This window comes from Haliotis rufescens, unplaced genomic scaffold (assembly GCF_023055435.1).
Source record: "Haliotis rufescens isolate VD_foot unplaced genomic scaffold, xgHalRufe1.0.p SCAF_5, whole genome shotgun sequence".
Lineage (NCBI taxonomy): Eukaryota > Metazoa > Mollusca > Gastropoda > Lepetellida > Haliotidae > Haliotis > Haliotis rufescens.
Window position 1 is genome coordinate 56,220,629 of NW_025964223.1, and position 70,654 is coordinate 56,291,282.

Consider the following 70,654-nt stretch of genomic DNA (forward strand, 5'->3'; position numbering starts at 1 on the left):
AGTACATCTGCGACAGAGGAAAGTACAACAGAGGTAACTACTAGCCCCACCTCTACCCAGACGGAGATGACCACATCTCAAGCTTCCACAGTTTCCGAGGAAACTACTTCAACAGAAGCAACAAGTGCAACGTCAAGCACCTTGGAAAGTACATCTGCGAAAGAGGAAAGTACAACAGAGGTAACTAATAGCCCCACCTCTACCCAGACGGAGATGACCACATCTCAAGCTTCCACAGTTTCCGAGGAAACTACTTCATCAGAAGCAACAAGTGCAACGTCAAGCACCTTGGAAAGTACATCTGCGACAGAGGAAAGTACAACAGAGGTAACTACTAGCCCCACCTCTACCCAGACGGAGATGACCACATCTCAAGCTTCCACAGTTTCCGAGGAAACTACTTCAACAGAAGCAACAAGTGCAACGTCAAGCACCTTGGAAAGTACATCTGCGACAGAGGAAAGTACAACAGAGGTAACTACTAGCCCCACCTCTACCCAGACGGAGATGACCACATCTCAAGCTTCCACAGTTTCCGAGGAAACTACTTCAACAGTAGCAACAAGTGCAACGTCAAGCACATTGGAAAGAACATCTGCGACAGAGGAAAGTACAACAGAGGTAACTACTAGTCCCACCTCTACCCAGACGGAGGTAACCACATCTCAAGCTTCCACATTTTCCCAGGAAACTACTTCAACAGAAGCAACAAGTGCAACGTCAAGCACCTTGGAAAGTACATCTGCGACAGAGGAAAGTACAACAGAGGTAACTACTAGTCCCACCTCTACCCAGACGGAGGTAACCACATCTCAAGTTTCCACAGTTTCCCAGGAAACTACTTCAACAGAAGCAACAAGTGCAACGTCAAGCACCTTGGAAAGTACATCTGCGAGAGAGGAAAGTACAACAGAGGTAACTACTAGCCCCATCTCTACCCAGACGGAGATGACCACATCTCAAGCTTCCACAGTTTCCGAGGAAACTACTTCAACAGAAGCAACAAGTGCAACGTCAAGCACCTTGGAAAGTACATCTGCGACAGAGGAAAGTACAACAGAGGTAACTACTAGTCCCACCTCTACCCAGACGGAGGTAACCACATCTCAAGCTTCCACAGTTTCCGAGGAAACTACTTCAACAGAAGCAACAAGTGCAACGTCAAGCACCTTGGAAAGTACATCTGCGACAGAGGAAAGTACAATAGAGGTAACTACTAGCCCCACCTTTACCCAGACGGAGATGACCACATCTCAAGCTTCCACAGTTTCCGAGGAAACTACTTCAACAGAAGCAACAAGTGCAACGTCAAGCACCTTGGAAAGTACATCTGCGACAGAGGAAAGTACAACAGAGGTAACTACTAGTCCAACCTCTACCCAGACGGAGGTAACCACATCTCAAGCTTCCACAGTTTCCCAGGAAACTACTTCAACAGAAGCAACAAGTGCAACGTCAAGCACCTTGGAAAGTACATCTGCGACAGAGGAAAGTACAACAGAGGTAACTACTAATCCCACCTCTACCCAGACGGAGGTAACCACATCTCAAGCTTCCACAGTTTCCGAGGAAACTACTTTAACAGAAGCAACAAGTGCAACGTCAAGCACCTTGGAAAGTACATCTGCGACAGAGGAAAGTACAACAGAGGTAACTACTAGCCCCACCTCTACCCAGACGGAGATGACCACATCTCAAGCTTCTACAGTTTCCGAGGAAACTACTTCAACAGAAGCAACAAGTGCAACGTCAAGCACCTTGGAAAGTACATCTGCGACAGAGGAAAGTACAACAGAGGTAACTACTAGCCCCACCTCTACCCAGACGGAGATGACCACATCTCAAGCTTCCACAGTTTCCGAGGAAACTACTTCAACAGAAGCAACAAGTGCAACGTCAAGCACCTTGGAAAGTACATCTGCGACAGAGGAAAGTACAACAGAGGTAACTACTAGTCCAACCTCTACCCAGACGGAGGTAACCACATCTCAAGCTTCCACAGTTTCCGAGGAAACTACTTCAACAGAAGCAACAAGTGCAACGTCAAGCACCTTGGAAAGTACATCTGCGACAGAGGAAAGTACAACAGAGGTAACTACTAGCCCCACCTCTACCCAGACGCAGGTAACCACATCTCAAGCTTCCACAGTTTCCGAGGAAACTACTTCAACAGAAGCAACAAGTGCAACGTCAAGCACCTTGGAAAGTACATCTGCGACAGAGGAAAGTACAACAGAGGTAACTACTAGCCCCACCTCTACCCAGACGGAGATGACCACATCTCAAGCTTCCACAGTTTCCCAGGAAACTACTTCAAAAGAAGCAACAAGTGCAACGTCAAGCACCTTGGAAAGTACATCTGCGACAGAGGAAAGTACAACAGAGGTAACTACTAGTCCCACCTCTACCCAGACGGAGGTAACCACATCTCAAGCTTCCACAGTTTCCGAGGAAACTACTTCAACAGAAGCAACAAGTGCAACGTCAAGCACCTTGGAAAGTACATCTGCGACAGAGGAAAGTACAACAGAGGTAACTACTAGCCCCACCTCTACCCAGACGGAGATGACCACATCTCAAGCTTCCACAGTTTCCGAGGAAACTATTTCAACAGAAGGAACAAGTGCAACGTCAAGCACCTTGGAAAGTACATCTGCGACAGAGGAAAGTACTGCAGAGGTAACTACTAGCCCCACCTCTACCCAGACGGAGATGACCACATCTCAAGCTTCCACAGTTTCCGAGGAAACTACTTCAACAGAAGCAACAAGTGCAACGTCAAGCACCTTGGAAAGTACATCTGCGACAGAGGAAAGTACAACAGAGGTAACTACTAGTCCAACCTCTACCCAGACGGAGGTAACCACATCTCAAGATTCCACATTTTCCCAGGAAACTACTTCAACAGAAGCAACACGTGCAACGTCAAGCACCTTGGAAAGTACATCTGCGACAGAGGAAAGTACAACAGAGGTAACTAATAGCCCCACCTCTACCCAGACGCAGGTAACCACATCTCAAGCTTCCACAGTTTCCCAGGAAACTACTTCAACAGAAGCAACAAGTGCAACGTCAAGCACCTTGGAAAGTACATCTGCGACAGAGGAAAGTACAACAGAGGTAACTACTAGTCCCACCTCTACCCAGACGGAGGTAACCACATCTCAAGCTTCCACAGTTTCCGAGGAAACTACTTCAACAGAAGCAACAAGTGCAACGTCAAGCACCTTGGAAAGTACATCTGCGACAGAGGAAAGTACAACAGAGGTAACTACTAGCCCCACCTCTACCCAGACGGAGATGACCACATCTCAAGCTTCCACAGTTTCCCAGGAAACTACTTCAACAGAAGCAACAAGTGCAACGTCAAGCACCTTGGAAAGTACATCTGCGACAGAGGAAAGAACAACAGAGGTAACTACTAGCCCCACCTCTACCCAGACGGAGATGACCACATCTCAAGCTTCCACAGTTTCCGAGGAAACTACTTCAACAGTAGCAACAAGTGCAACGTCAAGCACCTTGGAAAGTACATCTGCGACAGAGGAAAGTACAACAGAGGTAACTACTAGTCCCACCTCTACCCAGACGGAGGTAACCACATCTCAAGCTTCCACAGTTTCCGAGGAAACTACTTCAACAGAAGCAACAAGTGCAACGTCAAGCACCTTGGAAAGTACATCTGCGAAAGAGGAAAGTAAAACAGAGGTAACTACTAGCCCCACCTCTACCCAGACGGAGATGACCACATCTCAAGCTTCCACAGTTTCCGAGGAAACTACTTCAACAGTAGCAACAAGTGCAACGTCAAGCACCTTGGAAAGTACATCTGCGACAGAGGAAAGTACAACAGAGGTAACTACTAGCCCCACCTCTACCCAGACGGAGATGACCACATCTCAAGCTTCCACAGTTTCCGGGGAAACTACTTCAACAGAAGCAACAAGTGCAACGTCAAGCACCTTGGAAAGTACATCTGCGACAGAGGAAAGTACAACAGAGGTAACTTCTAATCCCACCTCTACCCAGACGGAGGTAACCACATCTCAAGCTTCCACAGTTTCCGAGGAAACTACTTCAACAGAAGCAACAAGTGCAACGTCAAGCACCTTGGAAAGTACATCTGCGACAGAGGAAAGTACAACAGAGGTAACTACTAGCCCCACCTCTACCCAGACGGAGATGACCACATCTCAAGCTTCCACAGTTTCCGAGGAAACTACTTCAACAGAAGCAACAAGTGCAACGTCAAGCACCTTGGAAAGTACATCTGCGACAGAGGAAAGTACAACAGAGGTAACTACTAGTCCCACCTCTACCCAGACGGAAGTAACCACATCTCAAGCTTCCACAGTTTCCCAGGAAACTACTTCAACAGAAGCAACAAGTGCAACGTCAAGCACCTTGGAAAGTACATCTGCGACAGAGGAAAGTACAACAGAGGTAACTACTAACCCCACCTCTACCCAGACGGAGATGACCACATCTCAAGCTTCCACAGTTTCCGAGGAAACTACTTCAACAGAAGCAACAAGTGCAACGTCAAGCACCTTGGAAAGTACATCTGCGACAGAGGAAAGTACAACAGAGGTAACTACTAGCCCCACCTCTACCCAGACGGAGATGACCACATCTCAAGCTTCCACAGTTTCCGAGGAAACTACTTCAACAGAAGCAACAAGTGCAACGTCAAGCACCTTGGAAAGTACATCTGCGACAGAGGAAAGTACAACAGAGGTAACTACTAGCCCCACCTCTACCCAGACGGAGATGACCACATCTCAAGCTTCTACAGTTTCCGAGGAAACTACTTCAACAGAAGCAACAAGTGCAACGTCAAGCACCTTGGAAAGTACATCTGCGACAGAGGAAAGTACAACAGAGGTAACTACTAGCCCCACCTCTACCCAGACGGAGATGGCCTCATCTCAAGCTTCCACAGTTTCCGAGGAAACTACTTCAACAGAAGCAACACGTGCAACGTCAAGCACCTTGGAAAGTACATCTGCGACAGAGGAAAGTACAACAGAGGTAACTACTAGTCCCACCTCTACCCAGACGGAGGTAACCACATCTCAAGCTTCCACAGTTTCCGAGGAAACTACTTCAACAGAAGCAACAAGTGCAACGTCAAGCACCTTGGAAAGTACATCTGCGACAGAGGAAAGTACAACAGAGGTAACTACTAGCCCCACCTCTACCCAGACGGAGATGACCACATCTCAAGCTTCCACAGTTTCCGAGGAAACTACTTCAACAGAAGCAACAAGTGCAACGTCAAGCACCTTGGAAAGTACATCTGCGACAGAGGAAAGTACAACAGAGGTAACTACTAGCCCCACCTCTACCCAGACGGAGATGACCACATCTCAAGCTTCCACAGTTTCCGAGGAAACTACTTCAACAGAAGCAACAAGTGCAACGTCAAGCACCTTGGAAAGTACATCTGCGACAGAGGAAAGTACAACAGAGGTAACTACTAGCCCCACCTCTACCCAGACGGAGATGACCACATCTCAAGCTTCTACAGTTTCCGAGGAAACTACTTCAACAGAAGCAACAAGTGCAACGTCAAGCACCTTGGAAAGTACATCTGCGACAGAGGAAAGTACAACAGAGGTAACCACTAGCCCCACCTCTACCCAGACGGAGATGGCCTCATCTCAAGCTTCCACAGTTTCCGAGGAAACTACTTCAACAGAAGCAACAAGTGCAACGTCAAGCACCTTGGAAAGTACATCTGCGACAGAGGAAAGTACAACAGAGGTAACTACTAGTCCCACCTCTACCCAGACGGAGGTAACCACATCTCAAGCTTCCACAGTTTCCGAGGAAACTACTTCAACAGAAGCAACAAGTGCAACGTCAAGCACCTTGGAAAGTACATCTGCGACAGAGGAAAGTACAACAGAGGTAACTACTAGCCCCACCTCTACCCAGACGGAGATGACCACATCTCAAGCTTCCACAGTTTCCGAGGAAACTACTTCAACAGAAGCAACAAGTGCAACGTCAAGCACCTTGGAAAGTACATCTGCGACAGAGGAAAGTACAACAGAGGTAACTACTAGTCCCACCTCTACCCAGACGGAGGTAACCACATCTCAAGCTTCCACAGTTTCCGAGGAAACTACTTCAACAGAAGCAACAAGTGCAACGTCAAGCACCTTGGAAAGTACATCTGCGACAGAGGAAAGTACAACAGAGGTAACTACTAGCCCCACCTCTACCCAGACGGAGATGACCACATCTCAAGCTTCCACAGTTTCCGAGGAAACTACTTCAACAGAAGCAACAAGTGCAACGTCAAGCACCTTGGAAAGTACATCTGCGACAGAGGAAAGTACAACAGAGGTAACTACTAGTCCCACCTCTACCCAGACGGAGGTAACCACATCTCAAGCTTCCACAGTTTCCGAGGAAACTACTTCAACAGAAGCAACAAGTGCAACGTCAAGCACCTTGGAAAGTACATCTGCGAAAGAGGAAAGTACAACAGAGGTAACTACTAGCCCCACCTCTACCCAGACGGAGATGACCACATCTCAAGCTTCCACAGTTTCCGAGGAAACTACTTCAACAGAAGCAACAAGTGCAACGTCAAGCACCTTGGAAAGTACATCTGCGACAGAGGAAAGTACAACAGAGGTAACTACTAGTCCCACCTCTACCCAGACGGAGGTAACCACATCTCAAGCTTCCACAGTTTCCGAGGAAACTACTTCAACAGAAGCAACAAGTGCAACGTCAAGCACCTTGGAAAGTACATCTGCGACAGAGGAAAGTACAACAGAGGTAACTACTAGCCCCACCTCTACCCAGACGGAGATGACCACATCTCAAGCTTCCACAGTTTCCGAGGAAACTACTTCAACAGAAGCAACAAGTGCAACGTCAAGCACCTTGGAAAGTACATCTGCGACAGAGGAAAGTACAACAGAGGTAACTACTAGTCCCACCTCTACCCAGACGGAGGTAACCACATCTCAAGCTTCCACAGTTTCCCAGGAAACTACTTCAACAGAAACAACAAGTGCAACGTCAAGCACCTTGGAAAGTACATCTGCGACAGAGGAAAGTACAACAGAGGTAACTACTAGCCCCACCTCTACCCAGACGGAGATGACCACATCTCAAGCTTCCACAGTTTCCGAGGAAACTACTTCAACAGAAGCAACAAGTGCAACGTCAAGCACCTTGGAAAGTACATCTGCGACAGAGGAAAGTACAACAGAGGTAACTACTAGCCCCACCTCTACCCAGACGGAGATGGCCTCATCTCAAGCTTCCACAGTTTCCGAGGAAACTACTTCAACAGAAGCAACACGTGCAACGTCAAGCACCTTGGAAAGTACATCTGCGACAGAGGAAAGTACAACAGAGGTAACTACTAGTCCCACCTCTACCCAGACGGAGGTAACCACATCTCAAGCTTCCACAGTTTCCGAGGAAACTACTTCAACAGAAGCAACAAGTGCAACGTCAAGCACCTTGGAAAGTACATCTGCGACAGAGGAAAGTACAACAGAGGTAACTACTAGCCCCACCTCTACCCAGACGGAGATGACCACATCTCAAGCTTCCACAGTTTCCGAGGAAACTACTTCAACAGAAGCAACAAGTGCAACGTCAAGCACCTTGGAAAGTACATCTGCGACAGAGGAAAGTACAACAGAGGTAACTACTAGTCCCACCTCTACCCAGACGGAGGTAACCACATCTCAAGCTTCCACAGTTTCCGAGGAAACTACTTCAACAGAAGCAACAAGTGCAACGTCAAGCACCTTGGAAAGTACATCTGCGACAGAGGAAAGTACAACAGAGGTAACTACTAGCCCCAACTCTACCCAGACGGAGATGACCACATCTCAAGCTTCCACAGTTTCCGAGGAAACTACTTCAACAGAAGCAACAAGTGCAACGTCAAGCACCTTGGAAAGTACATCTGCGACAGAGGAAAGTACAACAGAGGTAACTACTAGTCCCACCTCTACCCAGACGGAGGTAACCACATCTCAAGCTTCCACAGTTTCCGAGGAAACTACTTCAACAGAAGCAACAAGTGCAACGTCAAGCACCTTGGAAAGTACATCTGCGAAAGAGGAAAGTACAACAGAGGTAACTACTAGCCCCACCTCTACCCAGACGGAGATGACCACATCTCAAGCTTCCACAGTTTCCGAGGAAACTACTTCAACAGAAGCAACAAGTGCAACGTCAAGCACCTTGGAAAGTACATCTGCGACAGAGGAAAGTACAACAGAGGTAACTACTAGTCCCACCTCTACCCAGACGGAGGTAACCACATCTCAAGCTTCCACAGTTTCCGAGGAAACTACTTCAACAGAAGCAACAAGTGCAACGTCAAGCACCTTGGAAAGTACATCTGCGACAGAGGAAAGTACAACAGAGGTAACTACTAGCCCCACCTCTACCCAGACGGAGATGACCACATCTCAAGCTTCCACAGTTTCCGAGGAAACTACTTCAACAGAAGCAACAAGTGCAACGTCAAGCACCTTGGAAAGTACATCTGCGACAGAGGAAAGTACAACAGAGGTAACTACTAGTCCCACCTCTACCCAGACGGAGGTAACCACATCTCAAGCTTCCACAGTTTCCCAGGAAACTACTTCAACAGAAACAACAAGTGCAACGTCAAGCACCTTGGAAAGTACATCTGCGACAGAGGAAAGTACAACAGAGGTAACTACTAGCCCCACCTCTACCCAGACGGAGATGACCACATCTCAAGCTTCCACAGTTTCCGAGGAAACTACTTCAACAGAAGCAACAAGTGCAACGTCAAGCACCTTGGAAAGTACATCTGCGACAGAGGAAAGTACAACAGAGGTAACTACTAGCCCCACCTCTACCCAGACGGAGATAACCACATCTCAAGCTTCCACAGTTTCCGAGGAAACTACTTCAACAGAAGCAACAAGTGCAACGTCAAGCACCTTGGAAAGTACATCTGCGACAGAGGAAAGTACAACAGAGGTAACTACTAGCCCCACCTCTACCCAGACGGAGATGACCACATCTCAAGCTTCCACAGTTTCCGAGGAAACTACTTCAACAGAAGCAACAAGTGCAACGTCAAGCACCTTGGAAAGTACATCTGCGACAGAGGAAAGTACAACAGAGGTAACTACTAATCCCACCTCTACCCAGACGGAGGTAACCACATCTCAAGCTTCCACAGTTTCCGAGGAAACTACTTCAACAGAAGCAACAAGTGCAACGTCAAGCACCTTGGAAAGTACATCTGCGACAGAGGAAAGTACAACAGAGGTAACTACTAGTCCCACCTCTACCCAGACGGAGGTAACCACATCTCAAGCTTCCACAGTTTCCGAGGAAACTACTTCAACAGAAGCAACAAGTGCAACGTCAAGCACCTTGGAAAGTACATCTGCGACAGAGGAAAGTACAACAGAGGTAACTACTAGTCCCACCTCTACCCAGACGGAGGTAACCACATCTCAAGCTTCCACAGTTTCCGAGGAAACTACTTCAACAGAAGCAACAAGTGCAACGTCAAGCACCTTGGAAAGTACATCTGCGAAAGAGGAAAGTACAACAGAGGTAACTACTAGCCCCACCTCTACCCAGACGGAGATGACCACATCTCAAGCTTCCACAGTTTCCGAGGAAACTACTTCAACAGAAGCAACAAGTGCAACGTCAAGCACCTTGGAAAGTACATCTGCGACAGAGGAAAGTACAACAGAGGTAACTACTAGCCCCACCTCTACCCAGACGGAGATGACCACATCTCAAGCTTCCACAGTTTCCGAGGAAACTACTTCAACAGAAGCAACAAGTGCAACGTCAAGCACCTTGGAAAGTACATCTGCGACAGAGGAAAGTACAACAGAGGTAACTACTAGCCCCACCTCTACCCAGACGGAGATGACCACATCTCAAGCTTCTACAGTTTCCGAGGAAACTACTTCAACAGAAGCAACACGTGCAACGTCAAGCACCTTAGAAAGTACATCTGCGACAGAGGAAAGTACAACAGAGGTAACTACTAGCCCCACCTCTACCCAGACGGAGATGACCACAACTCAAGCTTCCACAGTTTCCGAGGAAACTACTTCAACAGAAGCAACAAGTGCAACGGCAAGCACCTTGGAAAGTACATCTGCGACAGAGGAAAGTACAACAGAGGTAACTACTAGTCCAACCTCTACCCAGACGGAGGTAACCACATCTCAAGCTTCCACAGTTTCCGAGGAAACTACTTCAACAGAAGCAACAAGTGCAACGTCAAGCACCTTGGAAAGTACATCTGCGACAGAGGAAAGTACAACAGAGGTAACTACTAGCCCCACCTCTACCCAGACGCAGATGACCACATCTCAAGCTTCCACAGTTTCCGAGGAAACTACTTCAACAGAAGCAACAAGTGCAACGTCAAGCACCTTGGAAAGTACATCTGCGACAGAGGAAAGTACAACAGAGGTAACTACTAGCCCCAACTCTACCCAGACGCAGATGACCACATCTCAAGCTTCCACAGTTTCCGAGGAAACTACTTCAACAGAAGCAACAAGTGCAACGTCAAGCACCTTGGAAAGTACATCTGCGACAGAGGAAAGTACAACAGAGGTAACTACTAGTCCCACCTCTACCCAGACGGAGGTAACCACATCTCAAGCTTCCACAGTTTCCGAGGAAACTACTTCAACAGAAGCAACAAGTGCAACGTCAATAACCTTGGAAAGTACATCTGCGACAGAGGAAAGTACAACAGAGGTAACTACTAGCCCCACCTCTACCCAGACGGAGATGACCACATCTCAAGCTTCCACAGTTTCCGAGGAAACTACTTCAACAGAAGCAACAAGTGCAACGTCAAGCACCTTGGAAAGTACATCTGCGACAGAGGAAAGTACAACAGAGGTAACTACTAGCCCCACCTCTACCCAGACGGAGATGACCACATCTCAAGCTTCCACAGTTTCCGAGGAAACTACTTCAACAGAAGCAACAAGTGCAACGTCAAGCACCTTGGAAAGTACATCTGCGACAGAGGAAAGTACAACAGAGGTAACTACTAGCCCCACCTCTACCCAGACGGAGATGACCACATCTCAAGCTTCTACAGTTTCCGAGGAAACTACTTCAACAGAAGCAACAAGTGCAACGTCAAGCACCTTAGAAAGTACATCTGCGACAGAGGAAAGTACAACAGAGGTAACTACTAGCCCCACCTCTACCCAGACGGAGATGACCACATCTCAAGCTTCCACAGTTTCCGAGGAAACTACTTCAACAGAAGCAACAAGTGCAACGTCAAGCACCTTGGAAAGTACATCTGCGACAGAGGAAAGTACAACAGAGGTAACTACTAGTCCAACCTCTACCCAGACGGAGGTAACCACATCTCAAGCTTCAACAGTTTCCGAGGAAACTACTTCAACAGAAGCAACAAGTGCAACGTCAAGCACCTTGGAAAGTACATCTGCGACAGAGGAAAGTACAACAGAGGTAACTACTAGCCCCACCTCTACCCAGACGGAGATGACCACATCTCAAGCTTCCACAGTTTCCGAGGAAACTACTTCAACAGAAGCAACAAGTGCAACGTCAAGCACCTTGGAAAGTACATCTGCGACAGAGGAAAGTTCAACAGAGGTAACTACTAGCCCCACCTCTACCCAGACGGAGATGACCACATCTCAAGCTTCCACAGTTTCCGAGGAAACTACTTCAACAGAAGCAACAAGTGCAACGTCAAGCACCTTGGAAACTACATCTGCGACAGAGGAAAGTACAACAGAGGTAACTACTAGTCCCACCTCTACCCAGACGGAGGTAACCACATCTCAAGCTTCCACAGTTTCCGAGGAAACTACTTCAACAGAAGCAACAAGTGCAACGTCAGGCACATTGGAAAGTACATCTGCGACAGAGGAAAGTACAACAGAGGTAACTACTAGTCCCACCTCTACCCAGACGGAGATGACCACATCTCAAGCTTCCACAGTTTCCGAGGAAACTACTTCAACAGAAGCAACAAGTGCAACGTCAAGCACCTTGGAAAGTACATCTGCGACAGAGGAAAGTACAACAGAGGTAACTACTAGTCCCACCTCTACCCAGACGGAGGTAACCACATCTCAAGCTTCCACAGTTTCCGAGGAAACTACTTCAACAGAAGCAACAAGTGCAACGTCAAGCACCTTGGAAAGTACATCTGCGACAGAGGAAAGTACAACAGAGGTAACTACTAGTCCCACCTCTACCCAGACGGAAGTAACCACATCTCAAGCTTCCACAGTTTCCGAGGAAACTACTTCAACAGAAGCAACAAGTGCAACGTCAAGCACCTTGGAAAGTACATCTGCGACAGAGGAAAGTACAACAGAGGTAACTACTAGCCCCACCTCTACCCAGACGGAGATGACCACATCTCAAGCTTCCACAGTTTCCCAGGAAACTACTTCAACAGAAGCAACAAGTGCAACGTCAAGCACCTTGGAAAGTACATCTGCGACAGAGGAAAGTACAACAGAGGTAACTACTAGTCCAACCTCTACCCAGACGGAGGTAACCACATCTCAAGCTTCCACAGTTTCCGAGGAAACTACTTCAACAGAAGCAACAAGTGCAACGTCAAGCACCTTGGAAAGTACATCTGCGACAGAGGAAAGTACAACAGAGGTAACTACTAGCCCCACCTCTACCCAGACGGAGATGACCACATCTCAAGCTTCCACAGTTTCCGAGGAAACTTCTTCAACAGAAGCAACAAGTGCAACGTCAAGCACCTTGGAAAGTACATCTGCGACAGAGGAAAGTACAACAGAGGTAACTACTAGTCCCACCTCTACCCAGACGGAGGTAACCACATCTCAAGCTTCCACAGTTTCCGAGGAAACTACTTCAACAGAAGCAACAAGTGCAACGTCAAGCACCTTGGAAAGTACATCTGCGACAGAGGAAAGTACAACAGAGGTAACTACTAGCCCCAACTCTACCCAGACGCAGATGACCACATCTCAAGCTTCCACAGTTTCCGAGGAAACTACTTCAACAGAAGCAACAAGTGCAACGTCAAGCACCTTGGAAAGTACATCTGCGACAGAGGAAAGTACAACAGAGGTAACTACTAGTCCCACCTCTACCCAGACGGAGGTAACCACATCTCAAGCTTCCACAGTTTCCCAGGAAACTACTTCAACAGAAGCAACAAGTGCAACGTCAAGCACCTTGGAAAGTACATCTGCGACAGAGGAAAGTACAACAGAGGTAACTACTAGCCCCACCTCTACCCAGACGGAGATGACCACATCTCAAGCTTCCACAGTTTCCGAGGAAACTACTTCAACAGTAGCAACAAGTGCAACGTCAAGCACCTTGGAAAGTACATCTGCGACAGAGGAAAGTACAACAGAGGTAACTACTAGTCCCACCTCTACCCAGACGGAGGTAACCACATCTCAAGCTTCCACAGTTTCCGAGGAAACTACTTCAACAGAAGCAACAAGTGCAACGTCAAGCACCTTGGAAAGTACATCTGCGAAAGAGGAAAGTACAACAGAGGTAACTACTAGCCCCACCTCTACCCAGACGGAGATGACCACATCTCAAGCTTCCACAGTTTCCGAGGAAACTACTTCAACAGAAGCAACAAGTGCAACGTCAAGCACATTGGAAAGTACATCTGCGACAGAGGAAAGTACAACAGAGGTAACTACTAGCCCCACCTCTACCCAGACGGAGATGACCACATCTCAAGCTTCTACAGTTTCCGAGGAAACTACTTCAACAGAAGCAACAAGTGCAACGTCAAGCACCTTGGAAAGTACATCTGCGACAGAGGAAAGTACAACAGAGGTAACTACTAGCCCCACCTCTACCCAGACGGAGATGACCACATCTCAAGCTTCTACAGTTTCCGAGGAAACTACTTCAACAGAAGCAACACGTGCAACGTCAAGCACCTTAGAAAGTACATCTGCGACAGAGGAAAGTACAACAGAGGTAACTACTAGCCCCACCTCTACCCAGACGGAGATGACCACATCTCAAGCTTCCACAGTTTCCGAGGAAACTACTTCAACAGAAGCAACAAGTGCAACGTCAAGCACCTTGGAAAGTACATCTGCGACAGAGGAAAGTACAACAGAGGTAACTACTAGTCCCACCTCTACCCAGACGGAGGTAACCACATCTCAAGCTTCCACAGTTTCCCAGGAAACTACTTCAACAGAAGCAACAAGTGCAACGTCAAGCACCTTGGAAAGTACATCTGCGACAGAGGAAAGTACAACAGAGGTAACTACTAGCCCCACCTCTACCCAGACGGAGATGACCACATCTCAAGCTTCCACAGTTTCCGAGGAAACTACTTCAACAGAAGCAACAAGTGCAACGTCAAGCACCTTGGAAAGTACATCTGCGACAGAGGAAAGTACAACAGAGGTAACTACTAGTCCCACCTCTACCCAGACGGAGGTAACCACATCTCAAGCTTCCACAGTTTCCCAGGAAACTACTTCAACAGAAGCAACAAGTGCAACGTCAAGCACCTTGGAAAGTACATCTGCGACAGAGGAAAGTACAACAGAGGTAACTACTAGCCCCACCTCTACCCAGACGGAGATGACCACATCTCAAGCTTCCACAGTTTCCGAGGAAACTACTTCAACAGAAGCAACAAGTGCAACGTCAAGCACCTTGGAAACTACATCTGCGACAGAGGAAAGTACAACAGAGGTAACTACTAGTCCAACCTCTACCCAGACGGAGGTAACCACATCTCAAGCTTCCACAGTTTCCGAGGAAACTACTTCAACAGAAGCAACAAGTGCAACGTCAAGCACCTTGGAAAGTACATCTGCGACAGAGGAAAGTACAACAGAGGTAACTACTAGCCCCACCTCTACCCAGACGGAGATGACCACATCTCAAGCTTCCACAGTTTCCGAGGAAACTACTTCAACAGAAGCAACAAGTGCAACGTCAAGCACCTTGGAAACTACATCTGCGACAGAGGAAAGTACAACAGAGGTAACTACTAGCCCCACCTCTACCCAGACGGAGATGACCACATCTCAAGCTTCCACAGTTTCCGAGGAAACTACTTCAACAGAAGCAACAAGTGCAACGTCAAGCACCTTGGAAAGTACATCTGCGACAGAGGAAAGTACAACAGAGGTAACTACTAGTCCCACCTCTACCCAGACGGAGGTAACCACATCTCAAGCTTCCACAGTTTCCGAGGAAACTACTTCAACAGAAGCAACAAGTGCAACGTCAAGCACCTTGGAAAGTACATCTGCGACAGAGGAAAGTACAACAGAGGAAACTACTAGCCCCACCTCTACCCAGACGGAGATGACCACATCTCAAGCTTCCACAGTTTCCGAGGAAACTACTTCAACAGAAGCAACAAGTGCAACGTCAAGCACCTTGGAAAGTACATCTGCGACAGAGGAAAGTACAACAGAGGTAACTACTAGTCCAACCTCTACCCAGACGGAGGTAACCACATCTCAAGCTTCCACAGTTTCCCAGGAAACTACTTCAACAGAAGCAACAAGTGCAACGTCAAGCACCTTGGAAAGTACATCTGCGACAGAGGAAAGTACAACAGAGGTAACTACTAGCCCCACCTCTACCCAGACGGAGATGACCACATCTCAAGCTTCCACAGTTTCCGAGGAAACTACTTCAACAGAAGCAACAAGTGCAACGTCAGGCACCTTGGAAAGTACATCTGCGACAGAGGAAAGTACAACAGAGGTAACTACTAGTCCCACCTCTACCCAGACGGAGGTAACCACATCTCAAGCTTCCACAGTTTCCCAGGAAACTACTTCAACAGAAGCAACAAGTGCAACGTCAAGCACCTTGGAAAGTACATCTGCGACAGAGGAAAGTACAACAGAGGTAACTACTAGCCCCACCTCTACCCAGACGGAGATGACCACATCTCAAGCTTCCACAGTTTCCGAGGAAACTACTTCAACAGAAGCAACAAGTGCAACGTCAAGCACCTTGGAAACTACATCTGCGACAGAGGAAAGTACAACAGAGGTAACTACTAGCCCCACCTCTACCCAGACGGAGATGACCACATCTCAAGCTTCCACAGTTTCCGAGGAAACTACTTCAACAGAAGCAACAAGTGCAACGTCAAGCACCTTGGAAACTACATCTGCGACTAGTGTTCCAACTACAGAATCATCTGAAGCGACAGTGACAGGGCCTACTAGTGTTCCAACTACAGAATCATCTGAAGCGACAGTGACAGGCGCTACCAGTGTTCCAACTACAGAATCATCTGAAGCGACAGTGACAGGCGCTACTAGTGTTCCAACTACAGAATCATCTGAAGCGACAGTGACAGGCGCTACTAGTGTTCCAACTACAGAATCATCTGAAGCGACAGTGACAGGCGCTACTAGTGTTCCAACTACAGAATCATCTGAAGCGACAGTGACAGGCGCTACTAGTGTTCCAACAACAGAATCATCTGAAGCGACAGTGACAGTCGCTACTAGTGCTCCAACTACAGAATCATCTGAACCGACAGTGACCGGCGCTACTAGTGTTCCAACTACAGAATCATCTGAAGCGACAGTGACAGGCGCTACTAGTTTTCCAACTACAGAATCATCTGAAGCGACAGTTACAGGCGCTACTAGTGTTCCAACTACAGAATCATCTGAAGCGACAGTGACAGGCGCTACCAGTGTTCCAACTACAGAATCATCTGAAGCGACAGTGACAGGGCCTACTAGTGTTCCAACAACAGAATCATCCGAACCGACAGTGACAGGGCCTACTAGTGTTCCAACTACAGAATCATCTGAAGCGACAGTGACAGGCGCTACTAGTGTTCCAACTACAGAATCATCTGAAGCGACAGTGACAGGCGCTACCAGTGTTCCAACAACAGAATCATCTGAAGCGACAGTGACAGGGCCTACTAGTGTTCCAACTACAGAATCATCTGAAGCGACAGTGACAGGCGCTACTAGTGTTCCAACAACAGAATCATCTGAAGCGACAGTGACAGTCGCTACTAGTGCTCCAACTACAGAATCATCTGAACCGACAGTGACCGGCGCTACTAGTGTTCCAGCTACAGAATCATCTGAAGCGACAGTGACAGGCGCTACTAGTTTTCCAACTACAGAATCATCTGAAGCGACAGTTACAGGCGCTACTAGTGTTCCAACTACAGAATCATCTGAAGCGACAGTGACAGGCGCTACCAGTGTTCCAACTACAGAATCATCTGAAGCGACAGTGACAAGGCCTACTAGTGTTCCAACAACAGAATCATCCGAACCGACAGTGACAGGGCCTACTAGTGTTCCAACTACAGAATCATCTGAAGCGACAGTGACAGGCGCTACTAGTGTTCCAACTACAGAATCATCTGAAGCGACAGTGACAGGCGCTTCCAGTGTTCCAACAACAGAATCATCTGAAGCGACAGTGACAGTCGCTACTAGTATTCCAACTACAGAATCATCTGAAGCGACAGTGACAGGCGCTACTAGTGTTCCAACTACAGAATCATCTGAAGCCACAGTGACAGGCGCTACCAGTGTTCCAACTACAGAATCATCTGAACCGACAGTGACAGGCGCTACCAGTGTTCCAACTACAGAATCATCTACGGAATCATCAGCCACGACAAAGACAGGGCCTACATCTCCTATTTACCCTGGATCAACTCTTTCCCACATAATTACATCTGGTCGCTCCACAACCGCTTCTTCACAGACCACAGGTAAAACATCGATTACCTCCTCAACTTCGATATCAAGACCAACATCTCAATCAACCAGTACATTATCAACAACGACATCGCCTCCAAAAACAACATCGGCAACATCTACAGCCAGCAGCATAACCCCTGGCGGATCCACAGATTCAGCAACACCTTCGTCCTCTGTCCAACCAACCACATTTTCCACAACATTAAGCCAAACTGCGACTAAATTCACCAGCTCAAGCAGTGCTGTGACAACTGCAACACCAACATACTCCACAACATCCCCATCGTCAAGGACAACAGTTACAAGCACAAAGACAACGCCAACAATCACAAGGACGCCTACATCAACTGGAAAGACCACAAGTTCAGTCTCTAGTCCAGGCCCCAGTGTATCATACACATCCCCACCCTCTCTATCCCCCACGTGGACCACGGTTCCAGGAACGCCCAACGAAACATCTGCCACGACAGTAACTGCAGTGACATCTAATATGTCAACCTCACCAGCCACAACCTCAACCGGCGTCACCACGGCGCTACAGACAACAAATACAACAACTGCTTTGGTAAGCGTAATTGACAATTGAATAGTATACTTTATACCTATGTGGTAAAGTTCAAATATATATTTGAATTTTTAGATACTCCATTGCAAAGCTTAACACAACTGATCTTTTATTTTGTATGGTTTAAGTTAAAATGATAATTATAAGTTTAGTTTTATACCCTTTGTAAAGCTGAAAAGACTACTTGAACCAACCTTGTGTAAGACTAATTTGACAATTTATTAGCAAAACCTTTCCAATAGTATAATTCTCAAATGTTCATGCACTGTATTATAAGGACATTTTGTAAATATTTATTTCGTTTAAGTAAAAACGTATTGACTAACTGATTATTGGAATCCAAATTTGATAAAATACAAATTTATTGTTGATGTGGATATCATAACGTGCTAATTGACTTTAATAACTTATAAAACTGCTGTGGTAAGTTAACTTTTTGGAGTTTCTACTGATGTAATCAAGTAAAGTTAATGACGATTAACTGTTCATGCTAGATACCGATCTGGGAAGATTAATGTGTAGTTGATGTTCTGCATAAGGCTATAACAAGAGATTATCCTATAATCTATATGGAAAATGTGTGGCTTCTACATGCACTCAAGAAACGTATCAGGATATGCTTTTCGGTCATTGATTCAAAACAGTTATGTCTTTGAAAGGAGGAGCCATTTTTATTGTTTTCAGCCCTTTTTTGCAGGCATGTCTAGTGAAGAATGTGTGGGATAAAACTTATTTTTTTCCATTATTTTCTGGAACAAATGTTTTTAATCTCTGATCCTACCAGACACCATCACGTGGTCGGTCTCTAGCATAATACGTAATGACTAATATTTACATACACCACTATATAAATTCCACCAGTGTATGTATCACAATTGCATGTATGTATCATATTAATTAAAGGAATTCAACAATTGACATCATGAATCATGTCTTCTTTTGTTTACTAAAACGCTCTTCTCATTTTAACTACGCAGTGCGTGAGTTATTTATTAGCAAAACCTTTCCAATAGTATAATTCTCAAATGTCCATGCACTGTATTACAAGGACATTTTGTAAATATTTAATTCGTTTAAGTAAAAACGTATTGACTAACTGATTATTGGAATCCAAATTGATAAAATACAAATTTATTGCCATGATATAAAATAGTTGATATCAATTACAAGAGTGTTTCAATCTATTCCAGGGCACCACACTAGCTCCAGCGGACACCTGTCCAGAAAAGACATACTACATCGGGGTTGGAGTTGCAGCAACGCTCGCGGGAGGAGGAGTGCTGCTTGCTGGGTTCTATATAGTTAAAGCCATCAAGAAAATGATGAACACGGCCAGATATAACATGAACAGAATCTACCCCGACATCGAGGTACCGGACAGTGTGGCAGCAATTAAGTTCAACCCCAGACCAAAGATTCAATAAGAGAGGAAGTTTCTGGGAACGCTTCCTGTAGTGTCAGTCAATGAAGTTGCAATTATCACATAAAGGCCTTTACTCCATGCGGAATGGAACATTGTCACGTGTAAGGATTCAGTCGGAGACCTGGGTTCTCTGACAGTGTAAACAGAATAGTGCTTCCATAGCAGCTGGATTCCTGGTGTTTGGTCAAGATGTGTCTCAGTGCTTATCGAGACTGGTTATTCTCTGGCGTTGACATTTTATATTTACAAGATGGTCGTGGCTTTAAGATTGTCATATTTTTTAATGTGGCCTAATGGTCGTCCATGTTCACAAGGTGTTTGTCGCTCTTTGTCGTATAGGCCACACTTAAACCCTGTGTCTGGTTGTATCGCGTTAACAGATGTGTCATCGTTCATACACTGACGGGGCACGGGTGGCCCAGTGGTCAAAGGAGCCGCGATTCACTGTGTAGAGTTGCGTCCCTTGGACACGCCAGAAACCTATGATGGTGGATTCGAATCCCGGCTCGCCCCGAATATGTTTCAGGTTTGGCCACACCATACCCGAGCTCGAGGGGTTTCACCGAAGTGGTAAACGTCCGAGACCTGCATCACTTCGGGCTTTCCTCCCACATTAAGCTGACACGCCGCGATATAACTGGAATACTATTAAAAGCGGCGTTAAACATTACTCACTGACTCATAAACTGCCGGGAAAAGAACGTACAACCATGTTTGACGGTGCCAAAAAATGAAACAAACAAGAAATGGTTGTTCGATGGTGATGTATAATAGTGGTTTTTGGACCTTAACTTTGACATGTTTCGGTGAACTAGTTACCCAACGTTTTGATCATGTCTGTAATATGTTGGACAAATCCAATTTCCAAATATATACTTTCTTTTACCCGGTGGTTAAAGTCAATAGTCAGTCGACAAATCCTCTCTGGTATCCTATTGGACGGTTGTAAAAACCTCAGACTTTCTGACACGCCTCTACCAGTAAGCAGCTCTTTATAAGGTTATTGTTATACCGTAGTCTTCCACTATATCGTAGCTCAGGCAGGGCCAGGGGCCCGTTCCACAAAACGATCTTAGCGCTACGACTGTCGTATGTTTATGTTAAAGTATGGGAGTAAAGATCGTCTTATCTCTGGGATTGCTTTGTGGAACGGGGGCCAGAACACTTGGTTTTGAATACCAGGATCCAAGGCTCTGTTGTGTATTCGTGATCTCCATGATGTCGCCAGCACACCAGCTCACGGCTAGGTCCTAAGGCTGAAGACTGTGTACATACCACGCGTCAACGACACCAGTGTAGCTATTTGTATATAGCGCTTAGGAAAACACCACTAGTTCTTGTGAGATGGGTGATGATTACACTGACCAGGGTGGTAGTGTTGAAAAAAGTGGATATTGAGTTCTGTGCTGCTACTTTGTGTGGGAGGAGTCTGCTGTGGGTTTCTACATCCAAGGTCGAGCATCCAGCCACAGCAAGTGTTACAGTTTGAAGACTTCGGCTGTAACTGTGATCTGTTTGAAAGTGTAATTTTCTGTTGTATATTTGTTAACTGTGATAAAGCCTGTTTGTGATATTGCTGTATACTGAACTGAAATAAGGACATTTTAACGACTTCTTGTCCTTTTAATGTTGATAGGCAGGAATGGTAATGTTACATGACTGTTACATGGGAATATTTATTTTCTATATTATATACATGGGAATTATTTTCTCTATTACATAGAGATGATATATGATGTTACATAGGGAAGGGTACGAGGGTACATAGGGGAAAGAACGATGTGACATGATGTTACAAAGGGCAGATTTTTGATGTTACATCGCTGTGATATGATGTTACATGGAGATGCAAAGCGATGCTACATAGGGATGTGATACAATGTTACAAGGAGACGTGATATGCTATATTGGGATGTGATACGGTGTTACATGGGATATCATACGATGTTACATGGAGATATCATACGATGTTACATGGGATTATATAGATGTTACATAGGGCAGTGGCACATTGATGTCACAATGGGTTGCCCGATTTGATATAGACTAATCTACTATGTGATGTGGGCTAGTGTACTATGTAACATTTAACGTTTTCATAATTAATATCTAATTGCCTGTGTGCTTGCTGTAACGATGTGCTTGAGAACAACTCGCTATGAAGGCAACAAAGAAATATCACAGGATAATACGTGACATCTCTGCTGCTGATACAAGATATTTATTTGCTTTCTTCATCACGAATGTAGATCTGAAAAAGTAAAATTAATACTTAAATGTTCTGCCCATTGTTCAGGGGTACACTTTCATATGGATTCAAACTACAGACGGTGCTAGATATTTGTGTTTGTTCAAGTCGGATACTTACGAAACAGCGAACATAGATTTCCTTGAACTATGGAATCCATAATATTGATTTCGTTTCCTCAAGTTGACTCGAACCACTTTTAAATGTATGTTTTGGTTGTTTTTTGTAGTATAATTGAAACAAAACATCTGAAAAGAAAGAATTATTTAAATTATCTTGCACGAGAATTCAAAAAACATTTCATAAGCAATTTAGTAAATATACGTGCACGTCCGAGGTCTCACTGAAAACGCTGTTTGTTGCTTACATTTCACTCAACTCGTTGCCATGTGACAGAGATATGAATATCCATATGAGACCCTATAAAATCTGAAAATAGAAAAGTAATAAATGCCCTTTGACCAAAGAATACTGGCCGACCTAAGAAACGGTGAATAATAGTTCAAACATATCTTTTCTAAAAAAAAACCAATCAAATAATATTTCCGTATCGTTTCGCAGTCGTTTTTCTGTGCTGGTGCGACGAACGAATGGATCTTCATTCATTACTAGAAGTAGTAATCTGGAAGTTGTTGTTTTTATAACTTTTTCGACCACCTACATTGCATTTCAGGCCAAATAAAATAAAAGGAGTTGCAATGCCAGTTTAATCAATATGTGCAACAACTTCTCTTCCTCTGTTTACACGTGGGGGCACGGGTGGCCCAGTCGTGTAAGGCGCCGCGATTCACTGTGCAGAATTACGTCCCTTGGGCACGCCAGAAACCTATGATTGTGGGTTATAATCCCGGTTCGCCCCGATTATGTTTCTAGGTTTGTCAGCACCATACCCGTGCTCGTGGGACTTCACCGAAGTGGTAAACGTCCGAGACCTGCATCACTTCGGACTTTCCTCCCACATTAAGCTGACACGCCTCGATATAACTGTAATATTGTTAAAAGCGGCGTTAAATCCAACTCACTCACCCACTCACTGTTTACAGGTACGTCGAGTTAAAAGTAACATCTATCGTCCTGTCATGCTCGTTAAGGGCGATACACCTGCAGGTCAAACATCACTGACAGTACAAACTGTACACACCACGGCCTTCAGTTTCAATATCCCTAAGTTGTTGTAGAGGTTGCAAGCACTGACAATTCGTACTGGAACTGACCAAGGCCTATGGATGAATGCTGGCTCTCTGAGGATAAAGTGAATAATATTATGATCCAACATTCGCCCTGAGAATAAAGTGAATAATATTATGATCCAACATTCGCCCTGAGAATAAAATGAATAATATCATGATCTAATATTCGCCCTGAGAATAAAATGAATAATATTACGATCCAACATTCGCCCTGAGAATAAAGTGAATAATATTATGATCAAACATCCTCCCTAAGAATAAAGTGAATAATATTACGATCCAACATTCGCCCTGAGAATAAAGTGAATAATATTATGATCCAACATTCGCCCTGAGAATAAAGTGAATAATATTATGATCCAACATTCGCCCTGAGAATAAAGTGAATCATATTACGATCGAACATTCGCCCTGAGAATAAAGTGAATCATATTATGATCCAACATTCGCCCTGAGAATAAAGTGAATCATATTACGATCAAACATTCGCCCTGAGAATAAAGTGAATCATATTACGATCCAACATTCGCAATGAGAATAAAGTGAATCATATTACGATCCAACATTCGCAATGAGAAAACAGTGAACAATATTACGATGTAACATTCGTTGATCTGAATACCACTGCAAAGCACGATAGCGATTCCTGGTGAAGGGGTTCAACACATGCGTGTATGCTTGATTAAAGGAAAAAAGGGGAATGTATCTACAGTGTACAGCAACACATCCTTAGCTCGAAGCCAATTTAACTCGAAATAATGTTTATGACGATACTACAATGGTCCTTAGGTACTCTTTGGTAGGTAAATGATAACGCTGTCATTGCGATTGTGAAATCCTTGGATAGATGCCAAGGGCCAAATAGATGCCAAGGACATGGGCCAAAAAACACATTGTTTACGTATCGAAAGTGTGCATTGATCTGTCAGCTGTAGAGAAACGTTGTCAATCTAATACATATGACGAATACTAAAAAAAAATCAAAATTTCTTTCTTTCATTGATCCAATGTTCTGTGTGCAGGGGAAAATGTTCCTTTATATTTATCATATATACAAACATAATTTTGGACAAGTATTACAAGTATTCCTGATCGAAATCAAACAGTGAGGTTTGGTATCCCACTCGTTAAAGTTAAAGATGATCACATGATTACTAGCACCTTCCACACGTATCTCACCCTGGCGTAAGGGCAATGGGATCAATAATGTTGCGGGGTTTAATATGAACTTTTTAAAAATGAAATCTATAAATATTTTTTTTGTATTTATCTATATTGATTTATTTCTTTACCAGTGTTGTTTCGTAACTATTGGTAACAATGACAACAACTGTTTGAAGCATAATTATTTGTGTTAACACTTGTGCGATGAACACGCCATTTGTATACATTGAACAAACTGTTATGTAATTATCATTTGTTGATTTATTTATTTGTGTCAACAGTCCGTCCAAACTGTTTTCGTGGTAGACTATTGAATTGTTTGTACATGTGAATGTTTTAAAAGTATGTAGATACATGTTAAGTACACCTATCTATGCACTGATTTTTCGGTTCGGACGATGTGCGATTAAAGATATATATTTCTATATAATCGGTTATTTTTTATATTGTTACTTTGTTTGTTCGTTTGTTTCACGACGCACTCAGCAATATGTCAGCAATATGACAGCGGGGTGTAAATAATAGAGCATGGGCCAGACAATCCTGTGATTGACATCATAAGCATCGATCTAGTCAATTGGGATACGATGACATGAATCAATCGAGCCTGACCACCCGATCTCGTTAATCGCCTCTCAGCATGAGTTGCTGAAGACCTATTCTAACGCTTATTGTGTGTTGACTGAGTGATGAGTGAGTGAGTAAACGTCGCAATGAGAAATATCGCAGCCATGTTACGTCTTGCTGTCGGTTGAGCAACCTCTGGCAATCAATCAACGACAAAGGGCTGCGACGCTACAGCACCAGATCACAACCTAAGCAGCAAACTCAATATATTCCTAGTCTTTACTCAGATTAGTAATTGGCTTACTTAAACTCCAATTAGTTTTTCAAAGAATAATATGTGTTCAAGGGGATAAAGATGACGGAATTAACGGTCCTTACCTGTCTTTCAAAACAACGGACCAGATTCTTAGGCATACTGGTGAAATAGGGTTTAACGTCGCGTTCAAGATATACATAGCTGACTGACTCCGAGCCGACCAGTCCTTGTTTTAACCCCTTAATGCCGAGCACCAGACAGGGTAAAAACAAGTACAATCCTTTAACGTATTTTGGTATAAAGCGGCCGGGGATCGAACCCCGGATCTTCCGGGCGGACGAGCTACCACAAGACCACAGAGGCGGTCTAAGGCCATCTTCCCGAGGCAAGAGAGTTAACTGACTTTAAAAGTCCAGTTTTCACCCTTGCCGAACTAGGCTGGAATTCCTAGGCTCGATCGTAGCGCCACTAGTGGCTATTACGAGTTATGTCCGTTCTATGCCTCTCCTATTGACCAATCAGATTCAACCTCTCGTATCACTTGCATTTGTTTCAAACAAACGGTTGCGCCCAGTCAAGACGATCTGATCGATAATCAAGATCTATATTGTGATAAAACGAGTCTTACATCGCGAAGTGCATCAAATCACGTGAGCACCTTGATTAAAAACATGAAAAGATATAGAAAATATCTGTTGACAACGAGTTAGCGGTGCACACGCTTTGCAAATCTTGCAGTCGACCGAAATCTGCATGACACTCAACGAACCGGATTTCGATTTCGGGTGGAAACTGGACTTTTATAGTCACTTGCCTCAGGAAGATGGTCTAAGGCACACTGAGACTTTCGTCTTTATTAATCTCCACTTCGCTGTAAAACAAAGCGGCCTTTTACTAATGGGGTATGACTTGATTATCTGATGACGATATTTGTAATTGTTCCATAACCACGGTTGTTTGCCTACCTTTTCAACTGCATCCTCTGATTAAGCACTCGTGAACGTCCGGATGCATGACTTGTACATTCGTTGTTCTTGTACATCAGGTATCGATGGGAGCTTAAATAAAGATCAATGTCGCATGCAGATACACTGATACACTTGAGAAATGGATTTGACCAAAAAAATACGAACGTTATCAATGCGTTACTAGCCTGAAAACAGTTGCCGAATCAATGCAAACTTAATGTCACATCACAATTAAGATGCCCGTATAAAATACATCACCATCGAATAACAATTTCTGGTTTGTTTTATTTGTATACTTGCTTTTGTCCGGCAGTTTATTTTTAAAAATGCATGGATGATAAAGATATATGAAATTATAGAAGGGAGTACCTATTTTCTTCCAGTTTTATGTACAAATACACAACTAATTTTTTTTTTAAATTAAAATTTTACATCTTCTATTATCTTTTTACGATATACGTCATTTGCGAAAGACAAAGAGCACAATGCAAATAATATTTACAAAACGAATAGATATACGAAGATAATATGTTCTTAATAGCTCAAAGTCCTAAAAGAAATGTCATCATGTCATTGCAGCCCTATATATTTACATTTGTTTTCAGAAATGGCGAGGGCAGGGTTGGCTCAATCGTCCAGGGCGCCCCAATTCGCTGTGCAGAGTTGCCCCCTCCCGGTCCCCCCTACCCCCATTGAACACGCCAGAAACCTATGATCAGTGGTTAGAATAACGGTTCGCGCCGAATATGTTCCAGGTTTGTCAGCACCATACCCGTGCTCGTGGGTTTCAACGGTACTAAGGTGGTAAACGTCAGAGACCTACATCACTTCGGATTTTCCTCCCACATGATTTGGTTGGTTGGTTTGTTGTTTAACGCCGCACTCAGCAATATTCCAGCTATATGACGGCGGTCTGTAAATAATCGAGTCTGGGCCAGACAACCCAGTGATTGATATCATGAGCATCGATCCAAGCAATTGGGATCGATGACATGTATCAACCAAGTCAGCGAGCCTGACCACCCGATCCCGTTAGTCGCCTTTTACGACAAGCATGGGTTGCTGAAGACCTATTCTACCCCGGAATCTTCACGGGTTTCCTCCAACATGAAGATGACACTCACGGCGTGTCATCTTCATCCTCCCACATGAAGATGACACGCCGTGATATAACAAGAACGGTGTTCAAAGCGGCCTTAAACCCAACGCACTCACTCACTCACTTTCAGAAATGGTAATTTGTAGTGGCAACTATGGAATTCTATAGCTGGAAGGGGCGTTGTCGAAACCAGGCATTTTCGTACATTGCACCCCAAAATATTTAATTATGTCGCACTGTCGCGTTGTTGCGTTGTTGCCCTATTTCATTATTAGTACGCTTGTTTTAGTAAGTGAATTAATCTACGCATGCGCAGAAAAGGTTATACTTATTTTCAAACTCTAGTGGTCTCATTTAACGCGAATAATTCTACAACCAAACGATTTATAGCAATATGGGTTGCATTTCGCAAACTATAAACAAATCTTTGATAAATCATTCTTATTTCCCTTCCATGCATTCTTAACAAACTTCGTCTTTTTGTGTTTTGCAAAGGTAGGGATAGCATCGTTTATATTTATACAAAACGTATACATATAAGATATATTAAGGATTTCAAGGAAAGTTAACCTATTCCCCCAAATAGATGCGTATTAAAAACTGCAACAATTGCATAATTATACATTTTCGCGCCATGATATGAGAAAATATAATTTTTTATATATTGTTTCATTTAATTTTCATAAAGATTATGCCACAAAATTTGGAGCCAAATTTAGGGATATTTTCGCTCGTATTTCAATATTTGTATAAAACATGGAAGCTTATGTCCCCTGTTGCAATATCAAACTAACAATTCCCAACAGTTATAAATTGCAAAGTGCGGTGAAGGAAGGTACATGTCGTATATCGTAACCAGGGTAACCGGTGGCGTGCGCAGCAAGGTATGTACTTTTGCAGACAACTGTAGACATGAGTCAAGCTGAAAATATGTGTACCGTTGGAAAATGTCGATCTTAGCGAAGATCGCAATATTGTAAATCTAAGGCTTCTTACAATCGCGGCTAGGATCGGTTAGAATAAAACTGAGATAACGATTAAACAAATATTGTAAGCGTCTAAGATCGATCGTGTGAGGTCGCTCTGTACAAGTGGGCCCTGCATTTGTTTACCAGTTCATTCCGATCAGTGTTTAAAATTGGCTGGCATCCACCGAGACGGCATTGACAAGGCGCTACAAGAACAGAATGATGGGAAGCAGCGTATTGAGCTTGTGTCTGCTGTACTCGCCATTAAATCTTAAAACTGGAAAGGCAAATTAATATTATTATATTATTATATTATATTATATTATATTATATTATATTATATTATATTATATTATATTATATTATATTATATTATATTATATTATATTATATTATATTATATACGACTTTCTCTTGCATCAATATGTTTTGTCTCTGTTGATTCTTTTAAGTTGTCATTTCTTTTCAAGCATTTTCTTAAGTCCCAAGCATTTGGAAATCTAGTCCATTATCTCTATGTTCATGTAAAGCCTTAAATTTGGGTTTCTTTCTTTTCAACAGAAATATCATTGTCTACACACAACTTCTCCTCCACACACAGAGTTCACCTATCAGGAATATTTTTGTGTTAATGTGAAAAGCGAAGCTTCAGTCGAAGATTGAGTTTATGAACAGAAATAAGCAGTGTTTTGAGCGTAAAACGTACAGCCAACCAGCTTCAGCGGCACATAAATAAGTGATGTTCTAGTAATTTATTTTATTTGGCTTTGGATCAACAGAAATATAATTTTCTACACACAACTTGTCCTCCACACTCAGTGTTGACCTGTCAGACCTGTCATGATTTATATTATTATTATGATGATGATGATGATTATTATCATTATTATCCACACCATCATAAGAAAGTAGAAGATAAAGGGATGAGGAGCATCCATGTCGTCCACTACACTGGCTCCTACTGTGCCGTAAAGGTGACTTTCTCTGTCATGAGGGCATCTTCCATTGAGGATGTGCACCTTAAATATTTTGCATAATTCAACATTTTTGTTTCCATAACTATTTCATGTCGCAGAGTCTTTACTATTTCTTGTAGGGATATCAAGAACCGTTACGTCTTTATGTACAAAATTAATATTATTTACTGGTTAAGAATTTTGGAAAGTTTTTGCCCTCGCATTCAAATGTTCAGGAAGAAATATTTCTTTCTCTGTTGGTCATCAGAGAAAACAGTCAAATAATCCTCTCAGTTTGACACGCCATCTGTATCTGCATCATCACATATTGGAGATGTTACAGATGAAATATCATTCGTGACCAACTCGTGTTATTCCAAGACAAACCTTCTTACAGCTTACGGAAAGGGGCGAGTGGTGACGAATGGTGAACTATTTGTCAGTGTTAAAACAGTGTCAGTTTGACACGTTAGTCTAGAAGTATAAAACAGAAAAAAACACTGTATTATCAAAATCGTAATATATTCTTCTGATAAACACGTCACTTAATCAATTGTCCCATATTAGAGTAGTGACACTACCACTGTAGCGGTCGAGCTGTTTTCGTTTCACTCTGATACTGTTGAATGACCGAAAACCGGACTCAGTTATGAAACGTCGCGGACACTGCGAGCAAAAGATTCCGAGAAAGTCACCACCGCATTGTTTTACCTTAGAGTTCTGTAATCGGGTTTATTCAATCCTTCCGTGTTCGATGATAGACCGTAGAAAATAGGACCAAGACAACGTTTTCACAAGTTGTTGTTGTTTGGAGATGATGGAACGGGAGTTACCTCCCCTGAATGGCGCGTTCTTCCATTACCGGGTTCAAACAGGTGCGTCCCTTTTGTGTCGATTCTGCCCGGGATTTTTTGGTTTTATGTATGTTTATTTTATTTTATTTTTTTTATTTTATTGCACAATTAACCTGTTTAGCCGCTCTTAAGGCCTTCGCTCCCTATCTTGAGATTCCACAAGCCATGGGGAAAGCGCTCGTCGATGTTGTGGAAAATCTTCCGTTACCGCTACGTTGTTGAAGAATCCCTTCCGAATATTTCGCGGGCCTTTTCAAACATGTTTCCTTTGCCCGTGGTTAGAAGGTTTTTTTGCAAAAATGTGAAAGTCTTGCCTGTTTTAATTTAGTATATGTGAGCACTATTATTTCAACATCTTTTTAGTTTTCTGTATTCAACTCAGTAAATATGGAACGTTTCCCCCCGCTTCGTCCCAAGTCTCACGACTGCCTCCTTCCATTCCGTGAAATATCAGGTTGTTCCTCCGAACTCTACCTTGGAGTTTCTCTTCGAGTTGCGGGGGCACGGGTGGCCCAGTCGTCTAAGGCGCCGCGATTCGCTGTGCAGAGTTGCGTCCCTTGGGTTTATCAGCACCATACCCGTGCTCGTGGGTTTCACCGAAGGGGTAAACGTCTAAGACCTGCATCACTTCGGGCTTTCCTCCCACATTAAGCTGACACGCCGCGATATAACTGGAATACTGTTAAAAGCGCGTTAAACCCAACTCACTCACTCACTCGTCGTCGAACTACGAAGTTGTTGGTGATGACAATCGAGGTAACAGATACGTACATGTAAATAAAAGTGACATAACCGGTTCCATATTCATAAGAAATCTTAAGAGGCCGTTGTATGAGTCCGACTATATCATGAGTATGTGTTTATTAATAATTGACATATTGGGATGCTACCAGGTGCTCGCGAAACGCTGAACGTAGCCTACCCCACCGAGGGCACCCGTCACAAACACATCCAGCTGTTCAAAATCTCACCCGAGTGTCTTTTGATATCAAATATAGCAACACGAGTCGGTAAAACTCCGAGGCTTCACACTTATATCGACGAGTGTTGATATACTTTGTATTAAAAGACACGAGGATGAGATTCTATTCATCATCTAAAATTATTGTTCCAACCTTTTCAGTTTGCAAACACTAATAAGCAGTGTCTTGAGTGTAAAACGTACAGCGAACCATCTGGCAGACAGATTAGTGATGTCATTTGATTGTGACGTCATGGTAACCGATACCATTTTTATAGAAAACATTTGTACGAAACGAGGGTACTTTCTGTGGTAACTCGGGCTTTCGCTCGGTCAGATACCATACTTTTTTATTAGAAAATCCACTCGTTTTGTAAAGAATGGTATCTGGCGAGACTGAGTGCAGTAGTCTCAATATCTCAAGTTGAAGCCAAATAAACAAAAATAATACGACATTCACCACCGATATATTTCACTTGCGCGATAAAATTGTTGGAATTGAAATGTATACTAACGGAAAAAGTAACTTTGAATAATATAAAAGTTCAAAAATATATTTCTTCTGAAATTAAATAATGCATATTTCAATACATATTCATGAAGACATCTCCTCGACGTTAACTTTAAGACCGTGAGTCACAATTTGTGTACTGCGCACAATTTGGATGTTTGCGTGTTTGTTGGGAGCATAATACGCACCACACAATGATTGTTTAACTATCAGTTACTCATAAAACACCTTTGTTTAACCGTAGATAATGCTTACGCAATGCTACGGTCTTCTGAAACTCAACGTCTATACGCGCCGTTGGTATGCTGCAAACAGGAATGGCGCATAACGAAGTTTTATGGTCACCGAGACGTAGTATCTCATCTTGTTGGAGACGTTATCTTCTGCAGGGCAACACTCCTGTCACGTTAACAAGACAACCATATTCGGTTGGTGCATCTACTTAATCGATACCAAACTGGCACCTTAACAGCTCGGACAATTCTCTGGGTTGAGACCACTTAGTGACCTAACCGTACTTGTCCGTGCAAGGAACACAACATCCGACGCCCAGCGATACGCACAATTATTGCTTTCACGTCACCGTCAGACACGCCCAGTTCGGTGCTGACAACGTCTGAGGTTCAGACGAGAAGTCTGGTACAGTATACTGGTTTCATCTGGTTCCATCTGGACAGCTCGTGCAAGGGTCTACGGGCGTCCAGGAGAACGTTTTAGCGACGCTTACGTTACTCAACGTCGTCAGTTTGCGGATGAAAGTGTAATGGTTTGGCGTGGCATCAAAACTCTTGGGAGAAGACAACTCATTATTGTTAATGGCAACTTGAGTGGCGCACGCATTGGACAACATCGTTCGAGATCATGTTCTACTCTCTGTGCAAATGCGATCGCCTCCGTGGTCTAGTGGTAGAGCGTCCGTCCGGGGTTCGACCCCTCCCCCCCCCCCCCCCCCCCCGGCCGGTGTCATACCAAAACACGTTAAAAGATGGTACTTGTTGTTACCCTGTCTGGCGTTCGGCATTAAGGGGCTTAAACAAGGACTGGTCGGCTCGGAGTCAGTATATGGGGCATGGTACCGGGGCATGGTATCTCAGTGAGCTAGCACTATAAATCGGCATCAGTCCGGACTAGTACAAGCAGCCACACACACACACACACACACACGTACATGCACGTCGCTATATAGGTGCAACAATCTTGGACGCGACATTAAACCCAATTTCACCTCACCTCACCTTTGTGCAAATGCAACGGGACGTAATATCACGTTGCAAGAGGATAAAGCCCGCCAACACGTTGCACGTGTTGTAACAGACTTTCAAAGGCAGCACAACATTGCAGGACTGAGCCATGTCCGACTGTTCCCCAGACCTCTCCCCTATAGAACATATGTCTGGGATGAGATGGAACGACGCCCACGTCAAGACAGGAATCAGCGGGTTGCTGTTGCCAATCATCTGGTGTGTTGAATAATACGTCGCTGCATCGCCTGTGTCAACGCAAGTGGTGGTCACACCAGACACTGACAGTGTTAGTTGAGTTGTAACAGCGCTCTTGTTTTAGGGCGTGTTGCACTGTATCGTGGTAACCAGATATGGGTTTTGTCAATGTATTTGTAATGATAAAACATTGATCAGACGAAAGACCAAATATGCTATTTTCAATAACATAACATTTACACCACCTTATATAAAGCACAGCTACTTTTTTCCTTTGTTATACATGATGGTACAGCGGTATTAAGTTGATGCTCGTTTTTTTATTTAAGTATATGATAGTCTCTTATCACCCCTGCTTCTTGGAAAATAAGGATCGAATTGGCACAATGTGTTACTTAGCTGTTTGTCATCGACCCCCCATGGTGTTTATGCCATCAGACACTGCTCCACCTGACATAGCCTCGACTATTTCCAGGCCTCCATAATCAAGCTGTAATTTCGCTCAGCTGATTCCCTAAAACTACATAGTGGGCGTTCGCGCTGCGCTCTTAACCCACGTGACACTTAACAGACCTAACGCTTCTGTTGACGTTTACACTCAAACCCCATATCCTTTATCGAAACCTTGGTCTTTATTTATCAAACGGTAAACATCACCTCCTTTTGTATCCACTAATAATCGAACTGAAAACGTTGCATAAGCTGTGTCAGGACAGACTGGTCACGACGCTGTTGCATAGATATATCTCCAGTATGGTTGTTTTAGGGGCTTTAGTGGTTTTGCTAATTGTTAGAACTGGAATTGGTCTCAAATTTTCGAATTTTCGTGAAACGGAACTATTTGAAGAAATTTTAGATCTCGGTCACCAAAAGACAATAGACGGTGAAACTTTGATGTCATGTGCGCGAGAATGTGGAAGTGAATCCGAATGTCGGCGTTTCAAGTTTTGCGAAACCGATGCTACATCTGGACAGTGCAAGTTGTATGAGGATGGCAAGGACTGCCCCAATGTGGACAGCGGTCAAGTGTGTTCATGCTTCCAGAAGGTAATTGTTTGCACCTTTTTGTAATTTAAAAAGGGCGATTTAAAAAACACGTATTCCGCAATAACTCACCAATTAGGTCAGCTATTTGAAAACAAAATCCTCTTCTTTATCCATAACGAACACTTACCACTTTCCTGTCGGCTTTTTTCAAAGATAACACCTTCTTTTACACATTTTCAGAAACTACAATGCGAAGATGAGGTATGCACATGTCCAATCGGTTACTATGGCAACAGATGCGAATATGTGATGAAACGTAAGTTGTTATATGCAAACATCACACTCTTTTACTGCAAACAAGTACAATATGTACGTTAACATCTTTCGCTCATGCGAGTCTTTTATTGAAAAAACAACTTAGTGGAGTTAGTGAGTGTTTATGGTGTTAAAAAAGTGTTGACATTTTATTTTTTTCATTTTATGTGCTTGGTTTTCGTTGTATTTTCTGGTTACTTGCCATCATTTTAATAGTTCGTCCGTGAATTGTTGATTTGTAGAGACACAGGTGCATGCCATCAACAGCTGCGATTTAAAAAAAATAAAACAAGGAAAGTTCCTTATATTTAACAATGGTAATGGCCGTCATGCCAATATTGCGAGTGCTCACGCTCGCACGTAATTAACTGGGTGCATATAAACATTTTATTCAAGCTTTGATGTTAATCCTGTTTTTCACATCAAGACGGTTGTCTGAGTGATACAAATGTGACGGAGTTGGGTTTGATGGGGTTATTGCTACTTCACTGTACGGCAGATGTTCACACTTTACTGAAGCCACCGAGAACAAACGCATACCGGACATCATAAAGGGAGTGGAGTGAGTGACGGAGTTGGGTTTGATGGGGTTATTGCTACTTCACTGTACGGCAGATGTTCACACTTTACTGAAGCCACTGAGAACAAACGGATATCGGACATCATAATCGGAGTGGAACTGGAATTCCAACCAAATACCTTCGGATCATATCCACAACAGCATAGTCTTTATTATTGCCGATAACCATTGAATGACTTTCCGAACAATCTTCAAATGAGTGACCCTGCGGGAGCTCCGTTTGATATATTCTACACATCGATACGATGTCAAATTGCTCCGTAAACTATTGCATAGCTTTCCGAACTCGTTCAGACGGAGTTTGCCTGATGCGTGAGTGCTTCTGTAATTAAAAATGGTTGCAAATTATCTGGCACTAGAATGGCCAAAGGCCGGTTAAGTCGGGTATTGTAATCACACGCGGTGGAAAAAGTTAGTTAAATTGTGAATTAACATATGTCTTTGTCCTCGGTGATTTTAAGAATGACATTATTACCCTCGTATGTATCCGTGTCGTAAATATCATATAATATGTATAATGCTCGCCTGAGGCACGTATGATACAATTAATATTTATATTATGATATTTACGATACGAAAATAGACGCGTTAAATAATTTCTACGTACTAAAGTTTGTTTATTTGTTTGTTTGTTTGTTTGTTGTTTAACACTGAAATCAGCAACATTCCTGCCATATGACGGCGGTATGTAAATAATCGAGTCTAGACAAAACAATCCAGTGTTTGACATTATGAGCATGGATCTTCGCAATTGGGATGCATGCATCAACCAAGTCAGCGAGTCTGACCACCTGATCCCGTTAGTCGCCTCTTACGTCAAGCACAGTTGCCTATTACGGCAAGCATGATCACAAAGCTCGTCACCAACAATGGATTACATCACTAAGAGTCGCGTGACGTCACTTGAGTGGATGAGTGAGTTTGGTTTAACGTCTTGATATGCGGTGGTGAAAAAGTCCGACTTCATGCAGGTCTTAGAAGTTTACCAATTTACGAAACAGAGGTCGAAAAGGGATTCGAATCCACGACCGAAAGTTTTTCGCTCATTGCGGGCGTTATTCTGGACAGCGCCGCCCGAACCCACTGTCATTTGTTTCGCTGGTTGAAAACAAATAGGGGTGTGTGTGAAGTAAAATTGGGATCGCCAAATCTAACGTCAGTAAAGTTATCCGTTATTCTTTTATCGCCCCAAACAAATCTTCCAGGTGTAACCATGTTTCCGTGCTTTTCCATGTTCGTAACTCAATATATCACCAGTTCAAGCGCACTTTCAATGACGCCAATGCACTGAGCCGCGCCCGTACACTCGGACGCCATGTAGGTTGAGTTAATAAATAAATGCAAATTAACCATGACGTTACCTGGCAACGTGATTCATAACGTCGTGAGGCAAAATGAGAGTATACATAAATTGCATTGATCCGCACTCTACCTGTTAACTTGCGGACAGTTTTATGATACTTCTCTCCGATTACAATTGATTATAATTATTTATTGAATAAAATATTGGGAGGTGGATAAATATATGTTTACTTAAGGAAAAACCGATCTGCAAACTTTTGTAAGAATCCGCTAGGCGGATTCATACAGTTTGCACATCGGTTTTTCGATTCATACCTCAATGAGCCGAAAAAATACGCAGTCAATGCTTATAATTAAATTCGACAACGAAAACATGTGTTATCTACAATAGTTTAACCGAAAACAGTTGTATATATCAAAGCAGACAAAAATAACGAGATTGTTAAACATTCCGGGTGTATGAATACAAACTGTGGCCTGACATGAATCAGATGATTGTTTAATTTATGCACATAACTTAGCACGCAGACAAAGTCTTTAGCCAATCAACGGAGACTATGATAAGAACAAAGTTCATGGGACCTGTCAATCAAGGCAAGAGACGAGAAGAACTGCAACAGTCAGACGGTAATGGGGCCTTTACACAGGATGGCGACCTTTGTGCCTCCCGTGTGCGACCAGGCCGCCTCCGTGGTCTTGTGGTAGAGCGTCCGCCCGGAGAGCGGAAGGTCCGGGGTTCGATCCCCGGCCGCGTCATACCAAAAGACGTTAAAAGATGGTACTTGTTGTTACCCTGTCTGGCGCTCGGCATTAAGGGGCTAAAACAAGGACTGGTCGGCTCGGAGTCAGTATACTGTGTCTGAGTGGGGTATTCATGTTAAACTGCGGCATGGTATCTCAGTGAGCTAGCACTATAAATCGGCATCAGTCCGGACTAGTACAAGCAGCCACACACACACATACACGTGCATGCACGTCGCTATATAAGTGCAATAATCTTGGACGCGACGTTAAACCCAATTTCACCTCACCTCACCGTGTGCGACCATGAAATTTGCCAGGTTGTCTTTGGAGGCTCAACGTAGGCAGAATGGTTGCCTAGGTCGTTCCAAGGTGGTACACGGGAGGTTCAGACATCACGATAGACGCCATGGTCGCCGTGAATTTTTGAACATGTTCAAACCAGTCGCACAAAGGTTGCCGAGGAGGTTGGTTGCTCAAAGGTGGCTCAAAAGAGGCAGAAAGGAAGGCACAAGCCTTGCCGTTGTTGCAGAAAGAAGGCACAGTGGTCGCCCAATGGTCGCCAGGTAGAAGATGGGGTAGCCTAGTGGTTAAAGCGTTCGCTCGTCACGCCGATGACCCGGGATCGATTCCCGACATGGGTACAATGTGTGAAGCCCATTTCTGGTGTCCCCCGCCGTGATATTGCTGGGATATAGCTAAAAGCGGCGTAAAACGATCCGTAGTAACTCACTCACTATAAAAAGAAACGCCCATAACGTCAAAAAAATGAAAACCGATTCTTTCGGTCATGGAAGTCGAGAGTGAACCTCGATTCGTCAAAAAACATGTCATCAGCCCAACGTCGATTAGTATTATTATGTGACGTTCCCTACACCACTGACGACTCTAGTTCAAAGGGCGTGCAGTAAGTGGTTGGATGACACGCGGACGTCGTGCACGCAAATACCATCAGTGAAGACGATTTCGCACCGCCAGGGGACGTACTCCTACACCAGTTGCCCGTTGCAACCGGTCCCTTATCTGAGTGGCAGTTTTCAACCGATTACTTAATGCAATCGGGGCGGTCGGGTAGCCTAGTGGTTAAAGCGTTCGCTCGTCACGCCGAAGACCCGGGTTCGATTCCCGACATGGGTACAATGTGTGAAGCCCATTTCTGGTGTCCCCCGCCGTGATATTGCTGAAATATTGCTAAAAGCGGCGTAAAACCATACACACTCACTTAATGCAATCGTTCTGACTAATCTGTCCTGGGCTGGAGCTGTTGCCCTTGGGCGTCCGGTGCGGCGCCTCTCATCGACGTTATGTGTTTGTTGGTATCGGACCCACAATCTGCGGATGACATATTGAGAAACATGCAGCGTTTGAGCAACAATATTCTGACGCGTGTCCACCTGCAACATACGTTCAGCACGTTACGAAGGTCGCATAATCAATGGCGTTGCTTCCTCAATGATTAAATGTCTTAAATAAAGTGTCTTTGGGCGTTTGGTTCTAAGAAAACATTATGCGTCTGCTCACAACCGAGTCTGAGAGACAGTGGTAAATCTTTCATACCACCCCTTCCGACGGAGGTCACGTGCTTCAGACTGTCACACTGTTGTGTTTGTGACCTGGATTTCTTTTCGGAAACGCTCGGATCACTTACATTGATTATCAGACATTGGTGTATGTTCCTATAGTTTCACCTCAAAATAAGATACCCTATCTTTTTGCATAGTATGTATGTCGTTATATACACTGTGATCCACATGCTTCATATCCAAGAGGGTGACCATATGATATGGTTCCAAGAACCATAGACCTCTTAGATATGAGTGAGTGAGAGAGTGAGTTGGGTCTAACGCCGCTTTTAACAGTATTCCAGTTATATCACGGCGTGTCAGCTTAATGTGGGAGGAAAGCCCGAAGTGATGCAGGTCTCAGACGTTTACCACTTCGGTGAAACCAGCGAGCACGGATTCGGTGCTGACAAACCTAGAAACATAATCGGGGCGAACCGGGATTCGAACCCACAATCATAGGTTTCTGGCGTGCCCAAGGGACGCAACTCTGCACAGCGAACTGCGGCGCCTTAGACGACTGGGCCACCCGTGCCCCCTCTTAGATATGAAGCGTGTGGATCACAGTGTATATAACGATCTTATGTTCTTCTCTTTCAGACTGCAGTGAAGACACTGGTCAGAATCTTGAGAGTCTAGCGAGGAAAATTTCCTTCATCCAACCCGATGGTGCAGAAGAACCTTTCGAAGTGTTCTGTGAGTTCCGGTACGGCGGCTTGACGACGATCCAGAACCGCGATCTGACGGCGTCCCCTGTCGACTTCAATCGGTCCATGGCGGAATACATACGTGGATTCGGTCACCCGAGATACAACTTCTGGCTTGGATTGAACAAACTCAGTCTCATCTCAGGGGTTGCATTAATGAAATGCAACATTTATCTGAAATACGCTTCCTCGTCGTGTGAGACGTTTTACGACAGTTGCAGCTTTGGAGGAGAGCGCGACGACTACAAGATAACACTCAGTGATTTCTCTACCTATGGTCCAAACTGCGGAGATTCTTTGATCGCCGTGAGCAACATCAACAACGCCCCCTTCTCCACCTACGACTCCGACTTCAGTAACCACAACTGTGCATCCAAGATGGCGGCTGGCTGGTGGTACGCGCCAACGAGCAACTGCACCCAGGGGAATCTGAACGCCCCGCTTGTGTCCCAAGCTGATGTCACAGCTGACTCCGGCGTCGTGAGAATGAAATGGGTGGAGACGTTGGGTGACCAACTCCTTCAGTACTCACTCATCAGACTCAAGAAAAAATAGAAGTGAAGAGAGCTCGGGCAGCGACAGACCTAATCGCTGCCACCAGTCAGAGCTCCCCGCTGTGATAGGCCACTCGCAACCGACCGACCGTTGTGTCGATGACTGTCTTGATGCCGAATACTCTTCCCCCAGCTGAATTATTTTCTTTGTTTGCCAATTCTATTTCATTTTAACTAACATGTAATTGGTATAGGGATAATGTAATACCCGTTCACATGCACAACCTTTACTAACGTAATTAATTTTGCACATGTGTAACTATACATACGTGTGTACATGTACATGTAAGTTTACTATGCGTTCACATGAAATTCAACTTTGGTGTGTAAATAAAGTTTGTAAATTGTGTAAGGCACACATATTCGTTTAGTCTGTTCACGACTTTCAACACAAAACAGGTGTTTTCCAATCAAAATTGAACGAGAAGAGACTTACTTCCCTGAAAATTTTCGCGTGAAGCATTATGTGTTTGATTTAATTTGTACACCAAGTTTTGACTCCTTGAAACCAAAAGAAAACACCGTCCGCTCAACTCTGTATATACGCATAAAAGTTGGCAACTGTTGATAATTTTGTTTGGTGTTGGCAAAAGAACAGATATTAATTACACTCTTCAAAAAAAGAAACGCATAGGTGTTTTGAGAATTCCAATAAGAGTTTTTTCCCAGCAATCGTCATAAAGACAATTCTTATGTTTGATTCCTTTTAATCGTATCATGTTTCTTGTGCATTGCGCGCAAACACATCTCAAAATGTTTTTTTGTAAACGTTTGTCAGCAAAAATGCACAGGATGTACGGAAATTGCTTTCAGAAAAAGTTTTCAGCACAATGTACGTGCAAAGTTTTTGAAACAAGAGTAGAGACACTGACTATAAAAGACCGTACAAACTTCATCAGTTCATTACGAATTTTCTGACGTGTATGGATATCGAAAAACTGCAGCTGACCGAAATATCGCCATTGGACATTTGGAAGCAGGGGAACCCCAGTCTGCCATTGCAAGACACCAAAGCACCATATCTCGACTATGGGATCGATATACCCGCACTAATTCGACTCAAGATCATCCCAGAAGTGGAAGACCAAGAGTGACCACCCCTGCTCAGGATCGGTACATCCGGTTGCATCACCTTCGGAATCGATTTGCTACAGCAACGGACACTGCAGGACAAGTGCCTGGTATGCGAAGAATTTCCGACCAAACCATCAGAAATCGTCTGAGGGAAGTGGGAATTCGAGGGAGACGACCAAAAGTTGGACCTGTCTTGCGACGTCTACACCGTCAACGACGTGTCCGGTGGTGCAACAGAGTATAGACATGGGATTTCAGGAACTGGCGACGCGTTTGGTTCAGCGATGAGTCACGTTTTCTTCGTCAACGACGGGATGGTAGACAACGTGTATACCGACGTCGACATGAACGTTTTGCGGCGAACTGCGTTCGACAGGTGGACCGATTTAGTGGAGGGCGTGTCATGGTGTGGGGAGCAATATCCTACACGGGTAGATCACAGTTAGTGGTTGTCTAGGGCAATCTTACAGCAAACCGATACATAGACCAAATTCTGCGTCCTCACTTACATCCAACTTTGGACCGCAAGAGAGAGCTGTTCAAACATGACAACGCTCGGCCCCACACAGCACGTGCAACAGTTAATTTCCTTGTTAATGAGAACACCAATGTCCTTCCAAATCGCCTGATGTCAACCCGATTGAACATTTGTGTGACGAACTTGATCGACGCGTCCGTCAACGTCACCAGCGTCCCTACACACTGGCACAACTCGCCAACGCCTTACAGGAGGAATGGCGAAGAATTCCCGAAGAAAATATCCGACGACTTGTGCAATCTGTGCCAAGGTGGTGTCGAGCAGTGACGGCTGCAAGAGGTGGTGTGACCAGGTACTGACCATGAGGCCCCCTTGTGGCTACACATGTGCAATGACTGAACTGAATTAATGCTGACAATGACAAAAATGCTTTTGTCGACCAATGTTTCTAATTTCATTTGATTGTGTTCACGCATATTCTGTGTAGATACTTTTACATCCGCTTAATAAATATCCTTATTTTTTAACTATGCGTTTCTTTTTTTGAAGAGTGTAGATCATCCTCTTACGTTAATATAAACGTTCACATTGCAACATATACACACAGTGAAAATTTACATTTGCACCTGCTCCAGACATGATGTAAATTTTCTCCTGGTGTAAATATACACACACGAGTCAACGCGTTCACGTGACAAGTGTACTCACGTATGCATTTCTAAGTTCGTTCGTTTGTTGTTTAATGCCGCACTCAGCAATATTCAAGCTATATGACGGCGGTCTGTAAATAATCGTGTCTGGACCAGACAATCCAGTGATCGATATCATGAACATCGATCCTCGCAATTGGGAACGATGACATGCTTCAACCAAGCCAGCGAGTCTGACCAGCCGATCCCGTTGTATTTCTACACACGTATGCACATATACACACGTATGTAAAGAGGTATATGTGAACGGGGTATATAAGAGGGAAATTGTGTGCTTTCCTGTTAGACCGCAATCTGAAAAAACAGTTTGAACAGAAAGACGTAAATTCACCCGGGAAGCAGTAAGTCAATAGCAAACCTTTTCAAAATTGTATCCCAAAGAAATACAAACAAATATAAATGTCACTACATTTTTTAGGGTTTGGAGGCACTCTAATTATTCATCCGTGTGAATTTTTTTATCCGGCAATTTGCCTTTTACCCGATTTACATGTACTGTACCTATTTATTTCTTGAATATGTCCTATATCTCCAGTGGTCTTAGCTCGGTCGGGATATTATTATTAAATGAGCGAGTGATTTCAACAGTTTCACTGGGACATTTAAATACCGTCTACGAATATTTTGAATATTTCTTTCTTGGAAAATGACGAAACACAATCGCAATCATTTTTTCAGTTTGCTTGTTCTTTAAATGAGAGGTCATCGTGGATCAATTTGGGTGTTAACATAACACCTGTGTCACATCAGGTCCGCTGGTTACCGGTCAGGCAGTGACTTCTGTTCAAGATTCTGTCTCTGACCTATTCAGCTTTAAATTGAAGAGAACCAAAACAAAGTTGTCTTAATTATCATTTCTCTTTACACTAGTTAATTGACTTTACACCTGCAAGTGCCACAGGTGTAAGGAAGTGGGAAGCCCAGGTGATACAAATGCGTTATTATTTTCCATCACACCCTCTACATATCCCGTGTCGTACCATGGATGGACCTCTGTATTATTATTATTATTATTATTTACAGATTAAAATACAATACAAAATGCAGCAAAGAGGGTTTGGGTGATCCTGGCACAGGATCAAGGCTGGTTAGACTCATCATCAGCTCAGGGCCCTTGCCCCCTCTACACGCAGCCCAGACAGCAAATGGGACTTCTCCCAGGAAGCTCTGCCTAGACAAACCCACCCAGAACTTTTCGGAGTATGTGACGAATCCCAACACTGCAGCCTTCTGCATTACCCACGGCCGTATTCCTGGTAGCAAACCCGGGCACTCTGATGGTAGAGCGCTGGTGTGGAGGCGCCGTCATGAACGTTACGCCCAGTGTTGTGTACAGGAAGTTTCGAGGCGGAAGTGTCATGGAGTGGGGTGCTTTCTGTGGCAATGCACGTTCCAGGCTTCTTGTCATCCGTGGCAACCTCAACGCTGCTGCTTACCGCGACCAGGTACTGGCACCAGAACTTCCGCCTTTTATGGCAGCGCATGGACCCGGTTTGATCTTCCAACACGACAATGCCAGACCCCACACAGCAATTTTGACAAGGAATTTCCTTCAGAATGCGGGAGTCAACGTCATGGACTGGCCGTCAAGGTCTCCCGACCTCAATACCATCGAACACGTCTGGGATGCTCTTGGCAGAAGTCTGCGCACTCTCCAGAACCAACCACAGAATTTGCAAGATCTTGGCACCATTTTGCAGCAACAATGGCGTCGTGTTCCCAATCATGTGTTCACAAGCATCACAAGGTCCATGCGGAGGCATTGTGTGGCACTTGTCAACGCACATGGTGGCCATACACGCTGCTGAACTTGTGTGCCATCAGATTCTCGTGCTTGGGACTTATGATTTAAACTGTTGATGTTATTACCGAATACCGTAGGTGCTTGGAACAAATAATGGTTACCACCGTTAATTAAAATCGTTCTTTGGACATTAATGATTAAAAATTACCTTCTCTGATACATTTGTCCGTTATCATATTTGGGATTACTTATAAAAATGTGAAGTTTTTAATTTGACTCAGTACAAATAAATTCTCAGTGGACGTCGCTGTATGGCCTTTTTCGCTGTCTTCCAAAACTGTTTACAATCACTGTGTTTAGCAGCGGTATTGATTTCTTCAGTTAGATGTAAGTCATAGTTAAGGGTTTCTTGTTGCAACATTTCTTAAAACCACCTTTGGCTGATGTGTACTGCTTTAAGTTTGAATCACACTTACAACTTCAGCTTATTCAAAAGTCTGTATTTCTCGGACTTCAGAAATTCGCACTCCTTCATCAAACCACGGAGGCTGATATCTTTGTCTACCTGAAGTTCCTACAGAACCAGCACAAGCTGTCTTTGCACAGTAGAGTATGATATCTCTGAACTTACATACTGCAGCATTTACATTTTGATCTACCAACAATATATATATTCTTCATCACTTTACAAATATCTTCGCTGAGATACTTAACATAAGATAAAGAACAGGATTTCAGCAACCCATGCTTGAGGTATCCCAATTGTGTAGATCGATGCTTATGATGTCAATCACTGCATTGTCTGTTGTTTAAAGCAGCATTCAGAAATATTCCAGCTATATGACAAATATACCCAGAATAGGAAATGGTCGGTCGCTAAGAAGACAATGATAAAGGTCACCCTGTATGCTTGGAACCGCCTCCGTGGTCTAGTGGTAGAGCGTCCGCCCGGAGAGCGGAAGGTCCGGAGTTCGATCCCCGGCCGCGTCATACCAAAAGACGTTGAAAGATGGTACTTGTTGTTACCCTGTCTTGCGCTAGGCATTAAGGGGCTAAAACAAGGACTGGTCGGCTCGGAGTCAGTATACTGTGTCTGAATGGGGTATTCATGTTCAACTGCGGCAAGATATCTCAGTGGGCTAGCACTATAAATCGGCATCAGTCCGGACTAGTACAAGCAGCCACACACACACAGGGGACACACACGCGCATGCACGTCGCTATGTAAGTGCAGTAATCTTGGACGCGACGTTAAACCCAATTTCACCTCACCTCATGTATGCTTGTATCAAGGTATGTACAAATAATCATTTGCGCTGCATATTGATCCTCCAGTCATATAAAATACTTCACTTTAATAAGCAATATGTCCCGCGATTTCATTGTTGTCTTTGCATCTGATCTGTGCCACGTGAAGGGCGTCTAGCAAGGTGAATCTAATGATTGAATCAGTAGACATTCAACATTCAACATCAGTTGAACAACTTCTTTATGTTGGATATGTTGAGATACATACACATGTACGTCTGAAATATACATTTCAGGTTGTTGTTCTCCCATATCAGGTAAACAGGTAAAGCACGTTCGTTAACTGAAATTGGAATTAACAATCAGAATCAGATATACATGCATACAGAACGAAATATATTTATAATACGCTTCATGAATATGGAATCCACCATGTTGTCAATGTAAACTCTGAATCGATGAAAAAACAATCGAGAGGAAACGTGAGTTTCGATTTTGCCATCGTGGCGTCTGATAAGAGCATTTCTGATCATAATTCAGAAAGCGGGCCGAGAGACTGGTTGATATTAGGAGAAGTCACAGGTCATACACAGTTAAACTGAAAAGATGAGATTCGTGGTAGGCTGGGTGATCGTTATGCAGGCTGTAAAGTTTGGAAGCGGAAACAAATTTTCAAATTTTCGTCAAACAGAAATCTTTGAAGAAGTCTTAGATGATGGTCTGAAGACTACGGTTGAGGGTGTTTCTTTGATGGCATGTGTCAAAGAATGTTATGAAGACGCAGACTGTCGGCGTGTGAAGTTCTGCGAGGAAAACGTCATGTCCGGTCATTGCAAGTTATACGAGGACGGAAAGGACTGCCCCCACGCGGCAAATGGACTCGAGTGCACGTGTTTTCAGAAGGTAAGGCTGGTTGTATGATGGTGTCGTCATGTCTTTCCAGCACGCCTAGAATCAAAGGAAGGATAAAGCAACAAAACGGATTTAATATCATATATGTAAAGCCTATGTAAATAAAAGCGCCAATACGTTCTATATTCATAAGACGATTGTGCCATTCCGACCATATAATGAGCATGTGTTTATGAATCACTGTCAAACAGGGATGATACCAGGTCATCGCAAAAAGGTGAGCGTATCCTGTCCCACCTTTGGCACCAGTCACAAACACATGCAAAGGCAAGTCAATTGCTCACCTGAATAAAACACGTGAACATACGATACATGTGGTACAGGTAAACCAGGTTGGAAAGTGTCCAAACTTTGGAAATTTGAGTTAAAAGCTATTCAATTGAAATAAAACGCGTTTATTAAATTTACTTAGCACATTAGATTGCTGTCGTCATAACTGGTGAAGCGGTTTTGCTACGATCGTAAAATCGTTAATTCCATTTGTTTAGATATAACACTGATAAGCTTTATATGTATTTATAGATGAGGCAATGTGAGGACGAAGTATGCACGTGTGCAATTGGTTACTATGGCAACAGTTGCGAAAAGGTCATTAAAGGTAAGTAATATTTTTGTTGACTCAACTGAAGAAGCATAGTTAAGGAAAAACACACAACAGATCACTCTTATCGAGCACATAACTTAAACTCTTGGGTTTAATTCAAAACAATACCGATATAAACACAGTAGTGTAATAACAGTACTCCTTAAGCACATTAGCAAAGAATGGACGACATACTTTTCACTATTCCCATTTATATGATGATATCAAGGATGCGATTGATAAAGTTTTAAATGATGTTTTCATTAAGATTTTAATCACAGATTGTGTATTGATAAATCATAACAACTTGAAAGACTTTAAAGGAGAGGAACATTCTGGAACACTTCAAAGAATGTGGAATTAAACATGAAATGTGCATGATGAAGAGAAGCTTTTACAAGGCATGAGTGAGTGAGTGAGTTGGGTTTAGCGCCGCTTTTAACAGTATTCCAGTTATATCACGGCGTGTCAGCTTAATGTGGGAGGAAAGCCCGAAGTGATGCAGGTCTCAGACGTTTACCGCTTCGGTGAAACCCACGAGCACGGGAATGGTGCTGACAAACCTGGAAACATAATTGGGGCGAACCGGGATTCGAACCCACAATCATAGGTTTCTGGCGTGCCCAAGGGACGCAACTCTGCACAGAGAATCGCGGCGCCTTAGACGACTGGGCCACCCGTGCCCCCTACAAGGCATGACTCATGTGAAGAGCTGCATCAAAAGTTTAATCTAATTTTTGTGGCAGGCATTTGTTTTTTTTAAAACAGCCTGAAGCATAATTAATTTTTCAAGAATTTTTGGGTATAATTTATTTTTTTCGATAAAATACCAGGCCACCTGAAAATGACTTCACATCTTAGGACCTTAAAAATTAGGAACAAGAGGAATTATCTCACTTTACATTAAAATACCAGCTTCTTATTTGTTAAGGAGCGAGCCTCTATTATTCCACGTAGCCAGCTGATGAAGCCCGCTGAGAAATCACTCGTAACACCTCACGCAACTTGCTTATCTCGCATAAGTATCGTTGAGCTGAAATGAACCGATGTTTATTCGAAGGAATTGAGTAAAAGGAATCAACGCGGTTTGTTTGCGTCGTCTGGTAACTGTCAAAAGGGCTGTATCAAAGCGTTTTACTAGGTGAAACTTCGGACATATTCCTTGTCTGTGTGAATGAATGTCGGTGAGATAAATTCGTTGTCAGCCGATCCCCCGGGACATGTGGTGTGATGCACCCTGTGTGTGAGCATGGTTTGGTTTGGTTTGTTTGTTGTTTAACGCCGCACACAGCAATAGTCCAGCTATATGACGGCGGACTCTAAAATTATCAAGTCTGTACCAGACAATCCAGTGATTGACACCATGAGCATCGATCCACGCAATTGGGATGCAATGACATGCATCAATCAAGTCAGCGAGCCTGACCACCTGATCCCGTTAGTTGCCTCTTACGACAAGCATAGTCGCCTTTTACGGCTAGCATGGGTTACTGAAGATCTATTCTACCCCGGATCTTTGAGGGTCCTGTGATCATGACGAGCTCGGCGTGCATAGGCTCACACACAGGGTACATCACATCACATACCCCTCGAGATCGGTTGACAACATATAAAGTTCTGTTTGTTCAATGGATTTTGCACTGCTTACTATCAAGTCCTCTGTAGCCGTGCATTATTGCGTCCCTTGGTTGTACCAGGATCATCTGGTCGTGTGTTGGTATTCCACAAGTAGCTCTATTATGATCCTCGATTTGCTGGCACCATACCAGTGCTGGGAGGTTTCACCAAAATGGTTCATGTCTTCGGACCTCCGTCATTTTGGGAGGCATGGGTGGCCCAGTCGTCTTAGGCGCCGCTATTCGCTGTGCAGAGTTGCGTCCCTTGGGTACGCCAGAAACCTATGATTGTGAGTTCGAATCCAAGTTCGCCCCGATTATGTTTCTAGGTTTGCCAGCAACATACCCGTGCTCGTGGGTTTCACCGACGTGGTAAACGTCTGAGACCTGCATCACTTCGGGCTTTCCTCCCACATTAAGCTGACACGCCGTGATATAACTGGAATACTGTTAAAAGCAGCGTTAAACCCAACTCACTCACTCACTCACTCACTCCGTCATTTTGGGCTTTCCTCAACATGAAGCTGACACGCCATGATATAATACGCATGAAAGCTTTTTTTTAAAAAAACAATAGTATAACAACGCTTGATTAATTACCAAAGGTATCCTTTTCAACTTGCGTTCCTGTTTTCTTTACAGAACTTTATCTACTGATCGAAAGATCGATCAGGTATCAAATGGAATTAGATAACTACCAAAACTAACCTACATTTACACACAAAAAACTTGCGTATGACAACATCGATCTAACAATAGCGTACCCATTGATGCATATAACAATGGCTGTCGATGCCCCATTGGAATTGTGAAAGTCCATGATCACAAAAACAGCCTATCAAACAAGATAGGATCTATTTTCAGAATAAACGCAATTAAGTAAACATACACTAACCACTGTTGAGGGGCCACAAAATTTTCGATCCCCAAAACTCTCTCAGACTCTTTCATGTCATATAGTGCCGACTCGATTTCAGCTAATAAAAAAAATTCAGGCTGGTTCCTTTGGCAATGACGTTTTGCCCACAATATACCACACAAAAGAATTAGCTGTTAAGTATGGAATACTGTAAGAAACATTCTCGCATTTACGCGATCTCGCACTTTTGGCATGATATATAGATCGTTTCCAAAGGTCCGAGATCGCGAGAATGTACAGTATTCCATAGTTACGACACCTGATTTTTTTATATTACTATTTAACCTGTCATGGTTATTGGGAATTGCAACACACAACCTTGCAATTGTGGGTGTTCTTTAACTTGTTTTGAGTAGTATATAATTTTGATAAATAATGACTTTCAGTCGAATGTTTCCAATCGCTCAAGCAGCTCACATTACTTGTGGAATGTAACTGGGCAGGTGAAGAAAGCAATGGCTTACTGTGAAAAGTCAGACAGGATACATTTGGCATGGCATCCAAACGTCACAACGTGCACGATGTGTTCGTGTGATCAATGTCTTTAAAACAGTTTAGAGCATCATTTGAAGATGTCTGTCATAATCATGTCGCACGAAATTACCCCAGTGGGGTCTTTTGGATGTGTCATTGTGCTCATGATGTGGGTATTGCATTGGGTGTCCAATTCTCCACCGTCTATCGCCTATACTTTGTTTGTTTGTTGTTTAACGCCGCACTCAGCAATATTCCAGCTATATGACGGCGCTCTGTAAATAATCGAGTCTGGACCAGACAATTCAGTGATCGACATCATAAGCATCGATCCACGAAATTAGGATCGATGTCATGCATCAACCAAGTCAGCGAGCCTGACCACCCGATCCCGTTAGTCGCCTTTTACGACAAGCATAGTCACCTTTTACGGCAAGCATGGGTTGCTGAAGACCTATTCTATCCCGGATCTTCAAGGGTCATCAATAGCATTAAGGACAATAAACGCAACACGACATGAACGCAGGGCCATCAGTGACACCGGAATCAGTTTCGACGTCGATACTTACGTCGTTGTAAACTTGCTTCATCGACGACATATGGATCTTGCCTATCACATTCTGTCGAAATATTGCGAGTTATAATAACATCACGACATGATGTAAAAATGTTTCGTCTCGTTTCTTTCGACATTCAATATTTAATGTTGGATACTGGTAGTTAGATAGTTAACAAGCACCGTGTGGCAAAAGAAATCCCCGGGCACCAAAATACTAATTGGCAAATCTGAAACAAAATCTATCTCAAAATATATGGCCAAATCAATATACTAAGATTTGTTTTTAATGTTGCCACCATCACACTCACGCGTGAAAGTGCAACAATAAAATCGTTAAACACATCATGACAAAGCCAAGACTAAGAAAGATTTTCTTCTATACTAATAATGACAGTTCGGCATTTTGCTTCTTTAAACAATTACTTTTATGGCATTCAGGTCAACATGACTTCGTTCATTCAGTCACGTAATGCATCTAACAGGATTTTTAAATATGGGCATTTCACTCGTTTAAACAATTACTTTTTATTGCATGCAGGTCAACATGACTTCATTCATTCAGTCACGTAATGCATCTAACAGGATTTTTAAATATGGGCATTTCACTCGTTTAAACAATTACTTTTTATCGCATGCAGGTCAACACGACTTCATTCATTCAGTCACGTGATGCATCTAACAGGATTTTTAAATATGGGCATTTCACTCGTTTAAACAATTACTTTCATGGCGCGCAGGTCAACATGACTTCATTCATTCAGTCACGTAATGCATCTAACATGATTTTTAAATATGGGCATTTCACTCGTTTCATTCAGTCAAGTTATGTGTCGGGATCGGATGGTCAGGCTCGTTAATCTGGTTGATGCATGTAGTCCTATCCGCATTGCGTAGATCGATGCTCATGATGTCAGTCACTGGAATGTCTGTCCAGACTCCATTATCTATAGAAAGCAGTCATATAGCTGGACTATTGCTGAGTGCGGCGTTAAACAACAAACAAGCAAAACACGTAATGTATCAATACTTCCGCTATAACAGTGTCGGGTAGACAAATCGTTTTGGTATATGGATTCCATGATAAGGAAGCCTTTTAGAGCCATTTCTTTTTTTCTTTAAATTTCAAGATACCAAGTTGAAATTTCAAAATACTAAGTTGAATTTCAAGATACTGAGTTGATATTTCAAGTTAGTATCTTCAACTTTCAAGATTATTACCTTGAAATTTCAACTTGTGAATCTTGAAATTTCAGCACAGCATCTTGAAAATTCAAGATCGATATCTTAAAATTTCAACTTACAAAAGAAAATAGCCCTAAAAGGCTCCCGTACCATTAATGCCAAGCATAATGTTAGTTGACAAGATTGCAGCCTGACAACGTATATGTGTGATACAGTTTGCTAGTTGACGTCAGTGTTAACGTTATACTGTATGTGACACAGATTATATTCTGCTGCGTCCCGCCAATATCCCCTCATGCTATAAACTCATGCTTGTCGTAACAGGCGACAATACTTGTCGTAGGAGGCGACTAACGGGATCGTGTGGTCAGGCTCGCTGACTTGGTTGATGCATGTCATCGATTCCAATTGCGTGGATCGATGCTCATGATATTAATCACTGGATTGTCTGGTCCAGACTCGATTATCTACAGACCGCTGTCATATAGCTGGAATATTGCTGAGTGCAGCGTTAAACAACAAACGAACCAACTGTAGTGGTCTCTTGCCCCCTTAGATAATGAATCATGAATACCACCGGTAATGTCTCATCACTGATCCTTCTTCCAGACTGCAGTGAAGGCCAGCATCACGGGCTTCTAGATCTAAAGAAAAAACTCTCATACATCCAACCTGACGGTGCCGAAGAACCTTTTGAAGTGCTCTGCGAATTTCGATATGGCGGCCTGACTACGATCCAGTCTCGCGACTTGGCAGCATCGTATGTCGACTTCAACAGATCCATGGAGGACTTCGTACATGGATTTGGCCGTCCAAGGTATAACTGCTGGCTTGGCCTCAAACGTATCAGTCTTTTATTCGCAATGGGAGAGATGAAATGTAACATCGTACTTGATGGACCATCCGGCTTTTGTCAGGTGTATTATGACCGTTGCCATGTCGGCGGTGAGGAAGACGGCTATAGAATAACCATCGGAGAATACTCGACTGCCGTCAGTCCAAGATGCGGGGACTCCTTGGTCGCCGTGGACAACATCAACAACGCTACATTCTCCACCTACAATTACGACAACGACAACAACTGCGCATCCAAGATGGCGGCTGGGTGGTGGTACGCGCCAACGAGCAACTGCACCAAGGGAAACCTGAACGCCCCGCTTGTAGCCACGCCCTTAGTTGGCTTGAGGCTGAAGTGGGTTTATGATAAGGGTAATGATATCATCGCTTCTTCTTTGTTCAGAATAACTGGTGTCTAACAAGTGATTGAAATGTTGAGCGGCGTGATTGAAGAAATAAGCCTCATTTTGTTTGTAATTATTCGTTATGAGAAATCTCCTTAATCGTGTCTAAGGAAAAGTGGGTGATGCAGCACTTTACGGAAGTCAGGGGCATGGGTGGCCCAGTCGTCTAAGGCGCCGCGATTCGCTGTGCAGAGTTGCGTCCCGTGGACACGCCAGAAACATGATTGTTGGTTCGAATTCCGGTTCGCCCCGATTATGTTTCTAGGTTTGTCAGCACCATACCCGTGCTCGTGGGTGTCACCGAAGTGATAAACGTCTGAGACCTGCATCACTTCGGGCTTCCCCCCCCCCCCCCCCCCCCCCCCCACATTAAGCTGATACGCCGCGATATAACTGGAATACTGTTAAAAGCAGCGTTAAACCCAACTCACTCACTCACTCACTCACTCACTTGGTGGCCTCGAATCCCAGGTTTATTCTGAGTGTCACCTGTGGATTCGCCAGTGTGTAAAATGTCAACGGCCTGTCAACCATTGTTTGTTGCTTAACACCTCACTCGACAAACCCGTGAAGATCCGGGTAGAGAATAGATCTTCAGCAACCCATGCCTACCGTAACAGGCGAATATGCTTGTCGTAAGAAATAACGGGATCGGGTGGTGAGGCTCGCTGACCTGGTTGATGCATGTCATCGTATCCCAATTGCGTTTATCGATGCTCATGATGTCAATCACTGGATTGTCAGGTCCAGACGCAATTATTTACAGACCGCCGTCATGCAGCTGGAATATTGCCGGCGTCAAAAAGACAAAAGATTAAAACAATGAAACTTCATGCATTTTCTGGTATGCCTGTTTGTGTGCGTTTGTAGAAATACCATACAATATCAGTGGATTAATCATAAGTTCGGATTCTTGTGATATTTCGAAATAATCGGATTCCAGACAAAGGATTTGATATAACGTTAATTCATCTCTAAATACTACTGAATATGCCGATTCCAGAATTGAAACACTATGTTAACAGCGTGCATGAGTGCATTGTTGAAATTGTGTTATTTCATGTGTGGGTGAATTTGGTTGCAAACTGCTTTGAACAGGGGTATTTGGCAGTGTATTTTATTGTTTAACAATGGTTGTAACTATGTTGCATTGTTTCTGTTGAGATTCGGTAGACGGTCATTGCATTGTGTTTGAACAGTGATTGGTGGTCAGGAATGTAGTATTATTTAATGGACTGATGAGGGCCCTGTGTAGAAGTTTCCAGTAGCTAGTTAGACGGTATACAATTGGACAAAAGCGTGTTTTAGGTATCTCTCACGTATTTCATTACATCGGGGCCAGCTTTCGTGTGAGAATCGCTCATCATCCCTGATTCCCTGCCCAGCGCTTCATGGAAGCTTGACCACTGTCGTCACTAGGTGAATATATATTATTATCACTGACTTTTGCTATCACCACCGTATTTTTATATTTGATACTGACCACGGCTATCACGTTATGTATTGCCATTGAATATTGTACCACCACTTTATTGTGAGGGGCGGTCGGGTAGCCTAGTGGTTAAAGCGTTCGCTCGTCACGCCGAAGGGTTCGATTCCCGACATGGGTACAATGTGTGAAGCCCATTTCTGGTGTTCCCCGCCGTGATATTTGTAATACATTTGTTATTCCCCTCTGAACGCTTGACGTGGGTTTCACCTGCATCACTTCGGGCTTTCCTCCCACATTAAGCTGACACGCCGCGATATAACTGGAATACTGTTGAAAGTGGCGTTAAACCCAACTCACTCACTCACTCTAAACGCTTTATGTGCGAGGAAACCATAAGGTGATGAAAGTCTAAACCGTTAACATGTGCCACTTCGGTTCAGGGGGCACGGGTGGCCTAGTCGTCTAAGGCGCCGCGATTCGCTGTGCAGGGTTGTCGCTCTTTGTCGTAAAGGCCACACTTAAACCCTGTGTCTGGTTGTATCGCGTTAACAGATGTGTCATCGTTCATACACTGCCCGGGCACGGGTGGCCCAGTGGTCTAAGGCGCCGCGATTCGCTGTGCAGGGTTGCGTTCCTTGGGTACGCCAAAAACATATGATTGTGGGTTCGAATCCCGGTTCGCCCCGATTATGTTTCTAGGTTTGTCAGCACCATACCCATGCTCGTGGGTTTCAGAGAAGTGGTAAACGTCTGAGACCTGCAATAACTTCGGGCTTTCCTCTCTCATTAATTATAAGCTGACACGCCGCGATATAACTGGAATACTGCTAAAAGCGGCGTTAATCCCAACTCACTCACACACTTCGGTCCAACCCATTAGCACAGTTACAGATAAGGCGCGGACGAACAAGAAGCATAAATACGGAGAACAGAAGGATCCCTTTCGCCCCACTGGTAATGTCCAATTTTAAGTTATATCGTACAAAATATAATGAGAAATGCTCAAATGGCTGACAAAGTCTTTTCAATTCTCACAGCTAGTTGTGGACTTGCTCAAATAGATAAGTATGGCTAAAATGAGTTGAAATGGTCGACGTTTCGAACTTCAAGAAACAGTCCATGTATCACCGTGTCTGTCACTCAAGACATCACCTTAGCAAATTAGCTTGGGCAAAGACTTGCTTTTGTTCAAATATTAGGGAAAAGCTTTAAAAAAACTCTAAAATTAGTTTTACCAATGATTTTTTTGTTATAAGCCCCAGACATAAATCTGTTGAAATTAGTTCTCAGTCGTATGAGCACATCTGATAACTGTCTTAATGATTTGTAAACGTGTTTCTCACTTCCTGAATTATGCATAGCCCAAATGCCAAAAGGCCTCTTATCTCCCCTGATGATCTTGTCTTTTGGATTCGAACCTCCGATCACAGGATCCTGGCAACTCAGTAAAGTGAAATGCGACGCTTTAGGCAACTTGGCCATCCCTGCTCCGCTGTTGTTTTGGGGAGGAGGGGAAATAGGGTTTAATGTCTCGTCCAAGATTATTGCACTTATACAGCGACGTACATGCACGTGTGTGTGTGTGTGTGGCTGCTTGTACTAGTCCGGACTAATGCCGATTTTATAATTTTAGCCCACTGAGATACCATGTCGCAGTTTAACATGAATACCCCACCCAGACACATCATATTGACTCCGAGCCGACCAGTCCTTGTTTTATCCCATTAATGCCGAGCGCCAGACAGGGTAACAACAAAGTACAATCTTTACGTCTTTTGGTATGATGCGGCCGGGGATCGAGCCCCGAACCTTCCGCCCTCCGGTCGGACGCTCTACCACTAGAGCACGGAGGCGGTCCTATTGCTGGTTTGGCAGTGTTGTGTATATGTGTATTTTCTGTAGTTTATATGTATTGTAATGAAATGTTGTTTTAATCTCTCACTGTGTTGCATTGAACTGAATAAACCTGTATAGCTGCTGTGTTCTTCATTTGTTCAACTTCTACCAGTTGTGGCGTTGGGTTGGTAGCTTGGGTCGGTCCTTTGTTTAATTCAGCTTTCGCCTGATTGGCCTTGTTTAAAATACTAACACCCAGCATTTGGTTTGGTTTGTTGTTGTTTTACGCCGCACTCAGCAATACTCCTGCTATATGTCTGTTTTGTTTTGTTGTTTAACGCCGCACTCAGCAATATTCCAGCTATATGTTTGGTTTGGTTTGTTGTTTAACGCCGTAATCAGCAATATTCCAGCTATTTGACGGCGATCTGTAAATAATCGAGTCTGGACCAGACAATCCAGTAATTGATATCATGAGCATCGATCCACGCAATTGGGATCGAAGACATGCATCAACCAAGTCAGCGAGCCTGACCACCCGATCCCGTTAGTCGCCTTTTACGACAAGCATAGTCGCCTTTTACGGCAAGAACGGGTTGCTGAAGACCTATTCTACCTATTCATTTAACCTGCGCACCGGCCACAAAAGCTTGACAATGTTGACAACCTAGAACAGTCATTGGCTTTGGATATTTTCATCTATGAGATTGCCCTTGTAGATACAGACATCATAGTCGGGTCAGCTTGTATTTGGGCAACTCATTTCGCGCCTAGTTTCACCCACAGAGGTGTTGGTTCTGACGATCGTCAATTAATCCTCCTTATAATTCATTGACCCGTGTTATTAATGCATTCCCTTGTTACACTTGTAAAACTCAAAGGCCTATGATTGTAGGGATCCAACTGGTATTTGGTTATTTGCTTTATGTCTATCTGTTTATTGCTTTTATGAGATTATAAAGTAATTAACCTCGAAAGACTTTGACTGATTTATTAACAGTAATCTTAATGTTGTTATCTCAGAACTATGGTCTTATAGCGGCACTCCGCTTATCTCGAACAACGGATAACTTCATTAGATGGTCCTCCATGACGTCGATGTTTCACTGCAATCATGATTCAATATTGTTTTGTGAATGAAATGTTTTATTTGAATCCAATAATAATCAGCCTTTTAGAATCAATCTGACGTGTATTTGTATCAGTTCAGTTTGAACAGGCTAAGGTACGCGACCCTGACGGCAACTGGCGTCCCACTAGACGGGATAAATCAGCCTTTTCAGACTTGCGACTATTTAGTTCAACTTCGCAGTGTTGTTATAATTGATGAACTATTTTGAAATATTGAACAGAACGCTTGATAAGGCGTTTATTCAATTACTGTTAACGAGACGGGCGATCCAAATTACACATGAACAAAAGCTTCACCTACATGTAGCTTGACAACGGTATAAGGATCTATACCGAAACGTCGCCTTCAAAGTAATTAAAGAAGTTGTTATCCATACGGTTCATTCGCAGGACGACGACCCCCTGTGTCGTATGAAAACAAACTAGCAAAAAGTGAGGTCGTCGTCCTGCGAATATTTTAATCCGCCAATCTAGTTAAACAATGGGTATCGAGTGGTATCCCCTCCTAAAACAACACCACACATCAAAATCGTACCGGCGGATCGTCGTCCTGCGAATTGAAAAATTCGAGGGGTCGTCGTCCTGCGAATACCCCATCCATACATTGTGTCTAATCCGTCAACTTCTCAGTAACGCCTATTAAACAATTAATAGCTTCACTGATGTTTTATTAGGGGATCACCGGTTATAGTATTTTCAAATTAATCTTAACCCACTAATGACGCATTACAAGTCAACATATCCGACGGACGCAACCAGTGTGAAACATTTTCATCAATATCGGTGAAGAGAACGTAAAATCTAAAAACATGCCCCAGTCTTTTACATTTACAGGGTAAGATTTTTCTTCATTCTTGATATCACATTTTATCATCCAAAACTGGCTCCCACAGGAGATATCTCTTGGGTGAAACCAAGCGATATCTACATTGTAGATATCGCTGCAATGAAAATGCATCACAATGCTTTGCTGACCATTGTGACATCGTTGGTTACCATGACGTCACAATCAAATGACATCACTAATGGCTCTACTACTGAAGCTGTTAGCAGTACTTTTTACACTTAAGACACTGCTTCTTGCTGTCTACAAACTGAAAAAGTTGAAAGAATGATGTTGGATGATAAATAATATCTCACCCTCGTGTCTTTTGATGTCAAATATATCAACACTCGTTGGTATAGCTGATATCACAAGGCGCTCGGGTGAGATTATCTATATAGAGAGCTTTGCGTTTTGCTGTGGAGTAATCACGGAATCACGACGTTGATTAAAAGTGTATTTGAGTACAGGCGTTTTCAGGTACAAGTCATTGAAAGATTAATGGAGAATACCATTGTTATAAATCGTCACTGTAAATACGATATCTTGATGGCTCAAGTAACAGACCAAATCCACGTATTGCCACAAACCTGCCTTGTGTGGACATTTCGACCATCTTATCAGGGCGGTCGGGTAGACAAGTGGTTAAAGCGTTCGCTCGTCACGCCGAAGACCCGGGTTCGGATCCCGACATGGGTACAATGTGTGAAGCCCATTTCTGGTGTCCCCCGCCGTGATATTGCTGTAATATTGATAAAAGCGACGTAAAACCACACTCACTCACTCGTCAATCTTATTAAGTTTTTTGTCGTTGTTGTTGTTTAACGCCGCACTCAGCAATATTCGAGCTGTATGACGGCGGTCTGTAAATAATAGTCTGGACCAGACAATTCAGTGATAGCCATCATAAGCATCGATAAACGCAATTGGGATCGATGACATGCATCAACCAAGTCAGCGAGCCAGACCAACAGATCCCGTCAGTCGCCTCTAACGACAAGCATAGTCGCCTTTCACGGCAAGCATGGGTTGCTGAAGACCTACTCTACCCCGGATCTTCACGGGTCCCATCTTATTTAGGATAACATTAGCTCTCTAACTGATATATAAGACTCATAATTCGAAATACATGAAGTGAAATTTCATTTACTACTTCATTGTAATAGCAGGCTCACTTATGATTCTAAGCGGTGGGTAGCCTTATGAAGTGTTCGCTCGCCACGCCAAAGTCCCGGGTTCGATTCCCGTAAAAGGTACAATATTTGAGGCAATTTAAAAAAAATAATTTTTGGTTATTGTTTGACGCCGTACTCAACACTATTCCAGCTATATGACGACGGTCTGTAAATAATCGGGTCTGGACCAAACAATCCATCATGAGCATCGATCCACGCAAACAGTGAGTTTGGTTTTACGCCGCTTTTAGCAATATTCCAGCAATATCATGGCGGGGGACACCAGAAATGGGCTTCACACATTGTACCCATGTCGGGAATCGAACCCGGGTCTTCGGCGTGACGAGCGAACGCTTTAACCACTAGGCTACCCGACCGCCCCTCATAATCATGAGAAATTCATTGAGAGTCCATTGTATGGGCTTGAGTAAATAGTGATGATACCAGATGATCACGAAAAGGATAACTTATCTTGTCCCATCGGTAGCCCCGTCACAAACACATGCAAAGGCAAATCAATTTTCCACCTAAAATGCATGAGAACGTAAGGTAGAAAATAGTGTCACTGATGAGTTAAATTTGGATCCTTTTGCATCTTTTTTCTCCGTATTGACGTATTGGGGAGGGAGGGAAGGGGGGTGGTTACAATTAGGTGACTAGACTGTGTCTTCGGTAAGCGGTTACGATGTTCACTTATTCGCATTGAGAACATTGTGTTGCACCAGTTATTGACTAATTAAACATTGGTACACGAAACTCGTTCAATAGAATGATTCGCATCTATTTAGTAAACTACAAGACGATGCGTCACAACGGCACTTTTACACAGATTTTCCATCATTATAAAAAAGTGATATATAAATATGAAGAGTACGTTATTTCAATATAGAAAACTAAACTGTGTCAAATTTGTTTCTAGTTTATAATATGAGGAATAATATAATTTTAGTTTTAGTGAATTAGGCGTATTACAAAAACTGATGACACGGACTCCATCATAAATATGGCATTATAAAATCCATAACAAATCCATTAATTGTGTACTCAGTAATTCAGACATCATTACAGAATATTCCCAACCGTGTAAACCTAGATCTAAGTATTGCTTCAATACGGTAACACATCCTCTCAAAGGCTTTCATCAATTTAACTCTTCCCAAAGGATTAAAACTGATGCACTCCAATCGACTGTCCAACAGGAGCTAATCCCCATGCGGAAGCAAACATGTAGGGACTTCCGGTTGTGATTGAAGTAATATTCTATAGAGCGCAATCAGAATCCCTCGGGAGTCATTCGGATCTCACCATAAACGTTACATCTCGTGTGCCTCGGACGATAGGTAAGAGAAAAGCACGTTTTCCATTCACTGACTTTAGATGACTGATCAAAGGGGGCGATCTGTACCTGTCTATTTCCGTGTGCAATATTAACAGATGGCTCTAGGGAAGGTGCGGTATTTAATCGTTGACAAGACCATTACAGATTGCAGCACATTGTTATATCTTGGATAAACTATAGACAGATCTGTTTGATTGGCGAAGCAGAATTTCAGGGTTTTTTAAAGTCATTAACGCTTATGAAATAATCCAGCTGCAGCCACAGGTTCAGCTGTGATAAGTGGATGGCTGTGTGGTTCTCGCACACTGCTCTCTCATCTCTCATTTAATGACATTTTTATTATAATCGAGACGTGTGCCTTATTTGGATATTATAAATTATATTTCTATTTTTTAAATTATATGGCTTTGGTTTTCAGCCTTATTGATTACGACTTACATGGTCCAGTTACTTGATTACGGTAAATGCACTGTCAATGTTGTATCACGTTATGCGGTACTTCTGACTTTGTTCTTTTACCAAGTGCATCTGTCTAGACTAAAAGTACCCCTGTGGGGTAAAAGGTCTGGTATGAGCCAAAATACATCATTTTTGTCCATCTTCCCAGGGCAAGGGAGTTAACTAACTGTAAAAGTCCAGTTTCCAGCTTTGCCGATCTTGGCTGGAATTTCTGGACTCGATCGTAGCGCCATAAGTGGCTATTATTTGTTATGTCCCGTCTATGTCCTTCCTATATATTGACCAATCAGATACCACTTCTCATAGCACATGCATTTGCTTCAACAAAATGGCCGATCAAGACGATCTGATCGATAATAAAAGACTATATTGTGATAAAACGGGTCTTACTTCAAGAAGGACATCAAATTACGTGAGCACCTTGATCAAAAATATGAAAAGATTTGGAAAATATCTGTTGAGGCAGTGTTGGCGGTACACATGCTTTACAAATCCTGCAATCGACCGAAATCTGCACGTCAGTTTACGAAACGGATGTTGTTTTCGTTACGCGATTTTGATTGGACTATGCATCGTTAGTCCAGCCAAAATTTAACTCCACAATTCCAGCCTAGTTCGGCAAGGGTGGAAATTGGAAGTTTATAGTCAGTTAACTCCCTTGCCTCGGGAGATGTGTTTGTCGGACAAGTCGACTGAGACGGGTGGTCATGCTCAGCGACTTGGCTTGAAGTCATCGTATCTGGAAGGCGTGGGACGTTGATCGTTTTATCCACCACTGGTTTCCCTGGGCAAACTGTGTTATTTATCTGGCATATTGACGACTGATACCGGGTGTTTTCGAAAAGGCGACTGGGCATACCCTGCCCCATCATGGCACCAGTCGCAAACACATGCAAAGGCAAGTCAATTGTTTACTTACAAAACACGGGAACATATGGTACAAATCACAATAGGGATGTGCATCGGACATAAGTTTTGCCACTGATGCGTCACATTTGGTAATGTCTTCCACATTAAACCGTAAAACATTTTGAAAACTTTACTGGGTCCTTGAATGCTGTAACCTTGATGAAAAGAGTGAGTGAGTGTGTGAGTGAGTTGGGTTTGACGCCGCTTTTAACAGTATTCCAGTTATATCACGGCGTGTCAGCTTAATGTGGGAGGAAAGACCGAAGTGATGCAGGTCTCAGACGTTTACCACTTCGGTAAAATTCACGAGCACGGGTATGGTGCTGACAAACCTAGAAACATAATCGGGGCGAACCGGGATTCGAACCCACAATCATAGTTTTCTGGCATGCCTAAGGGACGCAACTCTGCACAGCAAGAAAACGGCGCCTTAGACGACTGGGCCACCCGTGCCCCCTGATGAAAAGACCTTTGAGCAAAAGTTGTATGACGCTCTTTGAAATCGTCGTATGCTTTAGTATTTAATTCAATAATGGAAACTAACATCTTTAGTCCATTAGTCCTTTTAATGATAACATATAGCAAAACCCTTTAAAATAGCAAATTTCTTCTTGTCCTTATGATACCTCAACTATAGTGCAGTTTGCCAAGGACAATATAACTAGTGCCAATTTACATCTCAGTAATTCCTTGTGTTATTCCATGCGATTCCCTCTTTTGACTTGTCACACACGTTTCCGTGTTTTTATGTTAACAATTGACTTGCCTTTGCATGTGTTTGTGTCGGTGTCATCGGCGGGGCAGTATATGCTAGCCTTTTCGCGAACACCTGGTTTCATCACTATTTGATAATGATCCATAAACACATGCCTTTGATATACTCGGAATCGTACAATCGCTTTTAGTAGAGATTTCTTAAGATAATGGAAGAAATCGCTTTTGATTAAATATGGGATATATAATATATATATCATAATATAATATGTAGGAGCAACCACAGAAAATGTGCTGATGTCATGAGACACAGTACTAGTAGCCGCACGTCCAATGTAAATTGGCCAAATATAAATTTAAAAAACCATTTGAGTTTGTTGCTGGTATACATCTATGTATTCAAATCATACAGGTTTACTACAATGGGATCATCGAGGTCAGTCTTGTTTTGAGAATTGCGTCCCTTGGGCATCTTGGGTTCGAATTCCGGTTCGCCTCGATTAATTTTTCTAGGTTTGTCAGCACCATACCCGTGCTCGCAGGTTTCACCAAAGTGGTAAACGTCAAAGACCTGCACTACTTCGGGCATTCCTCCAACATTAAGCTGCCACGCCGTGATATAACTGGAATACTCTTTAAAGCGGCGTTAATCCAAACACACTCACTTCCGTTTCGAAAAATCCTTTACTGTCTTCTGTTCAATAAACTCCCATTAATTGACTACATACATTCAGTGAGAGCTTAGAAACTTAGGACTCGTGTATCGCCGAGGCATACCCGTTGAACTCACGGCAATGATGAACAATTGCTTCACCCACGCAGTTTCATCTGTTAGTCCCTTCTCTGGCAGAGTCTTCAGATCTCGGACGGTTGGAAGAGTATTATGCCTTTTAAGTTCGACAGCAGTCAAGGCGCAGCGCTATAAATATCAATGCGGTTCAGAAAACCATTCATTATTTCCTTCTTCATGGAACGATGAAAGAGAATCTTAACCAGGAAAGTCATCATTGATTCGTAGCGCGTGGTTTGAGAAGGGGACATTATGAATGAATAAAGTCATCAGAATGTATGTAAGTAGTGGTTTGGAGTTTATAGCGTCGGGTTCGGTAATGTGTGGGTACTTCAAAACACGCGTACTGGCATCAAAGACCGATATTTGATACAAATATTTCATGAATGACGGGTCACTTTATTCTCCTTGGATATCCCCGTTTTAATATAACATCTTTCTGAAAGACTTAATGCGACCGGGGATATATTTCTCAAAGATGAAACATTTTGAAAGAAAAATATATTTAAAGGAAATTGTACAGGGGTTACACGGATTGGAAATACATATACGTACACGAAGATTCTAGGTTTGTGTGGCAATAACTAAGGCCGACAGTCTTGTGTTGCCACAGTCATGTTTGGCCAAAGGCAAAAAGAACCGAAGTGAAACAAAATTCAGTAATGGATAATTGGTGTACTTATTTGTATTATTATCATCAGTAGTAGTGGCTGCTGTACGGCTGTTTCATAACCCTGACAGTGTTCTGTTGCAATAACAAATTGTAAATGAGATGGTTATCGCCGCTTTCAACAGTATTTCATTTATAGCACGGCGTTGCAGCTTAATGTAGGACAAAAGCCCGACTTGATTCAGGTCTTAGACGTTTACCATTTTGCTGAAACCAATAAGCGCTGGTACCACAACGAATTAGGCAACTGGGATACTTTGATGAAACCCATTAGACTGGTACCACAACGAATTAGGCAACTGGGATACTTTGATGAAACCCATTAGACTGGTACCACAACGAATTAGGCAACTGGGATACTTTGATGAAACCCATTGACTGGTACCACAACGAATTAGGCAACTGGGATACTTTGATGAAACCCATTAGACTGGTACCACAACGAATTAGGCAACTTGGGAACTTTGATGAAACCCATTAGACTGGTACCACAACGAATTAGGCAACTGGGATACTTTGATGAAACCCATTAGACTGGTATCACAGCGAATTAGGCAACTGGGATACTTTGATGAAACCAACAAGCGCTGGTACCACAACGAATTAGGCAACTGGGGAACTTTGATGAAACCCATTATACTGGTACCACAACGAATTAGGCAACTGGGGAACTTTGATGAAACCCATAGGACTGGTACCACAACGAATTAGGCAACTGGGATACTTTGATGAAACCCATTAGACTGGTACCACAACGAATTAGGCAACTGGGGAACTTTGATGAAACCCATTAGACTGGTACCACAACGAATTAGGCAACTGGGATACTTTGATGAAACCCATAAGCGCTGGTACCACAACGAATAAGGCAACTGGGATACTTTGATGAAACCCATAGGACTGGTACCACAACGAATTAGGCAACTGGGGAACTTTGATGAAACCTATTAGACTGGTACCACAACGAACTAGGCAACTGGGATACTTTGATGAAACCCATTAGACTGGTACCACAACGAATTAGGCAACTGGGGAACTTTGATGAAACCCATTAGACTGGTACCACAACGAATTAGGCAACTGGGGAACTTTGATGAAACCCATTAGACTGGTACCACAACGAATTAGGCAACTGGGATACTTTGATGAAACCCATTAGACTGGTACCACAACGAATTAGGCAACTGGGGAACTTTGATGAAACCCATTAGACTGGTACCACAACGAATTAGGCAACTGGGATACTTTGATGAAACCCATTACACTGGTACCACAACGAATTAGGCAACTGGGGAACTTTGATGAAACCCATTACACTGGTACGACAACGAATTAGGCAACTGGGGAACTTTGATGAAACCCATTAGACTGGTACCACAACGAATTAGGCAACAGGGGAACTTTGATGAAACCCATTACACTGGTACCATAACGAATTAGGCAACTGGGATACTTTGATGAAACCCATTAGACTGGTACCACAACGAATTAGGCAACTGGGATACTTTGATGAAACCCATTAGACTGGTACCACAACGAATTAGGCAACTGGGGAACTTTGATGAAACCCATTAGACTGGTACCACAACGAATGAGGCAACTGGGGAACTTTGATGAAACCTATTAGACTGGTACCACAACGAATGAGGCAACTGGGGAACTTTGATGAAACCCATTATACTGGTACCACAACGAATTAGGCAACTGGGATACTTTGATGAAACCTATTAGACTGGTACCACAACGAATTAGGCAACTGGGATACTTTGATGAAACCCATTAGACTGATACCACAACGAATTAGGCAACTGGGGAACTTTGATGAAACCAATAAGCGCTGGTACCACAACGAATTAGGCAACTGGGATACTTTGATGAAACCCATTAGACTGGTACCACAACGAATTAGGCAACTGGGATACTTTGATGAAACCCATAAGACTGGTACCACAACGAATTAGGCAACTGGGATACTTTGATGAAACCCATTAGACTGGTACCACAACGCATTAGGCAACTGGGATACTTTGATGAAACCCATTAGACTGGTACCACAACGAATTAGGCAACTTGGGAACTTTGATGAAACCCATTAGACTGGTACCACAACGAATTAGGCAACTTGGGAACTTTGATGAAACCCATTAGACTGGTACCACAACGATTTAGGCAACAGGGGAACTTTGATGAAACCCATTAGACTGGTACCACAACGAATTAGGCAACTGGGATACTTTGATGAAACCCATTACACTGGTACGACAACGAATTAGGCAACTGGGATACTTTGATGAAACCCATTGACTGGTACCACAACGAATTAGGCAACTGGGATACTTTGATGAAACCCATTAGACTGGTACCACAACGAATTAGGCAACTGGGATACTTTGATGAAACCCATTAGACTGGTATCACAACGAATTAGGCAACTGGGATACTTTGATGAAACCCATTAGACTGGTACCACAACGAATTAGGCAACTGGGGAACTTTGATGAAACCCATTAGACTGGTACCACAACGAATTAGGCAACTGGGATACTTTGATGAAACCCATTACACTGGTACGACAACGAATTAGGCAACTGGGATACTTTGATGAAACCCATTGACTGGTACCACAACGAATTAGGCAACTGGGATACTTTGATGAAACCCATTAGACTGGTACCACAACGAATTAGGCAACTGGGATACTTTGATGAAACCCATTAGACTGGTACCACAACGAATTAGGCAACTGGGATACTTTGATGAAACCCATTAGACTGGTACCACAACGAATTAGGCAACTGGGGAACTTTGATGAAACCCATTAGACTGGTACCACAACGAATTAGGCAACTGAGCATCTGACGAAAACTATCAACAATAATTCACGAGAGACGGATAATCTATTAATGCATGTAAGTTATTCTCTATAATACTCGTACCATAGTCGTTTTCTGAGAAAACAGCACAAAGTGTGGATTTCCAGCACAGTCAATCTCTTGTTGGAACGACGTGACATTAAATCGTATGTGACGTCATGAGCGGTCTTCGGAGACATGAACTGTATTGGGACATTCATATCAGTCAAGCCGAGGTAATATTACAGTGCTTCCGGTGCTCCCGTGGGAGCGGCTCGATCATAACGCGAGAGTTACCGAACAATAACCAGCTGTGTCACCCTGAAATGGAATTATTTAACATAGAACGGCTCCAGACATTGTAAAGTGTACACGTTACTATGGTGACAAGTGTAATCATTTAGGGTGTATTAGATGTATTAGCGCATCCAAGTTAAAGCGTCTGATGGGTTTGATGCTTCACATAGAGCGTCCGCCCGGAGAGCTGTAACCATCTTTCCACCCGCATGAAGATATCAGGTGGTGAATGCATGTTTCCTGGTTCTCATGGGCCTCCGTGGCCTAGTGGATAGAGCAACGTCTTGAGATTGGTGGTTCGATTCCCTGGCCCCTCATACCAAAAGACGTTAAAAGATGGTACTTGTTGTTACCCTGTCTGGCGCTCGGCATTTAGGGGCTTAAACAAGGACTGGTCGGCTCGGAGTCAGTATGCTGTGTCTGAGTGGGGTATTCATGTTAAACTGCGGCATGGTATCTCAGTGAGCTAGCACTATAAATCGGCATCAGTCCGGAATAGTACAAGCAGCCACACAAACACTCACACGTACATGCACGTCGCTATATAAGTGCAATAATCTTGGACGCGACGTTAAACCCCATTTCACCTCACCTCACCTCACCGTGACAGAAATAGTGATAGAAGCGGCGGTAAAACTACACTCAACTACCCGCTCTGTCTTACAGGAAGTGAGTTTTTTCACTGCAATATCACATCGTCATTAGAAAAGGCGTTGGCAATATCACTTCGAAGAATAAAGAAAATGTTTCACAAGCTCCAGCAAAATTGGGAACCGAACCAAGGGGTTCGGCATAGAATGGACAAAAGCTTCAATATCCAGACTACCGGTACGGCCCAAAGTCTGAAGGTAGCACGTTATTTAAGAGACGAAAGTAACTATATATAAGCAGAAGTAAACGTTTGCTGCTCAGGGCGGAAGACTGGACAGTGGAGAGAGTGACATAGGTGGAGAGGCAATTGGCGTAGAGGTGAGAGTATAGTAGGTTAAGGTGGGTGTGGGTATTAGTGTTGAGAGAGGGATAGAGGTGAGAGTATAGTAGGTTAAGGTGGGTGTGGGTATTAGTGTTGAGAGAGGGATAGAGGTGAGAGTATAGTAGGTTAAGGTGGGTGTGGGTATTAGTGTTGAGAGAGGGATAGAGGTGAGAGTATAGTAGGTTAAGGTGGGTGTGGGTATTAGTGTTGAGAGAGGGATAGAGGTGAGAGTGGGGTAGGTTAAGTTCAGTGTGGGTAGAAATGTTGAGAGAGGAATAGAGGTGAGAGTGGGGTAGGTTAAGGTGAGAGTTTGGAAGGTTGTGTTGAGAGAGGAATAGAGGTGAGAGTGGGGTAGGTTAAGTTCAGTGTGGGTAGAAATGTTGAGAGAGGAATAGAGGTGAGAGTGGGGTAGGTTAAGGTGAGAGTTTGGAAGATTGTGTTGAGAGAGGAATAGAGGTGAGAGTGGGGTAGGTTAAGGTGAGAGTTTGGAAGGTTGTGTTGAGAAAGGGATAGAGGTGAGAGTGGGGTAGGTTAAGGTGGGTGTTGGTAGTAGTGTTGAGAGAGTGATATAAGTGAGAATGGTGTAGGTTAAGGTGAGTGAGGGTAGAAGTGTTGAGGGATAGAGGTGAGAGTGGGGTAGGTTAAGGTGAGAGTTTGGAAGGTAGTGTTGAGATTGGGATAGAGGTGAGAGTGGGGTAGGTTAAGGTGAGAGTTTGGGAGGTTGTGTTGAGGGAGGGATAGAGGTGAGAGTGGGGTAGGTTAAGGTGAGAATTTGGAAGGTTGTGTTGAGAGAGGGATAGAGGTGAGAGTGGGGTAGGTTAAGGTGAGAATTTGGAAGGTTGTGTTGAGAGAGGGATAGAGGTGAGAGTGGGGTAGGTTAAGGTGAGAGTTTGGAAGGTTGTGATGAGGGAGGGATGGTGGTGAGAGTGGGGTAGGTTAAGGTGAGAGTTTGGAAGGTAGTGTTGAGAGAGGGATAGAGGTGAGAGTGGGGTAGGTTAAGGTGAGAATTTGGAAGGTTGTGTTGAGAGAGGGATAGAGGTGAGAGTGGGGTAGGTGAAGGTGAGAGTTTGGAAGGTTGTGATGAGGGAGGGATGGTGGTGAGAGTGGGGTAGGTTAAGGTGAGAGTTTGGAAGGTTGTGATGAGGGAGGGATAGAGGTGAGAGTGGGGTAGGTTAAGGTGAGAATTTGGAAGGTTGTGATGAGGGAGGGATAGAGGTGAGAGTGGGGTAGGTTAAGGTGAGAATTTGGAAGGTTGTGTTGAGAGAGGGATAGAGGTGAGAGTGGGGTAGGTTAAGGTGAGAGTTTGGAAGGTTGTGATGAGGGAGGGATGGTGGTGAGAGTGGTTAAGGTAGTGTGAGTGTCGGGTTGTTAGTGTTGTGAGGGGATAGAGGTGACAGTGGATAGAGGCGAGAGTCTCAACTCCACCCCGTTCTCACCTCTACGCCGCTCCTACCTCTATCCCATCCTCGTCTCTACTCCGTTCTACCACCACTACGCACCTCTAACAGACGATCTCAGTGTTTGGTTAACAAATAAGCGCCAAGTAAGATGTTTCCTTTTCCACAAGACCACACATGCACCTAAACCAACGCCTATACATATTATACTTTTACATGCATTTACATAGTGCTACCGACCTAACCTTTGTTACTAGTCAAAATTTATATAATGGATTATAAAAATAGTATTGTCTTTTTACAAATGATTAATGCTATATTTCTATTAACGATGCGTTTAAATGTTTATTGAAGTGTTTTGCACTGCATTAATCACTGTAATGCGGAAGCTTTTAATGTCACTCAGATACTCTACAGTAACAGTTTTCAAAATCGATACGGGTTGAGGGCTCAGTCACACATTCAGGGCTTCTACTGTCGTCCTTGATAGGACCATTCTCGGTTAAAATTTGTCAAAAGTCAGATATGTACAACCGATTATCCCCTTCTCAATCCGAATCTGATCCGATTTGGATCCTCCGCACGGTACAAAACGACCGAATCTGTCCCGACAGCGTCCCGATTCTCCCGAATGCGATCCAACAGAGATCAGACAGTGACCGGACAGTGAACCGACAAAGATCTGGACACAATCTGGACTCAATCGACAAGAAACAATTCATGCCCGTTCATCACGACAGCGTCACGATCCGCAGGACGCCGCCCAGACAACGCAGGGCATTGTTACGATTTTGATCCGATACAGCAGAATCTGTCACGACATAGTCACGATTGTAATCCGACTAGACAAAATCGGCTGAGTTTCCCGAATGTTACGGGACGCACCATTCTGTCGGGAGTGTTTGGCCGACCTCTGGACCTTTCCCGATCCGTAGGACTCTGTTACGAACGTATACGACTGCGTTCAGACAATGATAGGACATTCCAGATCATTGAGGATAGTAATCCGACTTTTTCACTTTTCGTGTCGTAGCGCTGTCCGATCTCAAACGGGAGCCATAATCGGCACTGTGTGAACCTGGTCTCACATTGCCATATCGCATTGCGAGTATTCATGAATATTAACAATAAGGTGTTGAGTTATTGTTTTGATATTTTATATGGCTATATAATCTATCGCTATATATAGTCCGCACTACTTGAAATAGAATTACGAAATGATGCGATGATTAATTAAGGAAGTTAGCTGCATCGGTGCTGACAATTGCAAAGTGAAAATAAGCCACCCGGTGATAATGACTAATACTTACAGTGCGCTATTCAAGAAATATCCGTTTTATTAGTGATAATCGTCATCGAGTTTTGTTTTGATCACGCGGTTATATTTAGCGCGTTAAATACTACTTCTGCACGGTTTTTTCTTTCAGTTCGTGTTGGTAGTGCACGT

At 43.5% G+C, this 70,654-nt stretch overlaps 3 protein-coding genes across 3 annotated transcripts; all 3 read left to right on the forward strand.

Annotated features, from left to right (window-relative positions):
* Positions 1 to 3,492: 3,492 nt before the first annotated feature.
* On the forward strand, positions 3,493 to 20,265 carry LOC124125904 (mucin-5AC-like; the record flags this gene model as incomplete). The annotated part of the gene is made up of 6 exons (XM_048384343.1): positions 3,493 to 3,540; positions 7,840 to 7,905; positions 10,771 to 10,815; positions 14,299 to 14,343; positions 16,078 to 18,318; positions 19,509 to 20,265. Coding segments are annotated over 6 exons (2,679 nt in total), but the record flags the coding sequence as incomplete, so codon positions are not given.
* Positions 20,266 to 33,816: 13,551 nt separating this feature from the next.
* On the forward strand, positions 33,817 to 39,820 carry LOC124125903 (angiopoietin-related protein 4-like). Its single transcript, XM_048384344.1, has 3 exons — positions 33,817 to 33,969; positions 34,150 to 34,225; positions 39,010 to 39,820. Exons 1-3 carry the CDS (start codon positions 33,817 to 33,819, stop codon positions 39,669 to 39,671), a joined length of 891 nt encoding a protein of 296 aa, XP_048240301.1. The 3' UTR covers positions 39,672 to 39,820.
* A 5,659-nt stretch (positions 39,821 to 45,479) lies between these two features.
* On the forward strand, positions 45,480 to 52,676 carry LOC124125907 (angiopoietin-related protein 4-like). The gene is made up of 3 exons (XM_046489298.2): positions 45,480 to 45,827; positions 46,359 to 46,434; positions 51,779 to 52,676. Exons 1-3 carry the CDS (start codon positions 45,531 to 45,533, stop codon positions 52,423 to 52,425), a joined length of 1,020 nt encoding a protein of 339 aa, XP_046345254.2. The 5' UTR covers positions 45,480 to 45,530; the 3' UTR covers positions 52,426 to 52,676.
* The last annotated feature ends 17,978 nt before the right edge of the window (positions 52,677 to 70,654 follow it).

Bases quoted from the DNA above. Each gene is read 5' to 3' on its own strand.
- LOC124125903 (XM_048384344.1), top strand. From the start codon at position 33,817: ATGTCATGTGCGCGAGAATGTGGAAGTGAATCCGAATGTCGGCGTTTC. The intron at 33,970-34,149 runs GTAATTGTTTGC...ACACATTTTCAG, and splicing joins TGTGTTCATGCTTCCAGAAG to AAACTACAATGCGAAGATGA. The intron at 34,226-39,009 runs GTAAGTTGTTAT...CTTCTCTTTCAG, and splicing joins ATGCGAATATGTGATGAAAC to ACTGCAGTGAAGACACTGGT.
- LOC124125907 (XM_046489298.2), top strand. From the start codon at position 45,531: ATGAGATTCGTGGTAGGCTGGGTGATCGTTATGCAGGCTGTAAAGTTT. The intron at 45,828-46,358 runs GTAAGGCTGGTT...ATGTATTTATAG, and splicing joins AGTGCACGTGTTTTCAGAAG to ATGAGGCAATGTGAGGACGA. The intron at 46,435-51,778 runs GTAAGTAATATT...TCCTTCTTCCAG, and splicing joins TTGCGAAAAGGTCATTAAAG to ACTGCAGTGAAGGCCAGCAT.